At 40.3% G+C, this 72,089-nt stretch overlaps 3 protein-coding genes and 2 long non-coding RNA genes across 6 annotated transcripts; 4 read left to right on the top strand and 1 right to left on the bottom strand.

The window, feature by feature from the left end:
• The first annotated feature begins 12,870 nt into the window (after positions 1-12,870).
• On the top strand, positions 12,871-14,462 carry LOC149023859 (high mobility group B protein 7-like). Its single transcript, XM_089143366.1, has 8 exons — positions 12,871-12,891; positions 13,011-13,071; positions 13,189-13,348; positions 13,428-13,479; positions 13,596-13,640; positions 13,803-13,874; positions 14,002-14,128; positions 14,374-14,462. The coding sequence occupies exons 1-7, from the start codon at positions 12,871-12,873 to the stop codon at positions 14,062-14,064; spliced, it is 474 nt and encodes a 157-aa protein (XP_088999492.1). The 3' UTR covers positions 14,065-14,128; positions 14,374-14,462.
• A 1,727-nt stretch (positions 14,463-16,189) lies between these two features.
• On the top strand, positions 16,190-17,407 carry LOC149023860 (uncharacterized). The gene is made up of 5 exons (XM_089143367.1): positions 16,190-16,380; positions 16,482-16,685; positions 16,980-17,072; positions 17,160-17,247; positions 17,403-17,407. The coding sequence occupies exons 1-5, from the start codon at positions 16,270-16,272 to the stop codon at positions 17,405-17,407; spliced, it is 501 nt and encodes a 166-aa protein (XP_088999493.1). The 5' UTR covers positions 16,190-16,269.
• Positions 17,408-21,011: 3,604 nt separating this feature from the next.
• On the top strand, positions 21,012-29,723 carry LOC149023861 (uncharacterized). 2 transcript variants are annotated; one of them, XR_016171415.1, is made up of 4 exons: positions 21,012-21,063; positions 27,498-27,560; positions 27,680-27,732; positions 27,843-29,723. It is a non-coding gene; the product is annotated as an uncharacterized LOC149023861 (long non-coding RNA). The 2 variants fall into 2 exon arrangements; XR_016171414.1 differs by lacking the exon at positions 21,012-21,063 and adding an exon at positions 27,050-27,075.
• Positions 29,724-34,377: 4,654 nt separating this feature from the next.
• LOC149023862 (uncharacterized) lies at positions 34,378-35,809 on the bottom strand. Its single transcript, XR_016171416.1, has 3 exons — positions 35,587-35,809; positions 34,787-34,845; positions 34,378-34,684 (listed from the first exon to the last, which is right to left on the bottom strand). It is a non-coding gene; the product is annotated as an uncharacterized LOC149023862 (long non-coding RNA).
• Positions 35,810-53,580: 17,771 nt separating this feature from the next.
• LOC149023863 (uncharacterized) lies at positions 53,581-54,513 on the top strand. Its single transcript, XM_089143368.1, has one exon. The coding sequence runs from the start codon at positions 53,581-53,583 to the stop codon at positions 54,511-54,513; it is 933 nt and encodes a 310-aa protein (XP_088999494.1).
• Positions 54,514-72,089: the final 17,576 nt, after the last annotated feature.

A 72,089-nucleotide genomic window follows, 5' to 3' on the forward strand; every position in this document is an offset into this window, starting at 1 on the left:
GCAGATTTTGGACGCATCATTTGGCGCCGTCTGTGGGAAAGACTTGAAAAAGCCATGGTGACTAGATCAGCAGCCGCAGCAGCCGCTGCACAACGCAATTCCGGTGTTCAGATACCTGGGGTGAATAATCCAGATATTCCCCAGGAAAGCCAAAATCCTATCGAAGTGGATAAAGGCCAGGGAGGACGTAATTTTCCTCCTGATACAATCCAAGATCAATTGGATCAGGTAAAGATTCAACTCTTGGAGGTGAGCCAAGCACTCCGCTTGCTCACCAGACGAGTGGTTTTACCACAAGAGCCTGATCAACACAACTCAGGGAGACGTGCATTGCCACGTGACCAAAGAATGGCTGAAGACCGGAATGTTGATCAGAATTTCCGTGAAGGAGACCGAGGACTTCGGAGGATTGATGATCAACTAAGGCGAGGCGATCGGTTCGATAGACCGCAAGAGAGTACAACCGATTCAAATACAAGGTTGGATTCTGGGGTAAGAACTCACTCACCCACTGTCAGAAGAACCGTTCGTGATGATCGAGCAGTTCGTGACGAGAGAAACGTTCGTGAAGGACGGGCTGTTCGTGATGAACGAGTGGCACGTGATGATCGTGTTAATCGAGGTCGTGATCGTATTGCTGAAGACCACCCGACCCAGATTGGTCAAGAATTGGCCAACATCAATGAGAAGTTAGGGCAATTGGCTAAGGGAAGAATAATCGAGGATATTTACTCGGTCATTCGGAAGACTCCTTTTGCTGAGCCAATCGCGGGATATCGGTTTCCCCATAACTTCCGTTTGCCTACCTTCCCAACATTCGATGGCTCCGGAGATCCAACAGCTCATATTGGCTATTACCAACAAACCATGGCAGTTTCAGGTAATTCTAATGAAATTTTATGCAGGGTTTTTGGTTCATCTCTAACTAGAGCGGCACAAAAGTGGTTTTCTAACCTTCCCTCGGGAAGGGTCGTAAACTTTGACGAATTGGCACGCCAATTCATAGGGCGATTCCCGTGAGTGGGATACAGGTCAAGAAAACGGAAGAAACCTTGTTTCTTGTCAAACGGGGAAAGAACGAATCGATCGGAGAGTTTCGAAAAGATTCAACAAAGTGACGATGGAGATAGAAAACTTGGATGAACAGGTAGCCGTAACCGCTCTATTCACGAGGACTCACAAATCGGAAACTCCCGGAGTTATTACTACATGATATACCCACGACTTATGCTAAGTTGGTACAGAGATGCCGAAGCGAGCTGAAGTCATGGAAATTCTAGATGCGCGCCAAGGAGATAATAAAGTCTCCAATAAGGAACAAAAGGCTCCTGAGCGAAGCGAGAAGCCAAAGAAGAATGTTCGTGATCGGGTTGGAAGATCCCAACCTTGGCGCCAAAGTTCCCCCGGCAGAAGTGAGTACACTCCATTGAATGCTCCTCGGGCCGATATTCCGAATATCCTCAAAAGAAAAAATATTTTGAAGTGGCCGCCTAAAATTCTTTTGAAACCGGAGAGCAGCAGGATCGGGAAAAGTATTGCCGATTCCACAAGGACTATGGTCATTACACTAATGACTGTCGTCATCGAAGGCAGATATTGAGAGATTGATATCTCAAGGACATCTGTCCGATTTTGTTAGCAGAAGAAGGGAGGAGCCACGCGGGCCACGTGGGGCTGCCCCTAAAAGGAATCGTTCGGTCGGTTCGTAACGATCAAGGGAGGCCCCGAAGTCCAAAAAAGGCAAGGAGGTGATTGAAGCTGCTACTCGGTCACCGATCCTTACCATCTTCGGGGGTCCAGAGCTCGAATCATTCCGGAGTTTAAAAACCAAATCCAAATTTGTTGGAGCCGGAGAGGCGCAGAAGCGGAAGAAGCTGAATGGTGAAGATTCTATCACCTTTAGCGAAGAAGATGAGAGAGATGTTTGTTTACCTCATGATGATGCTATAGTCATCAAGGTAGAGATTGCACGGCGGGAAGTGCATAGAGTATTGATTGATACAGTGGTCTGCAGCTGACCTAATTTCTTACGAAGTGTATCAAAAATTGAAGGTGGATCAAGATTTGATGAAACCTTCATCAACACACCTATATGGCTTTGGGGGTCATCTGCAGTGGCGGAAGGATCGGTTCAGTTGGATCTTTCCATTGGAAGTTTTCCCAAAGAAACAACCGTCCGAATCAACTTTCTCGGTGGTTCGAGAACTACCAGCCTATAATATGATTCTTGGGCGACCATCTTTATCCAAGATAGGTGCTATTGTTTCGACAAAGCACCTGAAGATAAAATTCCCGATCGATATGGGAATCGGTCAAGTCTCCTCTCGACCGGAAGATCTCTCGGCAGTGTTATGTTGCCTATTTAAAAGACAAGGAGGGTCCGAAGAAGGTTACCGCCCTCCCCATAGAAGTTCAAGATGATCGGGAAGAGACAGAGATGCAAAGGCCCAAACCAATGGAGAAACCGGAGCAAATCCAGTGTGTACCGAGGATGCGAAAAAGATTACTTATGTCGGGTCCGAACAAATTTGGAAGAGTTTAAAGATGAATTGAAGTTATTTCTTCAACGGAATAAAGATGTATTCGCGTGGTCAGCTGAGGACATGCCTGGGATCGATCGGGCCATTGCAGAGCACAAACTCTGGATAGACCCTAAGGCAAAACCAGTGATACAGAAAAGAAGAAATTTCTTTATTGAAAAGTATGAAGCCGTTCGGAATGAAGTTGAAAAACTTAAGAATTCTGGTTTCATAGAACCAATCGAGTGCCCAACTTGGTTGGCCAACGTGGTGATGGTGAAAAAAGCGAATGGGAAGTGGAGGATGTGTACAGACTACACGGATCTAAACAAAGCTTGCCCAAAAGATTGTTACCCGTTGCCTCGGATTGACCTCTTGATAGATGCTACTGCAGGGTATGAAACTTTAAGTTTCATGGATGCCTACTTGGGGTATAATCAGATCTGTTGGTAATACATCAAAAGTAATTCAATTCAATTAATTGATGGGGAAAAAATTCCTTACCTGAATTCGCTTTCCCTTACTTGAAGTATTCACAGCGGAAGTCTAGATCCACGTTCTCGTTCCACCACCAAAGGTTTACCGGCGAGATTCCACAATCACAGGGAAAGGGAATAATATCCACAACCCAAATGCCGTGGATTAATGGAATGAAGATCGAATACTAGCAAAGAAGAAAATCTAAGCCTGCGATTCTTAGAGAGAGGGAGAGAGAGATGGAGCCGCCGTTTTTCAGAGATTCGCTCGTGCGAATGAATCACTCCGTTACTTATTCACTAAATGCGGTGGTTACCAAAATATATAACCTATTTTGTAACCGCCCTAATAGTGAGTTTCCAATATTGCCCTTGGGCATTTAATTTATTAATCAAATTAATAAATTCCAACAAGATCCTTATGAATAAGGAAGATGAGAAATATACGGCTTTTATGACTGATCGTGAAAGCTATTATTACAAGGTCATGCCTTTTGGCCTGAAAAATGCAGGAGCAACATATCAGAGGGCCGTCAACAAGATTTTCAAAGAGCTGATAGGAAAGAACGTTGAAGCATATGTTGACGACATGCTGGTGAAAAGCTTTACAAAAGCAAATCACATTGCAGATTTGACTGAGGTTTTCTCAGGACTGAGGAAACATCAAATGAAGTTGAACCCCGAAAAATGTGCCTTTGGAGTCTCCTCGGGCAAATTCTTGGGTTTCATGGTATCACGAGAGGGGAATTGAGGCAAATCCTCGCCAAAATACAAGCTCGATTGATATGGAGGCTCCCAAAACCGTTCGGGATGTACAATGTTTAACAGGGGAGAGTTGCTTGCCTTAAATCGATATATCTCTAAGTCCTGGAGAAAAATGTTTGCCTTTCTTCAAGGCACTTAAAGACCTGAAGGGTAGTAAGGAAGCAAAGTGGACTGAAGAGTGCCAGAAAGCTTTTGAGGAATTAAAAGAAGCACTTGGACAACCACCGATCCTGTCCGGGCCGGAGAAGGGGGAAATATTACAGCTGTATCTAGCGACATCCCTTTCCGCGGTCGGTGCGGTACTTGTTCGGGAGAAAGATAAGAAAAACAAAGTGGCCGATTTACTATGTAAGCCACGTGTTGCTCGGATGCGGAGACGAGATATTCGCAGATTGAGAAGCGAGCTCTGGCTCTCATGATGGCCGCCAGGAAGCTAAGGCCATATTTTCAGTGCTCATCCAATTGAGGTATTTACAACTTTTCCTCTTAGTAAAGTTCTTAACAAACCTGATTTGTCCGGAAGGATGGTATCCTGGTCGGTTGAGCTAAGTGAGTTCCAAGTGAGCTTTAAGCCCAGGATCGCAATCAAGGCTCGGCATTAGCCGACTTTGTAGTAGAAACTATCGCACCAAAGTGGAACCTACCATTGAAGATCCCATTATACCAACCACTTGGGAGGTATATGTCGATGGTTCGAGTAATAAAGATGGAGCAGGCGCTGGAATTCTATTAAAAAGTCCGGCAGGATTCATTATTCGATATGCTTTGAGATTCGCATTTGATGCGAGTAATAACGAAGCGGAGTACGAGGCCCTAATAGCAGGACTTCGGTTGTCAAAGGCATTAGCTATTGCAGATGTTACTATTTATAGTGACTCTCACTTATAGTCAACCAAGTCCAAGGGGAGTATGGCATTAAAGAACCACGCTTGCAAAAATATCGGGAGATAGTGCAGGCATTTCAGAACCAATTTCGGAATTTGAAGATATCTCAGATTTCGAGGAATGAAAATTCAGTGGTAGATGAGCTATCCCGATAGCCAACGCCAAGGAAAAAAATCTAGACCCTTCGGTCTACATTGAAGAGGTAACTTTTCCAAGTTATCATGAGAAAGAAATTTCTTATATAGAAGCAGAACGTTCTTTGGATGGATCCAATAATTGAATATCTAAGAGATGACAAGTTACCCGAGGATCCAAGAGAAGCAAGGTTGATCAAGATTCGATCAGCTAGATTTGTCATTCAGAATGGGAGACTATATAAAAGATCTTATGCTGGACCCCTTATGAGATGTATAGGCCCCGAAGGAGCAAACTCAGCTTTGGATGAGGTTCATGAAGGAATTTGTGGCGCTCACATGGGTGGCAGAGCCCTGGCCCACAAAATTCTAAGACTGGGGTTATATTGGCCTAAGATCCAAGAAGCTGCTATGGACTACGTTCGTCGATGTAGTAACTGTCAAATTCATGCTACAGTATCGAGGCGCCCGGCGGAGACTATGACTTCAATTCTAAATTCCATTCCCTTTGCAATGTGGGGAATTGATATCATGGGCAAATTCACCAAGGCATCGGGCGGACGGGAATATCTGATAGTAGCAATTGATTACTTCACAAAATGGGTAGAAGCCGCACCGGCGACAATTATCGAGAAAAAGTGGAGAAATTTGTGCTTGAATCAATCATATATCGCTTTGGGATTCCAAAGATAATTATCACCGACCATGGTACTCGGTTCGATCGTCCACAATTTGAGCAATTCTATGGAACATATATGATCGAGCATCGTATGTCCTCAGTGGCATACCCCCAAAGAAATGGCCAGGTAGAGGTTACTAACCGAACGCTACTAGAAGGAATAAAGAGAAGACTCAAAGCTGACAAAGCTTCTTGGGTCGAAGAACTATATAATGTACTGTGGGCTTATAGAACTACGGTTCGAACACCTACAGGAGAAACTCCATTCAGGTTGGCATATGGATCCGAAGCATTGGCACCGGTGGAGATAATGGCAGGGACGTTAAGGGATCGTGAGTTCGAGGAAAAAGCAAATGAACAAGGACTGCTTGATAGTCTTGATTTGTTGGATGAAGTTCGGGCAAAGGCAATAGCACGAACTCAACATTATCAAAGAAGGATAGCGTCTCATTATAATACTCGAGTGAAGAATCGTCGGTACTTAGCCGGAGATTTGGTGTTGAGAAACACCCTAGCTTCCGACCCGCGTCACCAAAGAAAGTTGGACCCTTCCCCGGGAAGGACCTTATATGGTTGTGAAACCGGTCGGTTCAGAGCTTACAAGCTGAAGAGCATTGATTCCCAGAAAGAATTGGATCGTTCGTGGAATGCTAGGCATCTCAAAAAGTTTTATCCTTGAAGATGATTTCAATTTTGTTCGTGATGTAATCATTTTCAACTCAATCAATGCAATTTTTGGTTTTCAACAAACTATCTTTTGATTGGGGGGCATCATACACCACATTCAAGAACACATTCAAGAACAAGATCCAACTATAAGGCATCGGATGAAAATTCGTGTGGGTCCTTCAACACTTCAACACTTATGGAAAATCTTTCGAACTTTCTTAAGTCGGGGCATCGGATGAAAATCCGAGTGAGTTCCTTTTGCAAGGCGTCGGTTTAATACCCGAGTGAGTTCCTTCGAGACTTATTGAATTTTTGAAATATCCTTAAGTATAAGGCATCGGTTTAAAACCCGAGTGAGTTCCTTCTCAGACTTATTGTATTTCTCCGGAAATCCTTAAGTATAAGGCATCGGTTTAAAACCCGAGTGAGTTCCTTCTCAGACTTATTGTATTTCTCCCGAAATCCTTAAGTGTAGGCATTGTTTCAGACAACTAAGACCTAATGCAACGGCGATTCAAGTGGCTAGCAAAGTTCAAGATAAAGTAATTTCTTATTTCTTCGAAGATCTAAAGAGGCCAAGTATCAAAACAATTACAAGAGCTGGATACAATCTCGATCAAAGAAGAAGGTCATTACAGGTGGCTGTTAACAAGTTATACAAGATCGATGCGACTTTGCTAGAACAAACATATGAGTCAACCATTGGAGAGGAGTCAAGGAAAAGAAGAGAAGAAATGAGGATTACAAAAATATTCTAATATTCAGAAAATCCTCTCGCAATTTCATACTCTTTGCCCAAACTTGTCCGAGGAGAAGAATGGTCCTCGACCAAACTCGCATTCGGCACAAGCTCGTCATAATTGACTTCTTCCAGCCGGAGAATAAACAGGAGAATCTTCCGGATATTGCATAATATCCGGATCGGAAGGTGGAGGATCAATCTTATCCTTGGTCCAATCGGGAGGAGGAATACCCGTGTTGGTAAATACTTCAGGATGGCAAACAAGATTGTAGGGAGTCGTATCAAAATGAGGATCTTTCCTTAATATTGATTCCCATACTTCGTTCTCACCATCCCGGTACGCCCGCAAATTATAAGCATTCAAGCATATCAACAAAAGGCTTACCGTGTAAATACTTGAAGACGCAGCTCTGCGAACATCGTTGGAAGGGATTCGGGCAAAGGAACGACGGCTTGCCTTTCGGGTAATGTTTCAGATCCTTTAGCTCCCGACTTTCCAACTGTCCGTTCCAGCCGCCGGATCTTCTCCCCGGCATCATCCAAATCTGACCGAAGACGACCAATCATCGAATTCTTTTCTCCCGCCACCTCCCAAGCTAGATTCCGAAGGCGAGCAATCTCAACATCTTTAGCTTCAGAGATTCCCCGAAGCCTAGAAACTTCATTGCTCAACCTACCGAGTCTAGTAACCGCTTCCCACTTGGTTGTGGAAGTTACCAAAGAAGACTCCCGCAAACAACTTTCGAGTTAGCGAGGAGCAGAAAAGTAATTTCTCAAAATCCCGAGGATAATGAAGAAAGACTTACATCACCAAGTGACTTCGTAAAGACTTCATCCGGAAGTTTGGAAAGAACTGCGCTCTCGTAAGTCATTCGAGTAGCAAGACACCATTCCAACGCTCCGTCAAACTCGTTTGACACTAATTCAAGCGAAGGATGAGAAGGATGAGCTACATCAAGAGAAGGACGAACTACACCAAGAGAAGGATGAGCTTCATCACTTGTCATCCGATGGCGCTTCCCGGTAGCAAAATCCTCCAACTCGAAGGAGAGGAGGAGGATGCCAAACAAGCATTGGAGTTAGAAATAGGAGTAGCACTGCGGGGCCACACCTTCATCGACGCCAACATAGTTGCCTCGGATGCCCGAAGAGTCTCCTTGGGGGTGCACCGATAGGCTCACCAACAAAGCTCACCAGCCAGGATTGCCGCCGGGACCATCGGCAACGGAGTGATCAAGATCTTCCCGGGAAAGACGAGCGGTCACTTCGGGCAAAGGAGGCGCAGGGACGGCATCAACGAAGCTGCAGGAATCGACTTGAAGATTCACCGCCGCAGCCGCCTTACGCTTGGAGGATTCACTAGCTGAAACCACCGCACCGGCCCCAATCACCACCGACGGAACGCTATTCTTGCAAGATTTTGCTCGATAAAGTCCGGGTTGATCTTGGGAGCCACCACTATAAAAAAAAAAAAAAAAAAAAAAAAGAGCAGCCGTATCGAGACAGTAAATAAACGACAAGCAACAATGGGGAAACCCTAGTTTTCTAAAGCATCCGATGCACCAACAAACTAAACCCCAAGTATAACTACTGTGCAGTTTACTTTGGGGGGAAAAGGGGAAGGAGATGAGAAATCTAAAACTCACTTGTTCGGAAATGGATAGAGCCGTCGTCGAAGTACGAGGAATACGGAGGCAGCCGAAGGACGAAAGGTTGCTTTGGCACTTTAGCAAATCTATCTTGCGGAAGTCGGGTTAGATGGAGAGTACCCACGAAGGCTTTAAATAGCCTCAGGTATAAGACGACGGTTGAAGGCTAAGGACAACCGACGACCCAGATCAAAACGACGCTTCGAAATCCGCAAAAAGCAAGATCAACGGTCGAAGGGATGCCACATGGGAACATGTGGAAGCGAGCACTGGTGCAAGAGAAACCTCCAATCGTCGCACCGCCATTAAAATAATGGAGGTATTTCTGATTCATTGGAAACAGTGAATGGTACACAAAAGCAGGAAAACGTTTGAACTTCGCAGAAGGGAAACGTGCGGACTCTGCAATAAATGAAGTGGTGGGGAAGATTAACGCATCTTCCCGAAACGCATCTTCACAATATTTCTACAAGATCATTATTCGGCGAGGAATGAAGAGTTAAGTGATAAGTTTTATCATTAATACTTTGATATTCAAGGCAATACTTCGGCAAGAGATGGGGAAATTTTGAGGCCAAAATGAATAAAGAACTGTCTATTCATTAAAATGAGGGTACATCTTTACAAAGGAACAACACCCTAAACCTTTTCTTCATTGTTGCCCGAGGGACCCCGGGTCGGGATGACTTTTCTCGAGATCCCGAGAAGAGCCTTCCTCAAGAACGTCATCGGCTGAATCCTCTACACAGCAACAACTTGAGACTCGGCTTGTGATTTCTCCTCTGGAAGTGCCGGCTCGTCATCTAGATATGCCTCATATTGAGGGTCAGTTGGAAAAGGATCATCTACTCCCCGGGCCCGGGCCTGGGAGATCCATACCAACTTTCCCGAAGACCTCCGGGTGGCATACCTCACGAAAAGGAGCAAGTGTCGAAGTCGGGGATCGTTCCAAGGATCCGCTCCCAAACGTCGTTTCCGCCCCATGCGGTAAGCCCGAATGTTGTAGAAACCTAGCAATTCGGAGAAAGGTACGCTGTCCAGGTATTTCCGGATGCACTCCTTCCGAAGGTTTGGCTTGATATGCTCAAAGCTTGCTAGGGATTGCCAACTTCGGATGTTCTTCGAGATCCCTACTCTTAATTTCAAGGCGGTCACCAAACAACGTGGCAGCTGCCTTTTGCTTCCCGGCCTCGCGCTCGGCAGCAGAGACACGAATTCTTGAAGCTTCAAGGGCTTCCTTGAGGGAGGTCACTTCTTCCTCATGCTTTTTCTCGCAGCTCTACAAGAGCTGCAGTCACTGGTCTATTTCGGAATTGGCCTTGGCCAATTTCTCTTCACAAGTTTGCAAAGCAAGGAGCCGAGTGCGACCAACACGGCTCAAAGCTTCCATGTGTTGATAAAAGCTCAACACAACATTCCCCGGGAAGACGGAAGATATCAGAAGAAGTCATAAGAAATTATGAAAACATAAATAAGCAAGAAGACCGTTACCTTGTAGATTGACTCACAAGGGAGGTGTCATCCAGGGCTTCAAACTCCTGGCGATCAGAAGGAGCAAGACTGAGAGAGCTCCACTCTGCAGCTTTCTTTGGATCCCGAGTGACCCCGTCGGTCATCTTCGGGGTCCACCGGGGAGGAAGACTTCCTCACCATCCGTCGAAGCTTTGGATTTTTTGTTGGAGGGAGCATCAATTATGTCATGCCTCCTCTTGGTTCGGACGGAGGAGGAAACGGTGGCCCTCTCCACCATTGGTTTCTTCCCTTTACCCGAAACATCAGCTACATGCCTGATATTCCTGGTACCCCTGTAAGAGGGGTCGGGAGGGGGAAGAGAAGCCTCTTGATCTGCAGTCAAGACCCTGGGCAATCATTGTTCGGCTGTCACAACGGCTCTAGCGGCCTTCACCCGCAGGCTTTCGTGGTTCGTTTCGGGGAGGCACCGCAAAGAAGAAGGACAAGAATCGGAATTCAAGACATATCACTTCAGTCAAATCAAAGGATGATGGTTAGAAGCTCACAATGAGCCAAGCCCCAAGATCAAGGATGGAGTTATACTCCATTTCATATCCATGTATCTCTTGATACCACGGAATGGATTTGATCTTCAAGATGGCCGCCTCGTCTTCTTTAGATAAGGGAAGGCCCCGGTTACTTTCGGACGAAGAAGTAAACCTCCTCCAGGTGGTCGGGAAGTTAAGATCTAATGGAGGCGCTCGACAGAAAAAATATCGTTCGCGCCATCTTTTGTGGTTAGAAGGGCAAATTCCTTTGGCGAGGATGCTGCCCCTCCAATCAAGTTCAACCCTATTGCGTTTGGAAAGAAAGACCCATCCGGGAGGATGGGAGATAGAAAGAACATGAAAATGTACAAAAAGAGAAAGAGATGGCGTGATGCCAAGCTCAAAACACAAACCCAAGAAGCCGACGATGAGACGCCAGCTATTGGGGAGGAGCATTCCGGGACAAATGTTCCGGTGATTCAAAATCGTGGAAAATAAAGGATTAAAAAAGGGAAAGCGAACCCCGCTTTCCAGTGTATCTATGTACAGAGAAAATTCACCCGAAAGGGATGAATCAACCCTCTCATCAGGGTGGAGAGCCCTAACCTGATATGAGGAAGGAAGGTCAAAATCTTCAATAGCAGAAAGAAGAGTTTCTCCATTATAAATGGAGGGAACAGAGCCAGGCCCACCATTGGACCCGGAGGTTTGAGGTTGCCTAGAGGAATCAACGATCTTGGAAGATCCAGACTCGACAAGGACAGGAGAAGTTTCGGTTTTTCTTTCAAAACCTTTTTGAGAAACTTCAGCGAACTCCGCCAGAGGACGGTTAGGGTTTTGTTATCACTATCCGACTGGTCGGGGGCGGGAGAAGCAAAAGCATCACCGCTATCACCAACATGGGGTACTAAAGAAGCCCTATCGTCCGCTATTACTCGTTTCGAAGAACTACAAAAAGAAAAGATCGAGTAAACTTACCGATTCAAGGAGACGGAAGCTTGAGAGCAGGAAGGCGCGAAGGCACGACGACAAAGGTTCAAATTCCAGACAGGAAGAATGAAACCTACGAAGACAACGAACCGCTTTTAAAACTCCCGCACGAGTGTTCGGGAATCTGAACGATCGAGATTGATTCAAAAACAACGATCAAGATTGAAAGACGTTTTGAAAGTTTGAACTCACGAATCCGAAATAGGCATTCGGAAACCGTCGCTTGGATGACGTGAGCCACGACAGATCAACTGCAACGGAGACATGTGGCCTTACACTCACAACGCTCGAGGAAAAGTGACCACCGCATTAAATGTGATATGACATTTAATGAAGCACGCAGAGATCATCACCTGACGACGAACCCAGTTAAAAACCAAGCCCTCGGGATCGACCGAACGCTTGGTCTGGGGGGCTCGTGATATGGAGAGTTTATGATCAGACCGGGTTCATACCTGGTCCGACCCCTGACCCAGGTCGAGATGGAGAAAACCGAATCACTCCCGAGCGAACCGGATCCAGAAGATGGCTTGCTGAAGAAGAAAGATTATTTTGCTGCAAGCGTGCCCTAATCTTACTTATGGATTAGGGTAATCACCCTGATGACAGCAGACTCAAACTGACGGCTGCGGATAATCATCATCAAAGGGATAACTATCGCATAACCTAACGGTTATCTCAGGAGTCCTCTACTAGCCCAAACTAGTAGAAGTCTATCGCTCAACAGATCTTATTAGTGAGATCCAACGACTACCCGAAGAAGGCTCGAGTGCATCCAACGAAGGAGATTCGAAGGTACACTCTATATAAACCTCACTACCATACAAGGTGAGGGACGGATCAATCAATCAAGGAGAATACTATCTGAGACTCAGGTTCAGATACATACTGATAGACCTCAACTATCAGCGTCCTGCTATCTAGATCACCTTTCCCGTTTCTTCATTCATTAGCTCGTGCTTCTAGCAGAGCCGTTTGTGATTAAGTTCATCAACTGACTTAGCCTTCGGAGGTGGACTCCCGACCCCAGCGGTCGGGCCACATCTGACGCTTTTGTTTTGCAGGACACTACGTGGAGATCCAAGGGCTGAGCAGATTTTGGACGCATTAGAAGATATATGTAAATTTTCGCCCATTCCATTGTACCACAAAGCTATTTGTCTGAAAGGATAGAAAAGCATACTAGTATTGATAAATGGGTGTTGGTGATGCCTGCAAAAAACAGAAGTCTGAATAGGGATTCCAAATATTTTGTATGTGATGATTGTAGAGAAGCAGCCGAAGAGGAGGTGTGGAAGACAAAGATGATCAGAAGACGAGAGGAGAGAGATAAAGACGGGCCCTCAAAAGCCTGCAACCAAAATGAGTGGCACTGCACCAGGAGTAATGCTCTCTATCTGCTTGTTTTTATTCTTGTGTGGCTTCGGGCTCTTCTACCTTCTGGCTTTATTAATAAATCCATCATTCTTTGGTCAGGTTCTATGGAGGAAATTACATATTAGTTGGTGGCGCTTATTGATATGCACGAATGTAGCATTGAGTCAAAAATCAAGATGACGTTAGGCATGTCTATGTTCCTATTATATGGTTGCTCAGTTTATCGATGAGTACGTTGGTGTATTTGCTTTCATTTTTCTAGCATTTGATCTTTTTCTGATTGGTCTTCTCCGTTTCCTTCAGAGCTGCGTATCATAGAAAAAGCTACAGAAGTGAAGAAGCCAGCAGAAAAGAAGAGGATATCTGTGTCGTCCAAATCAAAGGGAAAGAAGACCGAATCTGTTAAGAAAGTAGAAAACCTAAAAGCTCCTAAGCGTCATCCTGGTGTCTTCTTCGTTTTTATGTATGTCTCTATCCTTTTCTCTGCCGCTGTCTTTATCTTATTGATTTTGATGGCTTTTAATAGTATAGTTTGGTTACAGGGATGACTTAAGAAAATCATTCAAGGAAGAGAACCCAAATGGAAATAAATCGGTAATATTTATCTATTTATTACTTAATTAAAATGTTCGTTTCCTTTTTTTATGTGTTTGTCTTGTGGATTTCTGCTTTTAACTTTACTGACATTTGTTGTAAATCAAATAACAAAGGTTGCAAAAGAAGGTGGAGCTAAATGGAAATCTATGACTGATGATGTGAGTAAATAATCATATCCTCTTTGTTTATGTGCTATATTTCTTTCTTTCTTTCTTTCTTTCTTTCTTTCTTTCTTTCTTTCTTTTTTTTTTTTTTTTTTTTTTTTTTTTTTTTTGCCTGTATTCTTCAGTTAACATTTTCATGGTTCATTGCTTCTTCAGGAGAAGAAGCCTTACATTGATAGGGCACAAGAGCTCAAGGAAGATTATGAAAAGACTAAGGAAACCTTCAAGGTAGTTTTCCTTGTTGGTTCTGTTTTGTTCTGTTATCATTGTTTCAACCAGTTTTGGGATTTTATTGAGCAAAAGATTTTGAATGTTTCTTTGGTGTCTTGGTTGTTTATTTGATTGCCTGTTATAGGAAGAAGAGAAGCAAGAGGAGCAAGAGGAACAGGGGGATGTAGGTTCAGAGCAAGAAGAGTAGAAGATTTTGAGCATAATCCTGGGCACCATATGGATAGGCTTCGCTATCCTTTATAAATGCTTATGTAGGTTTGGAGTAATGAGCTATGTTTTGTTCATTAGACTTTCAAGTTTCAACAGTTCATGAATTGTGAAAGAATCCATTTGTCCTCTACCATGTAAAACTGAAAGTCAATTTTCTGAATCAGCAACTTAGTTTTGGATGCAATGAGTCATTTAAGATTTCTCTAAGTCAGCATTTACAGGGCCTGGTTCATTTCAAAATCCCATCTGGTATTTTTCTGATGGTGGTTTCTCTTTATTCTTATAGGTTGTCAGGTGTTTATTGATTGAGCCATTTCCAGAATCAGCTTTGAATGAACAGGCTGGCAAGATGTTACTTGAAAATTATGAAGAGTATGCTAGGCTTGCCAAGTGAGTGGTTCCAACTTGTTTTGTTTGATGACATGTCATGATGTGTTTGGATTTATTATCTTTCGAATATGAGTTGATACAATATCCTTAATTCCGTGCCCTTGTAGATTATTGTAATTTAAGTTGTTATATGTTTGAGGTTTCAATGACTATTTGTTGCCTCTTCAATTTTCAAAGAGAAATTTTTGATTTATTTGCTTTCGGGGTGACCTTGACAAATTAGAGATTCTTGGATTAACTCTCACCAATCAGTGAAGAGGCTAGACAGTGGGATATCAGCAGAGCTGAAGATTAGACACTGACCAAAGGCATATCTGTCTTCGAGGTCTAGAGCTTTAGGAACAATAAGAACCTGTGCTAACCAGAATAGTTTGTCAATCAACCACTTGCATTTTCTTTTTGACTTCCTTAACAATCTTCACTTACCGCTCCTCGCCCAAGCACCTAGAACAAGACATTCTCGTTGTGTCGGTGGTGTATTTACATCAGTGATAATCATGCAACATGCACAAATGCATTTTGGATGCCTTTCTTTCCTATCAAGCAAACAATTGGTTCCCTTCCATGTGTTGGTATATTGCTTCCCATCTCCATTGATTAATTATCAATTTGCTCTGTCATTTTCATGTACTAGTTGCTTCCTTAAATAGAGGATAAATTACTTGTGATAATCTCTGATAAAATTTTTGTCCTTGATTTCTCAATATCTTGCAACTTTTTTCCTCGATTTGCAGTCCAAAACGATGGAGAAGCATATTGTAGGAAGTCAAAGGCATGTTTAAGCATGTAGCAGAACCATCAACATTGTGTGTTAACCACTTTATTACACTTGTGGATGTAGATCACCCAATTTCATTCACCATCACAATCCAACTCTCACCCTTCCCTCCCTGTGGGGTTTCTCTGCTGCTGTGTTTTTTTAATATTGCTTCAGTGCTCTTGAATCTGTAATTGGGAGGTCTTCTCTTGTGTGAGGCATGAAACTGTTTCTCCTACTGCTTGGTGCCATTTAGAGCTGAGAATGCAACTAGTAAATTGAATTATCAAGCTGAGGTTTTTGGAAGATGTTTGTTTGTTTTTATTGCTTAAATGAGTAGCGTGAGAGGCTGGGACTGTATTAGTTTGATGATTTGAATCATAGGTTACATCAAGGAAAGATCAACAAAAGTACTGGAGATGAACTTCCTACCCTGTTTGATAAGAGCAAGAGTCACCTTGCTGGCCCTGACTACTGATAATTATGGTATTAGCAAAAAGAAACTGTTGAAAGCCTGCACAGAAAGAGAGTTATTGTTAATGAACAGAAACTCGTTTATTTGCATTTTCAAGACAATATGGCAGTCTATCAAACTTGTATCTTCAAAAATTTCTCTTCTAGTGTTAGTAATTCTGGGGTCTTCACTGAAGCTTTTGAGCATATTGTGTCAATAAATAAAAGTCTTAAATAACAGTCATGATCAGAGTTCCATCAGCATATGTGGATGTACTTCTTCCTTTTCTTGTTAAGTTATTTGCTACTTCATGCAGGTTGTTGCCAAACATGAGTGACAATGAGTTCTCTCCTCCATCTTCGAGTTCAGGGTCTACAGGTAAGAGATTAAACATCTTTAGCAAATTTATGTTTGTTTAACTAATAGTTAATATGTGTATCTCACTAGAATTGAATTTTTTAGGTGGCAAGAAATCTGGAAGAGGGCCGGCTTGAGGGAAGGCGATTGAAGAACTCGTAGGCAAAATTGATGTACAAATTGATGATAATGGTCAACCTTGCAACGAAACAACTGCAAAGTTAATGACTTGGGTTGGAGTTAAAGCAAGGGATGCACACCTACTTCCTTTATCCTATTCTGATTGGAGGAAAATCCCACAACCTCTGAAAGATGACGCGGTGGATAAGATATATGTAAGATATATTTCCCATATCATATTTCTTACCAATATTTAGATGTTTGTATTCATATATTGCCTAGAGCTAGACTAACTTTTACCATATTATATTTGTAGGAAAAATTCAATCTCCCTGATGGTTTAAGGAGTTGGGTGGAAATTAAGCTCAATGAAAGATGGAAGGATTTTAAGCATGAGCTTAAGGTAAATGTGTTCAACAAGTACGGAACACATGAGGAGAGGTTAGCCCATTTAGATAAGCGTGTTCCATTAGAACAATGGAATATACTCCTCGAGACATGGGGCCAAAAGGCTAGTCAGGTATGATGCCTAGAATTTAGCTCATCTTGTGACAAAATAGTAAATTATGTTAGCAATAATATTTCTAATCTAATTCTGTGTATTTGAAAATATTTTAGGTTATGTCAGCCCGCAATATTGACAATAGGAAAAATTTAAAATCATTGCACAACACAGGAAAGACTTCTTTTGCTGTAATTCGAGAGAAAAAGGTATATGATGTAATTTGAAAGTATAAATGTTGTTTATGGAAGTTCAGATGTTGTTTATGGAAGTTCACATGTTATAATATTTTATTGTTTCTTAATTATTTAGCGTCAGGAGCACCCAGAGAAAGAACCTCCCACTCGTATGGAAATGTTCAAGATTACATGTGACCCTACAGACGAGGTTGCTAACTTGATCATTGTAAGTTATTAAATCATAAATGAGGTACTATCATTTTATAGCTTCAATTAATATATCTTGTAACTGATTTTTGTGTTTCAAATGTAGGCCAATATGGAAAAACAACTCAATGAAATTCCTGAAGAAATGCGAGGGGACCCTGCCGTGCAAGATGAAGTTTTTAGAGATTGTGTAGGTGAAGATGTCCATGGTCGAGTACGGATGTGTGGAGTTGGAATAACTCCAACACAAGTACATGGGACAGCAAGAGAGCTCAACAAGTCATATGTTAAAGAGAATACACAATTGCGGGCTAAGATACACACATTAGAGGCAACAATATCGGCACAGGCTGAAGAGATAGCTAGTCAGGCTAAAGAGCTAGCTAGTCAGGCTAAAGAGATATCTTCGCTCCAGGGTGGCTACTCTTCGCTCAGGGCTGACATAGAGTTCCTAATGCAAGACTGACAACGTACTTGAGGTGAGTATGGTTCTTACTTTCAATATCCTTGCTTGATCCCTATTCTTGGTTTTGATTTTTCTCTAGTTATAACATTATCTTTAGGTTCAAGTTCCATTGATAGAATGTCCTTCCGCTTCATCTTTGGGTGCCTTTGTCAATCATGCATTATCATTCTGCTTGCAATTATATCTTGATTAGTTAAATCAGTAGTTTTAGATGCCAATTCTGTCATAACTATCTATAGAATCACTGGCAGCATGACTGTCACTGGGTCTAGTTGCCTCAAGGAGTTGGATGATGCGTGGACCAAGGCACCACCTTGTCCACTCAAACACATGATTTATATCTTTGATGCCTAGCACATATTTTATGTGCAGGGAAAACAGATAGTAGGATCCATTTCATCAGTAACTTACCCATTTGCAAGAACAGAATATATCTTGATGTGATGATTGTCCTACTGAAATCAGAATTGGTGACTGTATCAAATGCTTTTGTAATTTTTAAATTTTAGTTTTTGGTCTGCAGGTTATCAATTACAAAGAAAAATGGTGAAGATCTGTTCATAATGAGTTCATACACCTCTGTTCCTCTCTCTTTCTCTCACTACTCCCTGGGGCCTCTAGGATTAATATGCTAAATATTTTCCTTTATCAAGTCAGTACAGCATTCAAATGTGATATGGTGTGCCCCTTCAAATGACTGAATTATTGGTTTGTGTTTGATGTTCTGGAATGTGGGGTATGGTCTGAATTGAAATAGGTTTAGGTTTCAGTAGTAAGAAAATAATTTGCAAAAAGTTCAGAGGAAGAAGATGAAGTGCAGGAATTTTTCTGAACTAGGGAAACTAGGATTAATTGGGAGAATAATAGTAGAACTAAGGGTGGTGTGATCCTAGGGAGAGAAAAGGAAAGTTAAAGGTGCTGGGGGAAAAGGAGACTAGAGGGTATGGGGTTTTGAAGCTGCTGAAGGGGAGGAGAGGGGGTAGGGGAGCTGTAGGGTTCAGGGAGAGGTGGGGGAGGGGAGGGTGATAAGGGTGCTGTTGGGGGTGGGGAAGGGCTTGAAAGGGTCTGCAGTGGAGGGGGGGGGGGTTCCTAGACCTTGCGCAAAACAGGGGAAGGGAGGGGGAGGGTTGTGAGAGTGATAGGAGACAAGGAATGTGGGTGGGGGAATTCTGTGCTTATGTGGCTGCTGCTGGAGTGACTAAAGGCTTCTTGTTGAATGCTTGAAGATTGCTGGAATGAAGAAGAAGAAGCTCCATAGAATCAGCAAGGTTCAGGGGTGGCATTTCTTTAAGGGATTTGAAAGGCTTGTGAAAGCCAAGGAGATTAATACCTTGATTTATTTATGATAAGATCATGGCAATATTGTGTTGATGTTAATATACATCCATGCATGACTAGATTTTCTTTGATTGGAACAAGTTAAACCTATTGAGCAAATGGTATTCTGGATATGAGTCTTAGGTCTTAGACCTTTTGAAAGATATTAAGTTTGAATTCTCTTTCATTTGCTACTGTGAAATTGCCACATTGAGCTATTGATTCAGCTCTGTTCAACTTCTTTGTTGTTCCCTCATAATATGAATGAAATGTGAATGCAAATTAGTAATTTCTTCTTTCTATCCTGTACAGTCAAGGAGCTATAGTAAACCTGCTTGATTTTTCACAAACCATATTGAGTCAAACTGTCAAATGATGTTACTGAATGAAGTAACCAGCAAGTTCAAGAACTTCCATGACCATATCTTCTGGCTTGACTTGGTTTAGACAATTGTGAACAAATTGCAAACCTGCTACCAATTAATTTTCTTCTTTAGGTCCCACTCAAGTGGAAACAAACAGTTAGACAACAAAACAGGAGGCTTCGTCCAGCTCCATCTTAAATTTCTAAATGAAATTCTTTTTAAAATTTTTTTTTTAGAGTTTAGCAGTAATTTCCTAGGAGTTCACGGTTAACTGCTTTTGATCCAAAGAGATGGTTCTTATTTGCTGACACAGTTTCACTTTATTATGTGCGTTTGATATTCATTCTAAAACTTCTTTTTTTCACTTGAGATTAAAGCTAGGGAAATCAATAGGACTATTTGTTTTCTTTATGCCTACATCTCTATTTGTAATCACTGCAGCCCAAGTATTTCTTTAGCCCTTCCCATGAGAGACAATACAGTTGCAGATATGTGTTTTGAAGTAAGTCCTTCTTCCATCTGATCTTTTGCTGAACCATGATCAATGTATCTGTCAGGTAGCACCAATGATCTCAACTGCAAACATTCAAACAAGCTCCATAGAATCAGAACAAGGCCTGGTATCTGATCCTATTGGTTGTGATGATAGTCATCTGGCATCAATATTGGCTATGGACGTCCACAAGGGTCAGCAGGAGGTTGAGATGGAACTGTTTCTCAAAGGGGAGCATGCTGCAGCTGATAGGAATTTGTTCTTGATCATTTTGTGAAATTGATCTCTGGGTATCCTGTAAAGAGAAGAGAATCTTCTCTCTTCTTTCAAAGTCATGTAGTCTTCAGTTACATGAAATGTATAGGCGTTTCTTTGAAGAAATGTTGATTACAATATCTCTTTTCTGAAAATATATCCCCAGCCAATCAATTGAAGTTCTCATTTCTCTTCTATTTTTCTCCTTTCTCGTGCTGGATTTATAAATATAAACCCACCAAAAAAGGAAAAAATAAAAATAAAATAATAATAATAAGTATTTGCCACGGTTCAAAATTACGGTAGCGAAAAATAGGATCCATAATCACCGTGGTATAGATAAGTATTTGCCACGGTAAGTAATTACCGTGGCATAAATGCAAGTATTTGCCACGGTAAGGTATTACCGTAGCTAAAGGGAGCAGAACCGACCCCCGGATATTACCGTCGTATCTCTTTACGGCGGCTCCCTAACCGACGGAAATCCAACGGAAATTTTACCGTCGGTTATTTTTTTGCTACGGTTATTGGGCTTTTGCCACGGTAATTTTCCGTGGCAAAAGCCCTTATTTCTTGTAGTGTTACTTTGTTTGTTGGGTTCTTTCTTTATTTCTCTGCAGTCTTTTCCTGAACAATTGGTTCTTCTAATTAGGGATTTGAAGTTCAAGATGCCAGGGAATTCAATGCTACACACCTAATGCTCACCCTGTTCGATCGATGGTTTTACTCTTACTGCACATCTGGTGCCAAATCTCAAATGCTGAATGATTTTGTGTGACTCAAAGGTGAACTTGATGATGACAGTTTTGGGAGCAATCTCTTTCTGACCATTTTCAAAATTCCTCTATTTTCTCTGTGCCTTGGTGAACTCATGAGGCATGTAACAACATGCAAACTAATGATCCAGATTAAGGTTAGAAGGGTAAATCTTCATCGACTTATATTCCTTTTCATTGAAGGTCAAGGTGTAAACTTTTTAGTGTAAACAGGAGGTTGAGACCTTTTCACTGGCGTCATTCATTCGGAAAAATTAGTTATGTTCCTTCCGATATGCAGTGTATATGGTTGAAGATTAGAAGCTGTACTTTTTCCTACAAAGAATAACCTAGTGCAGGTATGTCGAAATCTGAACCTTGATGACAATCAAATCTATAAGACTTGTGAAGACTTTTTCTCTCTTTTGTTGATTGATAGACTTTTCTATATTGCTTTCTGGTAGTGAACCTTGATGTTCTGTTAAGGAATGTTGGCTTTCTAACTTGGTTTTGGTATTGCCTATGTTTCTGCCATGTATCTGAAGGGCTAAAGTGTTTGGTTAATTTTTCTTATCCTGTTTAATGAATTGATTCTCCATTTTTGCAATGTATGTTTTTCTCTTGTGTAATCTGGGATACAGATTAGAGTCTTTTATCAGTGAATGACCTGTTAACTGTTTGTTTAACTGTAGTCCCAAGTACTTCCTGACGGGCTCTAATATGATCAGATTTATAAGTAAGCATTTCTTGCAAAATATGAGCAACACCAAATCCTTCTAGAGCCCAAACTTCCATTTCTCCTACCCGTTGTCCCCCCTGCTTGGCCCTTCCTCTAAGGGGTTGTTGTGTAACAAGTGCATAATGTCCACTTGAACGCCCGTGGATTTTATCATCAACTTGATGAATTAATTTCAGAATATAAGACTTTCCTATTAGAACGGGTTGTTCAAAAGGATCTCCCGTTCTTCCATCAAATATTCTGCTTTTTCCTGGATACTCGGGTTCAAATACCCACGGATTCGCTGTCGGGTTATGAAGAACCCACCGAATAGAACAATCAGCAAATAAGAGAAAAGAAGAACACAATAATAACAACTAAGAGAAAAGAAAGACACAATAATATATGGACAAGAGAGAAAACTCCACTATAAATAAAGAAATATCCAAGAGAGAAGATATTTGGGATGATTAAAGAAGAAGGAAGAGGCATTCTTTTATAGCCTCTTCCTCTCCACATATTCCCACATCAGTCGATGTGGGACTAATATTACAACAATCTCCCACTTGGAGATTAGATTGAGAACCAATCAATCTCCACACCAGTCTCTATCTTGCCACCACCATGCTGTCTATGTCTCTATCAAGCCATACAAGGATCTGCACCAAATGAACTTGTCAGTATTGATTGCTTTTGTCAATGCATCTGCTAGGTTCTCTTTCGTGTGGATTTTCTGCATATCCACCCTTCCGTCTTCCACCACTTCACAAACAAAATGATATTGTACTTCTATGTGTTTTGTCCTGGAATGAAAAGCTGGATTCCTTGCAATGTGCAAGGCACTCTGACTGTCACAATACAAGAGAATCTTTTCGTGTTTGTGCCCAAGTTCTTCCATGAATCTTCTTATCCAGATTGCTTCTTTACAAGCTTGTGTAGCTGCCATATACTCACATTTGTAGACAGTGCTACAACTGTCTCGTAGTTTAGATACCCACTCACAACTTCTTCTCGCAATTGTAAACACATAGCCGTAGTGGATTTCCTTTTATCAAGATCCCCCGCAAAATCGGAATCAACATATCCTCCGACAAGTAAATTCAGATCCTCCATAACATAGAGCAGCATCCAAGGTTCCTTTAATGTATCTTAGGATCCTCTTCACTATAATCCAATGCTCTTGTCATGCATTCGCCATATGCCGACTAATCACTCCCACTACATGTGCAATGTCCAGTCTTGTACATATCATAGCGAACATCAGACTTCCCACTGCTGATGCATACGGTACTCGAGACATCTCCATCCTCTCTGCTTCATTGCTAGGACACATACTTGAGGATAACTTGAAATTAACGGGAAGAGGAGTAGAAATTGGCTTACTGATCTTGCATATTGAAGCGGCGCAAGACTTTCCTTAAGTAACTCTTCCGAGATAGCCAAATCTTCCTGTTATTTCTGTCTCGGTGAATTTGCATCCCTAGAATCTTGTTTTGCGGGTCCCAGATCCTTCATTTCAAATTCCCTAGCCAACCGAGCCTTTAATTCTACGATCGATCTTTGTTGGGGCCTCGACACCAACATATCATCGACATACAACGATAAAATGATGAAATCATCATCACCAAACCTCTTGTAATACGCACAAGGGTCTGAAGCAAGTCTGTTGTATCCAAGGCTCAATATGAAGGAATCAAATCTCTTATACCAACATCTTGGCGCCTATTTTAAGCCGTATAGAGATTTGTTCAACCTGCAAACCAAGTTCCCCTTTTCTGGTTCTTCAAAACCTTCTGGTTGGAGCATAAGATTTCTTCTTCAAGATCTCCATGAAGAAATGCAGTTTTTACATCTAACTGCTCAAGATGTAGATCAAACGTAGCACAAAGTGCCAGAACTATCCGGACAGTAGTAAGTCGAACCACTTGGAGAAAAGATTTCTGTGAAATCAACACCTTCTTTCTGAGCATATCCTTTGATCACCATTCTTGCACGATACCGCTCTATTTGATCATCACTGTTTCGTTTCATCTTGTAAACCCATTTGTTACCAATGGGCTTCCTTCCGTGCGGTAAAGGTACAAGCTCCCACGTCTTATTCTTATGAAGAGCTTCTAGTTCTTCCTGCATAGCTGCCATCCAAAGTGACGCTTCTGAGCTATTAATCGCTTCTCTGAATGTTGATGGCTCACCATCTTCTGTTAGAAGACAGTATGCAATGTTGCTCTCCATAATATAATCAGACCGCCAGGTTGGTGTATGTCTTTCACGAGGTGACCGTCGAACTTCTACAGCTTGTAGACTCAACTGGTACTTGTTCCTCATTTTTCGATTCTGCTCCAGAAGAATTTTCTACCCCATAAGAATTTTTTGGATTGGACTTCTCTTCCTCCTGAACTGTTGTACTCTCCGGAATTTCCATTGAAATGCTACTCACATCTTCCATTTGCAGCTTATCTTCTGCAAAAATGACATCTCTGTTGATGACGACTTTGTGGGCAGTGGGACCCCACAGTCGATACCCCTTGACTCCATCAGCATTTCCCAAGAATCTGCATTTTCTGGATTTTGGATCCAACTTCGAAATTTCTTGGGGATGATACATCACGTACACAGGACTCCCAAATGTGTGCGGGCGTGAATAATCAAGCGGCTTGCCGGTCCACATATTCATCGGTGTCTTCAGATCAATCGATCTTGTTGGTGATCGATTAATCACATAGCGAGCGGTGTTTACGGCACGCCCAAAAGGACTTAGCCATGCTTGCAGTTCTTAACATGGCTCTTGTTCTTTCGAGTAGAGTTCTATTCATCCGCTCCGCTACTCCATTACGTTGAGGAGTGTAAGCCACCGTGAGTTGTCTCTTGATGCCTTCTTGATTACAAAACTCAAAGAAGTCATCCCCTGTATATTCACCGCCATTGTCTGTCCTGAGGCACTTGATTTTCTTCTCAGTTTCTCGTTCAACTTGCACTTTGAATGTTTTGAAAACTGAAAACACATCTGACTTCTTCTTGATAGAAAACACCCAACATCTTTTGGAATAATCATCAATGAAAGATACATAGTACCTTGCTCCTCCCAGAGATGTAACCGGTGCTTGCCATACATCAGAGTGAACTAATTCCAGAATACTTTTACTCCTGGAATCAGATGCATTGAACTTCAATCTATGCTGCTTGCTTGTAACACAGTGCTCACAAAAGGGTAATGAAACCTTTGTGAGACCCGGGAGTAATTTCTGCTCTGCGAGAACCTTCAACCCTTGCTCTGACATGTGGGCCAATTTTCGATGCCACACTTTTGTCATCTCTTCTGCGATACCGGCTGATGCAACCGATGCTTCGCCTCCAGACATGTTTCTCCCATTACTTCGTACAAATTTGCAGCGCCCCTTTCAGCTTTCATTACAACTAGCGCTCCTTTGACGATCCTCATCATTCCATTTTGGATGCGTGTCTTGCACCCAATTTCATCTAATTGTCCCAAAGACAATAGATTCTTCTTTAAGCCCTTCACATGCCGCACATTTTGAATAGTGCGTACCATACCATCGTACATCTTCAACTTGATGGTGCCAACTCCAACAATCTCCAAGGCATGATCATTTCCCATGTACACAGACCCTGTAGAGATAGGTTCATAAGTTTGAAACCAATCTCTGCGAGAGGTCATGTGCCATGTTGCTCCCGAATCCAAGATCCAAGCATCACTATGTTCCAATCTATCCTTGGCTGCCATTGCTGATTCTCTGTAAAGAATATCTCCTTCAGCAATGCACCCTTGAGATGTCTCTGCCTTATCTACACCCTTTTTGAATCGACACTCTTTTTTGAAGTGTCCCCTTTTGCCACAATTGTAGCACTTGAAATTCTTCTTACCCCTGGATTTTGACCTCCCTTGATTGTGACTCCCACTGGAATCACGTTCCGTTGACCTTCCTCGAGTCATAGACAAAGCTTCTGCTTGTTGTGAGCTTGCCTGTCTATCTTCTCTGCCTTTTCGTCTACTTTCTTCTTCAAGAATTGTAGCAGCGACATCATCAAATACCAAATAATCAGAGAGGATATTACTGGTTAAATTGATGATGACTGGGTCATATGAATCTGGAAGACTTTGGAGTAGAATTTCAGCACGTTCCTGTGGTGAAACATTATGTCCCAACGTTGAAAGTTGAGAACATAACGAAATCAGAGTATGTAAGTGCTCTGTAACTGATGTAGATTCTGACATCCGTAAGGTATACAACTTTCTCTTCAAAAAGATTTTGTTGTGAAGTGATTTGGCTTCATACAATTTGATGAGATGATCCCAAACCTCCTTAGCAGTTTTCTTCTCTTCTACGCCCGCTAAAATATCATCTGATAATGCTAGATGCAAATCAGAAAGAGCGATCGCATCTATTCTGTTCCACTTTTTGTTGTCTGTGAACTCTGCCGGCCGAACACTGATGGCTTCCAGGCAGTTATCTTTTATCAATAATGCCTTCATCTTCATTTTCCATAATGAGAATTTCGTGCCGTCAAACTTGCCGATATCAATTTTTGCTGCCATTGCTTCTATCACGAGTTGTTGTTGGCTGCAGAATAACTCCCACTATTTCACGTGAAACTTGTCTTCTTAGGTTATCTCCACCTGGTATATGGTTGAACCAAAATGCACCAGGAAAATTTCCAGGAAAGACTGGAGGGACACAACGGTCCGCTTAAAAACCAGACTCCTTAGACAAAATTTTCCTTGACATGCACTTAATCACCCAATACACCTTTCTAGGATACCCGAAAAGAAACCACGTGAAATTGCGACTTCAGCAGCACCTCCGTAGGATGAAAAACAATATCTTACTTATTTTTCTGATGTGAATGATCCACCTAAGTGGCAATCACAGAGCATACTATAAGTAGATACTCACACCCTAAACCAAACGAACAAACCCCCCAAGGAATTTTCCTTTTCTGATGTGGAAGCTCAGACTATGCTGCAACCACAGAGCATACTTCAGAAAAACCTCGCTTTGATACCACTGTCGGGTTATGAAGAATCCACCGAATAGAACAATCAGCAAATAAGAGAAAAGAAGAACACAATAATAACAACTAAGAGAAAAGAAAGACACAATAATATATGGACAAGAGAGAAAACTCCACTATAAATAAAGAAATATCCAAGAGAGAAGATATTTGGGATGATTAAAGAAGAAGGAAGAGGCATTCTTTTATAGCCTCTTCCTCTCCACATATTCCCACATCAGTCGATGTGGGACTAATATTACAACATGTTTAACTGAGACTTCTCCAATGAAACCCCAATGCAAGTTGGTTAGTTGATGGGCAGCCTCAACTGCATCTTAATTTCTTCATTTTATACTTCAGTGGTGTTGAGGACAGAAGTTAAAAAGTGTTTTGCAACAACTTCCTCTTTTCATGTTATGCAAGTTCTGCTTGCCTTTCGTTTCTTCCATCTTTGATTTTCATAATAGATTCGGATTTGAATACTCATTTGATTACTGGCTTTTCATTTGTTTCTGCTCTTCCTTGGTTGAGAAGTAAGGCCAAAGCTCTAGGACTCCAAGTAATTCGTAAAACATGTCATCATGTATGGAAAGAACAGAGTAGAAAAGAGACAACTGGATTCAGTTGGTTATGTATTAAGGTATGGAACAAGATTCCATGGCTCTCTTTCCTTATACAGCAGTATTCTCTCAAGATGGGTACAAAGATTATGAGTCAGATAAGGATGATCTAAATAAGGTTTATATTAATCATGAGGCTTGACTTTGTATTATGTGCGTTCATTATACAAAATCTGGTTTAAAATAATATTTTGGCTCTTTGGGAATCCAATTAATTGTGGGTTTGATCCTGCTTAATTGAAATGGTTCCAGGTTGGTTCTATAGTTTAAATTGAGGCTTGAGCCTCTCCCCGATGGAAGCTTACCTACCATAAATATTCGATCTGCAATTCTGAAAATATTGACTAATGTAGGTTAACTTTATTGTCATTTGTGTTTACTGATCGCTATGAGTTTGTGCACAAGCTTGGTCATTCAAATAAAATTCTGTGTTGTTGTGCAGTTTCCAATTGATTTAGAACAGTATGATAGGAGGGAGCAGCTCAAGAAAAGTGGTCTAGGGAAGGTGTGGTGCATTTTACAAATTTACAGGCTTGCTATTCTTGCAATGGGAAACATGAGTAGTTAATCTTCTTGTTCTTTTTTTTTCTTCCACACAATTCATTATGTTCTTGTCTAGGTCAGATGAGGAGACCTCATCAAACAGGAAACTTGCGAAGGATTAAGTCGACAAATGGGTAGGGCAATAAATCCTAAGTTCCTGTATATGTGGGTATGCTTTGGAGATCTCATTCAGTTTATCTGTATTCCTGTTATTCATTAGTTATTGTGAACAAAATATGTGCAGAGTCGACCTATTTTCAATAAGAGTACAGGGAATGGAGCACCTTTTCGAGTGATAACTGTGAAAGATACAATTGGAGATCTTCCATCAATCATTAGAAGTAAAAAAGCTCGTTTACTTGTACTTGCTTCATTACGCAGATAAGTATTTCAGAGACTTTTGGTGCTGTACTAAATAATTCTTTTGGTTGTTTTTTGCTGCTTCTCTTATCTACCTCTATGGTTTGGTGGATTGTAATTCATTCAACCATCTTCCACCTAAGCTAAAGGATTAAATCACATGATTAGCTGTGTAGAAAGAACACTTTTGAAAAACCCTTGGTTGCTGTTATGCAACTTCACTTATATAAAATACATAGGGTTCACCCAACATAAGTTGGAGAAGTCATATGGTCATGGTTGGTGTACGTTACCCACCGGTACCAAAAATTCCAACCCCAAAGTAGTTTAAGTAACTTTTAGGTTCTGCTTTGTATATAATGGAAGTAGAACAAAATGCTAGTTGTTACAGCGAAAAAGGAAAAGTGGATGAAACAAAGCCAGCAAGTGAAATTGGTCATAAATAAAATAAAATCAAAATATTTTACATTAAAAATTTCTATGTGCTAGGATGCAATGCAAAGTTCTGTGTTCCCTGTGTTGGTTCTTTTCCTCCTTTCTGAATGATATTTTTTCATGTAACTTTTACATCAACTTTATTCCAATCAAAGACTCTTGGAAAGTATACTTATAAAATCTTTATTACAGTCCTCTTTGTTGTTGTATTGCTAGAGTGTAGTTTCAGTCTGTTAAGGAAAGAAATAATCTAATCTGTTGAAAGACTCAAACAAAGTCAAGATCTGAACTAACATATGTGAAGTATGGGCTGAGCTGGACACCAACTAACCACCACGGTTCAATTGCCTGGAAGCACGCAACAGGCTATACAGTCGTTGCTTAATTCTATGGTAAAGATAAAAAATGGTTTGCCATTCTAAGAATGGAATATAGACTTAGGACTATATGTAAAACCCTTTAAATCAAGGGAAGTAAAAGAAAATTTAACAACTGAGCTCTGAAAGAATATCTAAGACAATGACTCCAGCAGTGCCCTGAGCTATTTCGGAATGGATATTTGTTTTAGAAGCACAAAACCAGTTTTTGATTATCTGTAACTAATTCAGGGATGGAAAAATAGAGGTGGTAGTTCAGTTTATAGTTGTGTATGCAGTACCTGGGCAGTAGGTACCCTGTTGGTGTTGCCTTGCATCCCTTAGACATGGCAACAAATATGAGCTGGCTGTTGACGCCAATTTAACACAGGGAAATGTAGGGAAGGGAAAGTTCTGAATTGGAGAATATTATAAGCTCATTTTATTTCTTACATGGCTAGAACAAATTAGTGAAATGTCTCTCATATCTCTGTAATTTTGTTAAGTAATGCCGTTTCAGAGTCATTTTTATTTTCATTAAACTCAGGCATATGTTTCATTAAACAGGGAATGAAGAGTCAGCTCGAACTATGGCTTTGACAGCACTGGTTAAGGTTATGCAGGAGTTGGAGTCCTCACACTCCCAGAAAATCCCGTTGGAATTGCAGGTTGCAGGAGAAAGTCAAGAAGCTGTAGGGAGACAGACTCAGGAGAATAAGGTGCTCAGCTTGGAGGAAGAGAAAAAAGAAGTGCTAAGGCAGTTCTGCATTTGGATTGGCCTGCAACTTTGTGAAATTTATTTTCTAGAGGAATTGTTCATTAATGGAAGAGTAACATGCCCCAAGGACTACCTTTGGTTTTTCATTCCTTGCTTGTGGTTCATTGATTGACACTCACAAAATCTTGTTATCCTAACCACAAGTTAAAGAGTTAATGATTAACAAGCAGTTCAGTTTGTTGAAACTCTCAGATTATAATCCATCTAAATGTTCAGGTTATGGTTCTTCATTCTTTGTTGCATTTTCCAGTGAAAGCTTATAAGTGTTACAGACTCTCAATTTTTCACTTTAGTTCTTTGGGATGTCAAGATCACATTTGTTGTGTGTAAAGTAGGGATAAAGCAGAGCTTTCTTGTTAAATAGTGTACTTCATTTGTAAAATTGAATTTGGATTGATGGAATTGGATCTTCATTTGTAAAATTGAATTTGGCTTTTTGGAAACAAATTTTTTTTTAATTAAAAAATTTATCCCGGCGTTTGAAAAACGACGGCGTTTATTAAAAACACCAGGATAAGTAGCATATGATGGCATTTATTAAAAATGATGGTAATAAAGTTAAACTCTTATGTCTACTACGACATTTTCAAAACGCTGCAAAAAAAAAAACTCTAATAACGGCCTTTATAAAAACGCCAGGAAAAAAATGAATGTTATAGTCTACGGCGGCGTTTCTTAAGTGTCGCAATAAATTCCTTTTATCAGTGTTTCTCGGAAACATTGGCAATATTATGACATTTCGTTTTCACCCGCAGCGTATTCTGAAGTCATGTGAAGCTATTGAAAGATATGGTGGCAGTTAAAGCACCAAAGTCGTGAATCAAACATAAATATTTGAACATTTTAAATACTTGGTTTGAAATACAGTTTAAATTTAACTTGTCTTTTAACCAAGTTAGTAAAGTCGTCGATAGGCGTACAAGAGGGAATTCACGGATGCAATCTCTTTTTGTTTCAAAAGCACTTTGGAGGAAATGGAAATAATTTGAAACTAGATAAAACGGAATGGTTCCTTTTTAAACGGAACCATTCCATTTTAACACTGTAATCAGTCTGATGAAACGGAACCATTCCGTTTTAACACTGTAATCAGTCTGATGAAACGAAACCATTCCGTTCAAATGGGTCATGAATATGCTAAAACGGAATGGTTCCTTTTTAAACAGAACCATTCCATTTCAACATTGTGATCAGTCTGATGAAACGAAATGGTTCCTTTTTAAACGGAACCATTCCGTTTCAACACTGTGATCAGTCTGATGAAATGGAATGGTTCTTTTTTAAACGGAATAATTCCGTTTCAACACTGTGATCAGTCTAGTGAAACGGAATGGTTCCTTTAAATCAGTCCGTTTCAACATTGTGATCAGTCTGATGAACGGACCAATTCCGTTTGAACACTGTGATCAGTCTAGTGAAACGGAATGGTTCCTTTTGATCAGTCCATTTCAACACTGTGATCAGTTTGATGAACAGAACCATTCCGTTTCAACACTGTGATCAGTCTAGTGAAACGGAATGGTTCCTTTTGATCAGTCTGTTGCAACACTGTGATCAGTCTGATGAACGGAACCATTCCGTTTCAACACTGTGATCAGTCTAGTGAAACGGAATGGTCCCTTTTGATCAGTCCGTTTCAACACTGTGATCAGTCTGATGAAACGAAATGGTTCATTTTTAAACGGAACCATTCCGTTTCAACACTGTGATCAGTCTGATGAACAGAACCATACTTTTAAAATTTCATGTCATTCAAACTACCAACTTATTCACATAAACAACACCTTCCCGCTATCCTATATAGAAAACCTAAAATGGGGGGAAATAAACTTCACAATACCATAAAGACATGTTCTAGATTGATTGTCGAACATTTACAAGAGATGAAAGCAAACACTCTGAAATCAGCAAATGCATGGCTTCCTTTGCTTAATAATAAATATTCCCTCTGCTTTCGGACCAATCTTTGCTTCGAGCTTTAAGATTCAGACAGCATGGTCAAACAGAAGATGTTTCTCCAACCCCATTATCTGAAGTTGTACATGCATGGAGCATAGTACAGGTATCTGTCATTTCAAGGAATTGCTCTGCATTGTCCATCAACAGAGGTCCATATTCAAAAACTAGCTTCTTGCACTGCCAGAAAAATTGAAATAGCACACAAACAGATATAAGCAAGAGAAATGAATTGGCTTTTCTGGAAAATTGGTTCATTGCATATTTGTGGAAAGTCGTAGAAAAAATTCCTCTAAATTAATGGATGGACAGACAACCTAGTTGAGGTAACTTATTGGGACTGGAATATATTAAAAAAAAATGGCCCACAAAGGTGAATGTTTATGAGAAGGTTTTTAGAATGGATTACATAATGGAAATTCATAGTGTCTTTAAAAATGAGAAATTGGTGCACTTGTAGTTGAATAAGGACCCAAATCTTAAAGGAAACAAGAAAACATATGAGTCCAAATCAATGACCTGTAAAAACAGATAAGATACAAAAGTCTTCACCTCCTTCACATAGCTCTCCACTGCATCACATCCCTTTAGAAGAATCTCGATTACATCCAACTGCAATAATTACCAAAGATAAGTAAAAGCGTCAATTAGAAACAGCCACCATATAAGTCGCATCCATTAAAATATGAAGATGAATAAGGGCCATTACTGAGTGCTGGTCCCACCTATGTGGGGTCCTGGGGCATGATTTTGAGATCAGACCTAACCTTTGGTATTTTTATACAAAGTGGCGCCCTGAAGACTCAAACCAGGCATTTGCCTTGGTGGGCCAGAACTTCAATAAGGCAGAACATTGCAACGAACAGAATAATTAGACCAAGAGAAATCACCTGATTAGATAATAAAGGTCTTTTGAGTCACTATTCTCTATACCTAAAATGTGTAGTGTGCAAGAATTAAGATATTTCTGCAGAAGAATTTAGAGGTGGGAATAGACAAACCTTGCAGCAGCACACCCAAGACAAAGCGCTTAGCCGAGCTCAGTATAACTTTCTTCGTTGCAGTTGATTTATTATTGTGTTTCTACATAGTATTATAAATCAAGATGGTAGCTAATGAAAAAGATATACCAAGAACAATGAGTAAACGGAGTAAAATTCTAAAAATAGAATAAACATCAAGAATTCAAAACATTGTCTACACATATTATGCTTCTTTCCATTATGGTAAAGTGAAGAGAAAATTATCAAAATAATGGAAGGGAAATTTTAAAACCATGAATGACCTCAAATAAGAATATAAAAATATGATTATTAATAAAATGGTCAAAAAGAAGGCTCGTCAAATTCATAATAAAGATTGAGGTACTGATTTCACAAAAATGCTACACTTAATATTACTCTAAAGCTTTTGTGGGTTGATATGGTGCAGAATTAGACACTCATGTTGCAGGCAGAGTAAGAAATCTAGGAAAATGTGTCCTAGCCAAAAACTAGAAACAGACACATGATTAAGAAAAAGTTGACAAGTTAGCAGTAGAAAGAGATCCAAAACTACAAGTAGAGGGAGGTCAATATTGAAGAGACCCAAATGACCTTTTCATCACCTTCCCCTTCCCCAAACACATTTGGAATCAGCCCCTTGCTTCCATCTGGCCCTGGTGTAGACATCCCCAGCCCTTTGAGATGGAGTGCTGCAGGCTCACCTCTTCTTTTGGTGTTTCCTCCATTGCAGGGAGGTTGTTATTTGGCGCTTGAGTTTCCCACATTTGGTTGGAGCGGAACCTTTGCAGATGGACCCCCAAATCTCATTCCCTTGAGCATATTTGGAAAGCCATCTGCAAGATGTCAACTCCAAACCTTCTTTCCTTAATCCCAAACCCCTATTAGACCCCCAAGGGACATATTGTTGTTACCTGATGCCTAGATCCTTCTTTATTCTTTTTGAGGCTCTAATAGCCTTTGTGTCCCCCCCCCTTTTTCCCTCCTTGTATTTTTCTATCTTTCCCTTTTTGGCTGTTTATATTATCTTTTTTAGAGCAAATTGCACTTGCACCCCAAAATGGAGGCCTAAAAGCACGGACACCCCACTTTATGTTTAAAAAGCATAGAAACCCCAAAATTGGATTTTCATTGGATATATTTGTCCAATTTGTCACTGAAAACCTTTCAGACACTGTTTATTATACGGATATTTTTTAAAAAATAAACAGTGATTTAATTGTTTTCAATAATAAATTTGACAAATATATTCAATAAAAATCCAATTTTGGGGTCTTTGTACTTTTAAAACATAAAGTGGGGTGTCAGTGCTTTAAGGCCTCCATTTTGGGTTGTCAGTGCAATTTGCTCTATTTTTTATTTACACAAAAAATATCAAATTTTTTTCAACACATGGGCACTGTAAAGCTCGACAATACAACATGCACATAATCATGCACATACATAACAGTGGCAACACATATTACTTGGATAAATATATGAGATTTGGTCCCTTTTTTCTATCACAAGAAATATTGAGTATCCAATTTAGGGTAAGTCCATTAACATTTCTGCTAACTCTATATGGTCCCCAACAGAGGGACAATGGAATTTGTGTGAAGACTCCTACCAAAACAACCTCTAGTTTCAACTAATTTTGGCCATAAAAAATAAAAAATAAAACCAAGTGAAAAAGGAACATCACATTTCTGATGGATGACTGAATACAAGAGATGTAACAAGAAATTCACACACAATAAAAGATCAAGTTGAATATAATATTATAAAGGAAACTGAATAATTGACAAAAGACCCAAAGAACTGAAAGAAAAGGTAAAATACTATTATCTAAAGTATGAAGCTTTGCTTTCTGTGAATAAAATATATGTATGAAGAATCAACAAAATAAGTGCATTGCATAGAATTTCTTTTTCCTATGGAAGTAGAGGATGAGCTTACTCTTTTCCAATATCCCGCACAAAGTAAACTTCCATTGGTGTCAACAAATCAAAATTTCCATTACCGTGAGAAAATAAAGTTAAAGGTCAACCTCAATTTGGATGAATCTTATAAAATAATACAACAGAAAAATATCACTGAATGATACTTCAATTTAAATGTAAGAACAAATAAAGAGGATTGTATATGGGATTACCCCAGTGCATCATGTCTCGTTAAGGTTCTTCACCAATCTTCATGAAATTGAATCAAATATATGTACCTGTAAATTCAAGTTAGAGTTCTAGAATTTACCTTGAATACCAAACTAATTGAAACACCAACACTGAAAAGGAAAAATGGCACTGCAAGGGTAACACCGAACCATGGGGAGTGATTAATGGATGGAAATGCTCCACCAGCATCATCAACTAGAATCATTAACTAGATGAATCAGAAATTAAAAGCTAGTCAAGCTAAGTAAACAGAAATTAAGCACAAAGCCATTAATCAAAACAATCCAAGAATGAGCTTGATGAGAAACTGTATCAAAATAATCCAATTCTAACAGTTAAACACTAACATCGAGGTTGACTATTAAGTAGCTCTAAATTTAGCACTATCTTTTAGTAGTCATTGTATTGATCACCACATGCATGGCTAGTTATAATTTGTACGTGTGCCAAACTCATGTAGAATCAGAATGTATGGCACAGGAAAAGAAATAATTTGTACGCGTGCCAAACTCATGTAGAATTAGAATGCATAGCACAGGAAAAGAAAATGAAACATTACACATTATGGTATGACATACAGGATTCTATGGTTCCAAGGAAACACTACAAAAATAAACTGATTTGAGCTAGGCTGTCAAAACCTAGGACGTGGTTCTTGATGGAAACTTGACTTCAAAATTAAAGAAAATGAGTTTAAATGAGACAAGCAAAAAGCTTCAGAGGCTGCATATTTGATGAAATTAGAATATGAGTTACTGATCTGAATTTCAGTAGGAAAACCTTAAGTGTTTTGATGTAAAGAAGCTAGGGTTTCAGAAAATTGCTTGGATTTTAACGAGAGAAAACCTGATTCAAAGCTCAAGCTAGAACTTGAATCAAGGGAATTGCAATGTAATTGCATAAAATTACAAACAAAAAGAAGAGGATGAAGTGACGGAACTTATCACACCTAGGTTTTCTAGAATCAGTGAGGTCTTTGGGTTGTCATATTCAAGACCTGGAACAGAATCTCATCTTCACCACCAATTCTGAAAGAAGAGGAAAAAACCAAAATTGAGAATAATTCTCCAAAACAATAGTAAAATATGGTCAGGGCCAAAACATTTTTTATTGAGCTCATCCAATTAGACATCTCATTTATCATCATGGGTAAAGAACATAGAAGTATATAGAGACACTTGACGTCATATTAAGCTAGAATCCCAAAATTGAAATCCTGTCACATTTCTATACATAGTAGATATCTAGTTGATGCGTCCAAAATCTGCTCAGCCCTTAGATCTCCTCGTGATGTCCTGCAAAACGAAAGCGTCAGATGTGGCCCGACCGCTGGGGTCGGGAGTCCACCTCCGAAGGCTAAGTCAGTTGATGAACTTAATCACAAACGGCTCTGCTAGAAGCGCAGAGCTTAAGGAATGAAGAACTGGGAAGGGTGATCTAGATAGCAGATCGCTGATAGTTTAGGTCTATCAGTATGTATCTGAACCTGAGTCTCAGATAGTATTCTTTTTTCGATCCCCTCACCTTGTATGGTAGTGAGGTTTATATAGAGTGTACCTTCGAATCTCCTTCGTTGGATGCACTTGAGCCTTCTTCGGGTAGTCGTTGGATCTTATCAGTTAGATCCGTTGAGCAATAGACTTCTACTAGTTTGGGCTAGTAGAGGACTCCTGAGATAACCTTTAGGTTATGCGATGATTATCCCTTCGATAATGATTATCCGCAGCCGTCAATTCGAGTCTGCCATCATTAGGGTGATTACCCTAATCCATAAGTAGGATTAGGGCACGCTTGCAGCCGAATAAGCTTTCTTCTTCAGCAAGCCATCTTCCGGATCCGGTTCGCTCGGGAGCTAGTCGGATCTCTCCGTCTCGACCGGGTTGAGGGTCGGACCAAGTATGAACCCGATCTGATCATAATCTCTCCATATCACGAGCCCCCCAGACCAAGCGTTCGATCGATCCCGAGGGCTTGGTTTTTAACTGGGTTCGTCGTCAGGTGATAATCTATGCGTGCTTCATTAAATGTCATATCACATTTAATGCGGTGGTCACTTTTCCTCGAGCGTTGTGAGTGTAAGGCCACATATCTCCTTGCAGTTGATCTATCGTGGCTCACGTCATCCAAGCGACGGTTTCCGAACGCCTATTTCGGATTCGTGAGTTCAAACTTTCAAAACGTCTTTCAATCTTGATCGTTGATTTTGAATCAATCTCGATATTTCAGATTCCCAAACACTCGTGCGGGAGTTTTAAAAGCGGTTCGTTGTCTTCGTAGGTTTCATTCTTCCTGTCTGGAATTTGAACCTTTGTTGTCTGCTTCGCGCCTTCCTGCTCTCAAGCTTCCGCCTCACTGAATCAGTAAGTTTACTGGTCTTTTTCTTTTTGTAGTTTACTGAAACAAGTAATGGCGAACGATAGGGCTTCTCTGGTACCCATTGTTGGTAATAGCAGTGAGGCTTTTGCTTCTCCTGCTCACGAACAGTCGGATAGTGATAACAAAACCTTAACTGTCCTCTGGCACGAGTTCGCTGAAGTTTCTCAAAAAGGTTTTGAAAGAAAAACCGAAACTTCTCCTGTCCTTCTCGAGTCTGGATCTTCCAAGATTGTCGAGTCTTCTAGGCAGCCTCAAACTTCCGCGTCCGATGGTGGACCTGGCTCTGTTCCCTCCATTTACGATGAGGAAACCCTTCTTTCAGCTGTCCAAGATTTTGATTTTCCTTCCTCATATCAGGTTAGGGCTCCCCACCCTGATGAGAGGGTTGATTCATCCCTTTCGGGTGAATTTTCTCTGTACATAGATGCACTGGAAAGCAAGGTTCGCTTTCCCTTTTTTAATCCTTTGTTCTCCGCAGTTCTGAATCATTGGAATATTTGTCCCGAAATGCTCCTCCCCAATAGCTGGCGTCTTATCGTCGGCTTCTTGGGTTTGTGTTTTGAACTTGGCATTACGCCATCTCTTTCTCTCTTTGTACATTTTCATGTTCTTTCTATCTCCCATCCTCCCGGATGGGTTTTTCTGTCCAAACGCAATAAGGCTGAACTTGATTGGAGGGGCAGCATCCTTGTCAAAGGAACTTGCCCTTCAAACCACAAAAGATGGCGCGAACGATACTTTTTCTATCGAGCGCCTCCATCAGATCTTAACTTCCCAACCACCTGGAGGAGGTGTACTTCTTCTTCCGAGAATAACCGAGACCTTCCCTTATCCAGAGAAGACGAGGTGGCCATCAGGAAGATCAAATCCATTCCGTGGTATCAAGAGATACATGGACTTGAAGTGGAGTATAACTCCATCCTTCAGTACTGGGGCTTGGCTCATTGTGAGCTTCTAACCACCATCCTTTAATTTGACTGAAGTGATATGTTTTTAATTCTGACTCTTGTCCTTCTTCTTTGCAGTGCCTCCAAGAATGAACCCTGAAAGCCTGCGGGTGAAGGCCGCTAGGGCCGTTGTGACAGCCGAGCAACGATCGCCCAGAGCTTTGACCGTAGATCAAGAGGCTTCTATTCCCTCTCCCGACCCCTCTTATAGGGGTATCAGGAATATCAGGCCCGTGGCTGATGTTTCGGGTAAAGGGAAGAAACCGATGGTGGAGAGGTCTAATGTCTCTTCCTCCGCCCGAACCAAGAGGAGGCATGACACAATTGATGCTCCCTCCAATAAAAAATGCAAAGCTTCAACGGATGGTGAGGAGGTCTTCACCCCCCAGTGGACCCTGAAGCTGACCGACAGGGTGACTCGGGATCCCGAGAAAGCTGCAGAATGGAGCTCCCTCAGTCTTGCTCCTTCTGATCGCCAAGAATTTGAAGCCCTGGATGACACCTCCCTTGTTAGTCAATCTACAAGGTACCGGTCTTCTTGCTTAGTTATTTTTTCATAATTCCTTATGACTTCTTCGATATTTTCCGCCTTCCCGGGGAATGCTTGTGTTGAGCTTTTATCAACACATGGAAGCATTGAGCCGGGTTGGTCGCACCAGCTCCTTGCTGCAAACCTGTGAAGAGAATTTGGCGAAAGCCAATTCTGAAATAGACCAGCTGACTGCAGCTGCCGTGGAGCTGCAGAAAAAGCATGAGGAAGAAGTGATCTCCCTCAAGGAGGCCCTCGAAGTGTCGAAGATTCGTGCCGCTGCTGCCGAGTGCGAGGCCAGGAAGCAAAAAGTAGCTGCCACGTTGTTTGGTGACAGACTTGAATTCAAAAGTAGGGAGCTCGAAGAACATCTGAAGTTGGCGATCCCTAGCAAGCCCGAGCATATAAAGCCAGAGCTTCGAAAGGAGTGTGTTCGGAAATACCTGAACAGCGTACCTTTCTCCGAGCTGCTAGGTATCTACAACCTTCAAGCTTATCGCTTGGGGCAGAACGACGTTTGGGAGCGAATCCTCGGATCAATCCCCGCCTTCGACCTTTGCTCCTTTTCGTGAGGTGTGCCACAAAGAGGTCTTCGGGAAAGTTGGTATGAATCTCCCGGACTGGGCTCAGGAAGAAGATGATCCTTTTCCAGCTGACCCTCAATATGAGGCATACCTGGCTGACGAGCCGGCACTTCCAGAGGAGAAATCACAAGCCGAGTCTCAAGTTGTTGCTGTAGAGGACTCAGCCGATGCCATTCTTGAGGAAGGCTCTTCTCATGATCCTGAGAAAAGTCCTCCCGACTAGGGTCCCTCGGGCAACAATGAAGAAAAGGCTTAGGGAGTTATCTTTTTGTACAGATTTACCCTTTATTTAATGAATAGACATTTCTTTCTCATGTTGGCCTTTATATTTCCCCGTCTCTTGCCGAAATCTTGCCTTGAATATCAAAGTATTAATGATAAAACTCATCACTTAACTTTACATTCCTCACCGAATAATAATCTTGTAGAAATATTGTGAAGATGCGTTTCGGGAAGATGCATTAATCTTCTCCACTACTTCATTTATTGCAAAGTCCGCACGTTTCCCTTCTGCGAAGTTCAAACGTTTTCTTGCCTTTGTATACCATTCACTGTTTCCAATGAATCAGAAATACATCCATTATTTTAATGGCGGTGCGACGATTGGAGGTATCTCTGCATCAGGTGCTCGCTTCCACATGTTTCCATGTGGCATCCCTCCGACCGTTGATCTTGCTTTCTGCGGATTTCGAAGCATCATTTCGATCTAGGTCATCGGTTGTCCTTAGCCTTCAACCGTCGTCTTAATACCTGAGGCTATTTAAAGCCTTCGTGGGTACTCTCCATCTATCCTGTCTTTTGCAAGTTAGATTTGCTAAAGTGTTAAAGAAACCTTTCGTCCTTCGGCCTGCTTCTGTATTCCTCGTACTCCAACAATAGCTCTATCAACTTCTGAACAAGTGAGTTTCTTGATTACTCATCTCTTTCCCCACTTCCCCCCTGAGTAAACCGCACAGTAGTTATACTTGGGGTTTAGTTATTTGGGTTTGTTGGAAGTAATAAAAGACTAGGGTTTTCCCTCTTGTTGTTGTCGTTTATTTCTGTACTGATACGGCTTGTTTGTTTGCATAGTGGCTCCCAAGATCAACCCGAACTTTATCAGAGCAAAATCGTGCAAGAAAATCGTTCCGTCGGTGGTGGTTGGGGCCAGTGCGGTGGTTTCATCTAGTGAATCCTCCAAACGTAAGGCGACTGCTGCCGGTGAATCTTCAAGTCAGATTCCCACAGTTTCTATTGATGTCGTCCCTGCGCCTCCTTTGCCCGAAGTGATCGCTCGTCTTTCCCAAGAAGATCTTAATCACTCCGTTGCCGATGGTGCTGCCGACGCCCCTGCTGGTGAGACTGTTGGTGCACCCCCGAAAGAGACTCTTCGGGCATCCGAGGCAACTATGTTGGCGTCGATGAAGGTGTGGTCCCAGCAGGTGCTGCTCCTATTTCCAACTCCGGTGCTTGTTTGGCATCCTCCTCCTCTCCTTCCGAGTTGGAGGATTTTGCCACTAGGAAGCGCCGTCGGGTGACAAGTGATGCAGCTCATCCTTCTCTTGGTGTAGCTCATCCTTCTCATCCTTCGCCTGAATTAGTGTAAAACGAGTTTGACAGAGCGTTGGAATGGTGTACTGCTGCTCGAATGACTTCGAGAGCGCAGTTCTTTCCAAACTTCCGGATGAAGTCTTTACGAAGTCACTTGGTGATGTAAGTCTTTCTTCATTATCCTCGATTCTGAAAAATTACTTTTCTGCTCCTCGTTAACTCGGAAGTTGTTTGCGGGAGTCTTGCTAGTAACTTCCACAACCAAGTGGAAGCGAGTTACTAGGCTCGATAGATTGAGCAATGAAGTTTCTAGGCTTCGGGAAATCTCCGAAGCTAAAGATGTTGAGATTGCTCGCCTTCGGAATCTAGCTTGGGAGGTGGCGGGGAGAAAAAAATTCGATGATTGGTCGTCTTCGATCGGACTTGGATGATGTCGGGGAGAAGATCCGGCGACCGGAGCGAACAGTTGGAAAGTCGGGAGCCAAAGGATCTGAAACGTTACCGAAAGGCAAGCTGTCGTTCCTTTGCCCGAATCCCTTCCAATTGATGTTTGCAGAGCCTGCGTCTTCAAGTATTTACACGGTAAGCCTTTTGTTGATATGCTTTGAATGCTTATAACTTGCGGGTGTACCGGGATGGTGAGAACGAAGTATGGGAATCAATATTAAGGAAGGATCCTCATTTTGATACGACTCCCTACGGTCTTGTTTGCCATCATGAAGTATTTCTTGACACGGGTATTCCTCCTCCCGATTGGACCAAGGATAAGATTGATCCTCCACCTTCCGATCCGGATATTATGCATTATCCGGAAGATTCTCCTGTTTATTCTCCCCTGGAAGAAGTCAATTATGATGAGCTGAGCTTGTCCGAATGCGAGTTTGGTCGAGGACCATGCTTCTCCTGGACAAAGAGTATGAAATTGCGGAGGATTTTATGCATACCGAAATATTTTTGTAATCCTCATTTCTTCTCTTCTTTTCCTTGAATCCCCACCAATGGTTGACTCATATGTTTGTTCTAGCAAAGTCGTGTTGATCTTGTATAACTTCTCAACAGTCACCTATGATGACTTTCTTTTTTGACCGAAGATTGTATCTAGCTGTTGTAATTGTTTTGATACTGGCCTCTTTGGATCTTTTGAAGAAATAAGAAATTAACTTTATCTTGAACTTTGCTAGCCACTTGAATTGCTGTTGCATTAGGTCTTAGTTGTTTGAAACAATGCCTTTACTTAAGGATTTCCGGAGAAATACAATAAGTCTGAGAAGGAACTCACTCGGGTTTTAAACTGATGCCTTTACTTAAGGATTTCTGGAGAAATACAATAAGTCTGAGAAGGAACTCACTCGGGTTTTAAACCGATGCCTTTACTTAAGGATTTCCGGAGAAATACGATAAGTCTGAGAAGGAACTCACTCGGGTTTTAAACCGATGCCTTTACTTAAGGATAATTCAAAAATTCAATAAGTCTTTAAGGAACTTACTCGGGTTTTAAACCGACGCCTTGCAAAAGGAACTCACTCGGATTTTCATCAGATGCCTCGACTTAAGAAAGTCCAAAAATTTCCATAAGTGTTGAAGGACCCACACGAATTTTCATCCGATGCCTTATAGTTGGATCTTGTTCTTGAATGTGGTGTATGATGCCCCCCAATCAAAAGATAGTTTGTTGAAAGCCAAAAATTGCATTGATTGAGTTGAAAATGATTACATCGCGAACAAAATTAAAATCATCCTCAAGGATAAAACTTTTTGAGATGCCTAGCATTCCACGAACGATCCAACTCTTTCTGGGTGTTGATGTTCTTCAGCTTGTAAGCTCTTGAACCGACCGGTTTCACAACCATATAAGGTCCTTCCCAGGAAGGGTCTAATTTTCTTTGGTGACGCGGGTCAGAAGCTAGGGTGTTTCTCAACACCAAATCTCCGGCTAAGTACCGACGATTCTTCACTCGAGTATTATAATGAGACGCTATCCTTCTTTGATAATGTTGAGTTCGTGCTATTGCCTTTGCCCGAACTTCGTCCAACAAATCAAGACTATCAAGCAGCTCTTGTTCATTTGCTTTTTCCTCGAACTCACGATCCCGTAATGTCCCCGCCATTATCTCCACTGATGCCAATGCTTCGGATCCATATGCCAACCTGAATGGAGTTTCTCCTGTGGGTGTTCGAACCGTAGTTCTATAAGCCCACAGTACATTATGAAGTTCTTCGACCCAAGAAGCTTTGTCAGCTTCGAGTCTTCTCTTTATTCCTTCCAGTAGCGTTCGGTTATTAACCTCTACCTGTCCATTACTTTGGGGGTATGCCACTGAGGACATACGATGCTCGATCATATATGTTCCACAGAATTGCTCAAATTGTGGACGGTCGAACCGAGTACCATGGTCGGTGACAATAATCTTTGGAATCCCAAAGCGATATATGATTGATTCAAGCACAAATTTCTCCACTTCTTTCTCGGTAATTGCCGCCGGTGTGTAACCGGCTTCCACCCATTTTGTGAAGTAATCAATTGCTACTATCGGATATTCCCGTCCGCCTTGATGCCTTGGTGAATTTGCCCATGATATCAATTCCCCACATTGCAAAGGGAATGGGATTTAGAATTGAAGTCATAGTTTCCGCCGGGCGCTTCGATCTTTGTAGCATGAATTTGTCAGTTACCACATCGACGAACGTACTCCATAGCAGCCTCTTGGACCTTAGGCCAATATAACCCAAGTCTCGAGAATTTTGTGAGCCGGGGCTCGTCCACCCATGTGAGCTCCACAAATTCCTTCATGAACCTCGACCAAAGCTGATTTTGCTCCTTCGGGGCCTATACATCTCATAAGGGGTTCAGCATAAGATCTTTTGTATAGTCTCCCATTCTGAATGACAAATCTAGCTGATCGAATCTTGATCAACCTTGCCTCTACTGGATCCTCAAGTAATTTGTCATCCCTTAGATACTCGATTGTTGGATCCATCCAGCAACGTTCTGCTTCAATATAAGAAATTTCTTTCTCATGATAACTTGGAAAAGTTATCTCTTCAATGTAGACCGAAGGGTCTAGATTCTTTTCCTTGGCATTGGCTAGTCGGGATAGCTCATCTCGCCACTGAATTTTCATTCCTCGAAATCCGAGATATCTTCAAATTCCGAAATTGGTTTTGAAATGCCTGCACTATCTCTTGATATTTCTGCAAGCGTGGTTCTTTAATACCATACTCCCCCTGGACTTGGTTGACTATAAGTTGAGAGTCACTATAAATAGTAACATCTGCAATAGATAATGCTTTTTACAATCGAAGTCCTGCTATCAGAGCCTCATATTCTGCTTCGTTATTACTTGCGTCAAATGCGAATCTCAAAGCATATCGAATAATAAATCCTGTTGGACTTTTTAATAGAATTCTAGCTCCTGCTCCATCTTTATTACTCGAACCATCCACATATACCTCCCAAGTGGTTGGTATAATGGGATCCTCAATGGTGGGTTCCACTTGGTGCGGTAGTTTCTACTACAAAGTCGGCTAATGCCCGAGCCTTGATTGCAATTACGGGCTTAAAGCTCACTTGGAACTCGCTGAGTTCAACCGACCGAGGACACCATCCTTCCGGACAAATCAGGTTTGTTAAGAACTTTACTAAGAGGAAAAGTTGTAAATACCTCAATTGGATGAGCCTGAAAATATGGCCTTAGCTTCCTGGCGGCCATCATGAGAGCCAGAGCCTGCTTCTCAATCTGTGAATATCTTGTCTCCGCATCTAGCAACACTTGGCTTACATAGTGAATCGGCCACTTGTTTTTTATCTTTTCCCGAACAAGTCTTGCACCGACCGCCGAAAGGGACGTCACTAGATATAGCTGTAATACTTCCCCCTTCTACAGTGCCGGGACAGGATCGGTGGTTGTCCAAGTGCTTCTTTTAATTCCTCGAAAGCTTTCCGGCACTCTTCGATCCACTTTGCTTCCTTACGCCCTTCGGGTCTTTAAGTGCCTTGAAGAAAGGCAAACATTTTTCTCCGGACTTGGAGATGAATCGATTTAAAGCAACAACTCTCCTGTTAAACACTTTGTACATCCCGAACGGTTTTGGGAGCCTCCATACCAATCAGAGGTTGTATTTTGGCAGGATTAGCCTCAATTCCCCTCTGTGATACCATGAAGCCCAAAAATTTGCCCGAGGAGACTCCAAAGGCACATTTTTCTCGGGTTTAGCTTCATTTGATGTTTCTGCGATGCGAGAATACCTCGGTCAAATCTGCAATATGATTTGCTTTTGTAAAGCTTTTCACTAGCATGTCGTCAACATAAGCTTCAACATTCTTTCCTATCAGCTCTTTGAAAATCTTGTTGACGGCCCTCTGATATATTGCTCCTGCATTCTTCAAACCAAAAGGCATGACCTTGTAATAATAGCTCTCACGATCAGTCATGAAAGCCGTATACTTCTCATCCTCCTTATTCATAAGGATATGATTATACCACTGAGTAGGCATCCATGAAACTTAAAGTTTCATATCCTGCGATCGCATCTATCAAGAGGTCAATCCGAGGCAATGGGTAGCAATCTTTTGGGCAAGCTTTGTTAAGATATGTGTAGTCTGTACACATCCTCCACTTCCCATTCGCCTTTTTTACCATTACCACGTTGGCCAACCAAGTTGGGCACTCAATTGGTTCTATGAAACCAGAATTCTTAAGTTTTTCAACTTCGCTTCGAACGGCTTCATACTTTTCAATGGAGAAATTTCTTCTTTCTCGTATCCTTGGTTTCGCCTTAGGGTCTATCCGAGTTTGTGCTCTCGCAATGGCCCGATCGATTCCGGGCATGTCCTCGGCAGACCATGCAAATACATCTTTATTCCGTTGAAGAAAAAACTTCAACTCATCTTTAAATTCTTCCAATTTGTTCGGACCCGATATAAGTAATCTTTTTCTCATCCTCGGTACACGGCTGGATTTGTTCCAACTTCTCCATTGGTTTGGGTATTTGCATCTCTGTCTCTTCCTGATCATCTCGAACTTCTATGGGGAGGGCAGTTACCTTCCTCGGGCCCTCCTTGTCTTTTAAATAGGCAACATAACACTGCCGAGAGATCTTCTGGTCTTGGATAAAGATGGTCGCCTGAGGATCATATTATAAGCTGGCAGTTCCCGAACCACCAAAAAATTGATTTCGGACAATTGTTTCCTTAGGAAAACTTCCAATGGATAAATCCAACTGGACCGATCCTTCCGCCACTGCAGATGACCCTGAAAAACCATATAGATGTGTGGATGAAGGTTTCATCAAGTCCTGATCCACCTTCAATTTTTGATACACTTCGTAGGAAATAAGGTCAGCTGCAGACCCTGTATCAATCAAAACTCTATGCACTTCCCGTCATGCAATCTCTACCTTGATGACTATAGCATCATCATGAGGTAAACAAACATCTCTTTCGTCTTCCTCGCTAAAGGTGATAGAATCTTCACCATTCAGCTTCTTCCGCTTCTGCGTCTCTCCGGTTCCAACAAATTTGGATTTGTTTTCAGACTCCGGAGTGATTCGGGCTCTGGTCCCCCGAAGATGGTAAGGATCGGTGACCGAGTAGCTTCAATCACCTCCTTGCCTTTCTTAGACTTCGGGGCCTCCCTTGATTGTTCCGAACTAATCGAACGATCCCTTTTAGGAGCAGCCGCACGTGGCTCACGTGGCTCTTCCCTTCTTCTCGCTAACGTGGCCCGGACGAGATGTCCCCGAGATATCAATCTCTCAATATACGCCTTGAGATGACGACAGTCATTAGTATAATGACCATAGTCCTTGTGGAATCGGCAATACTTTTCTCGATCCTGCTGCTCTCCGGGTTTCAAAATAATTTTAGGCGGCCACTTTAAAATATTTTTTCTTTTGAGGATATTTAAAATATCAGCCCGAGGAGCATTCAATGGAGTGTACTCACTTTTACCGGGGGACCTTTGGCGCCAAGGCTGAGATTTTCCAACCCGATCACGGACATTTTTCTTTGGCTTTCGCTTCGCTCGGGAGCCTTCCGTTCCTTATTGGAGACTTTATTATCTCCTTGGCGCGCATCTAGAATCTCCATGACTTCAGCCTGCTTCCGGCATCTCTGTACCAACTCGGCATAAGTCGCGAGGCATATCCTGTAGTAATAACTCCGGGAGTTTCCGATTAGTGAGTCCCGTGAATAGAGCAGTTTTGGCTACTTGTTCATCCAAAATTTCTATCTCCATCGTTACTTTGTTGAATCTTTTCGAAACTCTCGATTGATTCGCTCTTTCCTTGTTTGACAATACACAAGGTTTCTTCCGTTTTCTTGACCTGTATTCCACTCTGGAATTGCCCTATGAATTGGCGCGCCAATTCGTCAAAGTTACGATCCTCCCGAGGGGAGGTTCGAAAACCACTTTTGTGCTTGCTCAGTAAGTGATGAACCAAAAACCGCATAAAATTTCATCGAATTACCCGAAAGCGCCATGGTCGTTGGTAATAGCCGATGTGAGCTGTTGGATCTCCGGAGCCATCGAATGTTGAAAAGGTAGGCAAACGGAAGTTATGGGGAAACCGATATCCCGCAATTGGCTCGGCAAGGGAGTCTTCCGAATAACCGAGTAAATATCCTCAATTATTCTTCCCTTAGCCAAGCGCCCTAATTTCTCATTGATGTTGGCCAATTCCTGACCAATCTGGGTCGGGTGATCTTCAGCAATATGATCAGGACCTCGATTAACACGATCATCTCGTGCTACTCGATCATCACGAACAGCCCGTCCTTCCCGAGCATTCCTCTCGTCGCGAACTGCTCGATCATCACGAACGGTTCTTCTAACAGTGGGTGAGTGAGTTCTTACCCCTGTATCCAACCTTGTGTTTGAATCAGTTGTACTCTCTTGCGGTTTGTCGAACCGATCGTCTCGCCTCGGTTGATCATCGATCCTCCTAAGTCCTCGGTCTCCTTCACGGAAATTCTGATCAATATTCCGGTCTTTAGCCAATCTCTGGTCACGTGGCAATGCACGTCTCCCTGAATCGCGCTGATCAGGCTCTTGTGGTAAAACCACTCGTCTGGTGAGCATGCGGAGTGCTTGGCTCACCTCCAAGAGTTGAATCTTTACCTGATCCAATTGATCTTGGATTGTATCAGGAGGAGGATTACATCCTCCCTGGCCACCATCTACCTCGATAGGATTTTGGCTTTCTTGGGGAATATCTGGATTATTCACTCCAGGGATCTGAACACCGGAATTGCGTTGTGCAGCGGCTGCTGATCTAGTCACCATGGCTTTTCAAGTTGTTTCCCACAGACGGCGCCAATTGATGCGTCCAAAATCTGCTCAGCCCTTAGATCTCCTCGTGATGTCCTGCAAAACGAAAGCGTCAGATGTGGCCCGACCGCTGGGGTCGGGAGTCCACCTCCGAAGGCTAAGTCAGTTGATGAACTTAATCACAAACGGCTTTGCTAGAAGCGCAGAGCTTAAGGAATGAAGAATTGGGAAGGGTGATCTAGATAGCAGATCGTTGATAGTTTAGGTCTATCAGTATGTATCTGAACCTGAGTCTCAGATAGTATTCTTTTTTCGATCCCCTCACCTTGTATGGTAGTGAGGTTTATATAGAGTGTACCTTCGAATCTCCTTCGTTGGATGCACTTGAGCCTTCTTCGGGTAGTCGTTGGATCTTATCAGTTAGATCCGTTGAGCAATAGACTTCTACTAGTTTGGGCTAGTAGAGGACTCCTGAGATAACCTTTAGGTTATGCGATGATTATCCCTTCGATAATGATTATCTGCAGCCGTCAATTCAAGTCTGCCATCATTAGGGTGATTACCCTAATCCATAAGTAGGATTAGGGCACGCTTGCAGCCGAATAAGCTTTCTTCTTCAGCAAGCCATCTTCCGGATCCGGTTCGCTCGGGAGCTAGTCGGATCTCTCCGTCTCGACCGGGGTCGAGGGTCGGACCAGGTATGAACCCGGTCTGATCATAATCTCTCCATATCACTAGTCAATTATAAAATTAACTTGATTTTACAGGATTTTGGCTCCGTTACTTAGAAAATCAAAAAAGACCAAAATGAAGCGAACGATGCAGGTTCTAGATCATCATATCCTACCCAAAGAAAATCTCTAACAATAACATCAAGATTTTAATATTAAAAAATAAAATAAAAAAAGAAGAAGATATTTCGATGTTTGAAAAGTAAATGGACAGGCAAAGCTGGAACCTGTCATAAAATACATTGAGTCTCATCAATAAGTGAACATAAATTAATCTAAAAAAAATGCTATCTACATTTGAACTAAAAAACGAGCACAAAGTTCTAGGGACCCTTGATCCACTGAAAGAAGCAGATTGACACAAGTAAATAGCCATCTTTCAAAAATTATGAGGTTAATTGTAAAAGGTTGAGTAACTAATTATAGGCATTAAGGAAATGCCTTTTAGACATGCACATCTGCGCTTTGAGATTAGGGTGCAAGTTCTCAATAGTGAGATGCATTTTGTTCTTCTTTACCTATTTCTTTTAACAAGTGAAGTTTAATTGCTAAACTATTGTAAAGGAGAGTACAGCTATAAACTTTGGTTACAATCAGCAAATAGCTGAGGAAGACTAAATAGTTGAGGTTAAGACATGATGCCATTCTACAAAGAGATTTTCTTATGATGATATTGTGCTCCCAACCTTAATCAACACACAATAAGCCAATTCAAAGGTCACAGTTTGTTGATAATGTCTTGAACAAAACCCACTGTATTTTGTGGAGTGAGTTTCCGCCCCACTCTACTTCTTTTGATGTGATTACATTTGGTATCATTTTGCACTCTGATTATATTGATTATTCATTTCTTGACTTTAATCTTTTGTTTATAATATTTTAGACCCTGATTATTTCCTGTTTATGATTATGTAACTGTATATGTGGGAGGATGATTTCCTCATTACTTGATCTTCGGGGCTGTGGATCACAATCTCGGGTATGCCAGTTAGGGTACCGGCTGGGAGGATGTGACAAGAGAGCTACAGAACACTAGAGTAAGCCGAACCACCATGAATACTTACCCAACTAAAAAGCAAAGTGAGTAAATGTTCCAAGTGAGGAGAGTGGAGGATAACTGGCATTATTGAAACCAAACCGCAACAACAAACCATGATAGCATACAAACAACAATTAAGTAAAATAACCGATCATAGATACTTATGTTCTAAATCTAGCATAAAAGGTACTATAGACAAAAGTACCATACAAAGTTCTATTTGGGGTAGGTCAACTACCTGAGTCACTATTAAAGGAAAACTAACTCCACTACTCTTTAAGAGATTAGTGGTCTTGTTCGTCAACTACAAGCACCTCATTAGTAGGCTCTTGGTTCTCATCATCTAGTGTGTCCACATTCTACTCCTCCTCATAGTAACTAAGGTAGAGAGACTCATCAATGGGAGAAGTAGGAGAAAAACCACCATCAGCCGAGAAATAGGTAGGTCGGCCCCTTTGCAGTTAGTAAAAAATGTTCAGATCAATTAAATCCTTGAAAGAACGAACGTCAAACTTGGGCTATTCAATGATAATGGTCTTCCAAGTGGCCTGCTTGACAACCTGATAATGGTCAGCCCATTTTATTTATATGAAGATCACTCATACTATGGTTAAGCTAGCTAGACTTTATGTGGATAATATAGTTCGTCTGTACGGAGTGTCTATGGGTATTGTTCTGATAGAAATCCTAGGTTCACCTCAAGGTTTTGGTTTTAGATTGCAAGAAGCCAAGGGAAGTTAAAAGTGAGTGCAACTCTTCATCCACACTTAGGATTTTGGAAGACATGCTTAAATCTTGTGTCGTGGATGTAGATGGAAACTGGATGAACGCTTAGCTTTGGTCGAGTGTGCCTATAGCAACAGTTATCAAGCAATAATAGGCATGGCTCCATTTAAAGCTTTGTATGGGAACACTTTTAGGACACGCTTGTTTTGGATTGAAATTGGTGAGAGAGAAGTCTTAGGTCCAAAGATGATTGAAACTACAAGTGCAATGGTGGATGCGATAAGAAGAAGGATTAAGTCTGCTTAGTCAAGGAGAAATCTTATACGGATAAGAGAAGGACCGACTTGGAATTTGCAAGTTGGGGAGAAAGTTTTCCTAAAGATATTGCATGTGAGAGGAGTAAAGAGATTCAAATGCTAAGGAAGGATTTAGTGGAAGAATCACACCCTAAAGAAGTTTACCCTTGAAGAAAATTTTGGGAGAAAGAAGTCAAGATGGAAGTGAAGTACCCCTGCCTTTTTGAAAGCCAAGTACTCTCCCAATTTTGAGGACGAAATTTTTTAAGGGGGGAGAATGTAAAATCCAGCCCTAAACCTAGCCTGGACACCCTGTCTGTTTTGTGATAAAGAAGTGACTTATGGGTATTTGACCTATAAGTGGGACCCAGAGTTCAGTGTGGATAGGTTTAGAAGACCCTAGAAAGTCAATTCAAACCTTTCCCTAAGTTGTCTATAGGCCCAAGTGTCTGATTTAACCCCGGAGAAGCAAAATTCAGAAGTTTGATGAAGGAAGACCCTTTGGTCGATCCTCCTTGGTCAATCCCATCGACCAAGGCATTGACCAAAGCTGCCTAGAATGTTGAATTTCTTATTTTTAGAAGTTTTGATCTTAGGATCCTTTATATAATGCAACCTCATGTTAAACCCTATTGTTTGGCCTCTCAATTGCTAGTGAACGTGGGAAGAACCCTAGAGCCTCCTCCTCAAGCCAAGGAAGATCCCCAAGCATTCCTCCTAGTTACTAATTTGGTTTCATCTTCAACAAGGTTGGTGTTCTATCTCCTTCTTCTCTGATTTCATCTTCTTACTATTCTACCTTAATGTTTTGACTGTGGATAAGGTATTAAACTACTGTAACTACCTATTCTCTTGTCTCCTTGCGTCTTAGAGTGAATCCCCAATCACTCTATGCATTCCTTGAAGCCATATGGTGAATCTCCTCAATTCTTCATGTTTTGATATAGTTTTGGACAGCATAATCATCCTATTGTAGTTTTCCTTTCTAATCAATGGTTGACATATATATTCTTAGTTTCTACTGCTGATCTAATGTGTTGGGAAATGCCATGTCAGCATTTGCCACATCAGCCTCTATTGATTTTGATGATAATAAGCATGAATTACTAATGGCTATATTGAGTTATGATGTTTTAGTTCAAGATGAGAACAAGTGGACCAACTCCAAGTCAAAGCCATATGCAAGTCAAAGCCAAGATCATGCCAAGATAGACATGAAGATAGACATGAAGTCTAAGTCAAGATGACCATGCTAAGATGGACATGAAGACCGTTGCACAAAATCAAGTCGAAGATCAAGTCGAAGATCAAGACTTAGGTTGAATTAGGGCTTAGGACACTCTCGCATACACATTCATGTAAATGCATCAATTATATGTAATTCATATTACTAGAGTGACCTAGGACATGTTAGTAAGGTGTACAATGCTTAGGGTTGACCAAAAAGTCCAAAAACCCAAGCCATATCCCAGCCCCAACTTAAGCCAGCAAAATAGAGTTCAGACGGACAGCCGTCTGAGCAGACGGATGTCCGTCTCCGCATCGATAACTCTGTTTCTCGGAAAACAACAGAAGGCCGGACGGATGTCCGTCGAGGCGAGTCAGTGCCGACGGATGACCGTCTGGGCAGACGGATGTCCGTCTGAGCTAGTCCAGGCCAGACGGATGTCCGTCTGGGCAGACGGACGTCCGTCTGGCCCAAATTTGACTATAACGGGTAGTTTAAAGAGAATATCCTCTACAGCTGTTTGCAACGGATACTTTTGAGACGGATGACCGTCTGACTAGACGGACGTCCATCTGGGCTGAAAAACAGGACAAAAATGTGTCCGTTTTCTATCCGTTGGGGATTGGGTTTTGGCACTCAAAGGTGCTCTATATAAAACCAATTCACCTCATTTGAGAGTAACAACACTCACACTTGATCACCCACTCCCCAAGTGATCCTAAAGCTCTCAAATTGCAAGAAAGCCTTGTGCTTTGCCTTTCACCTTCTCCCCAACCTTGAAGAACATACCAAGGTGTCAAAGTAAGCTTGTGGAAGTCAAGCTTGAGGTGATTGAAGGCTTTGGTGGTGCATGCATTTCATATCTTGAGCATACAACTCTTATTGCATCACACACACACAAGAGGTAAAGTGTCACACCTCTTGTTAAGGTAACATCCTTCTCTTGTAAATGTTTTCAATTCTAGTCTAGGTAGATTAGAATTGGTTTTGGGTACTCTTGCCCGTGAACAAAGATTGGTTGGGTGCTCTTGCCCGTGAACAAAGATTGAAGAGGGTGCTCTTGCCCTAAGATAAACAAAGATTGTAAAGGGTGCTCTTGCCCCGTAACAAAGATTGTAAAGGGTTTGATCTCTACCCATTGTATTGAAAGAGAATCACTAGTGGAATACTCTCTTAAGGCCAAGAGAGGAGTGGACGTAGACTTGCAAAGTCAAACCACTATAAAATACTTGTCTTGTGGTTGATTGCATTGTTTAATTTCATTTGGATTTTCAATTTACTTTGTATTTCTGCACAAACCGAAAAATTGGGACAATCCACTAGTTGCAACCTAATCACCCCCCTCTAGGTTGCACCAACAATTGGTATCAGAGTGGGAGCTCAAATTAAGATTGAAATCAATCTCTAAAAGAGTCAAAGATCATGGCCTTTCCTTTTTATGAAGTTCCTTCAAGAACCGAAGGTCTTAACACCTCTAGACCTCCATACTTTGATGGAGAAGACTTTGCCTATTGGAAAAATAGGTTTGAAGACTTTGTGTGTGCACATGATATCGATGTGTGGAATGTCATAACATGTGGACCAAATGACGTTCTCAAAACAGATGAACATGGCCATAAGGTACTCAAACTTAGAGCCGAGTGGACTTCAACCGACAAGGTCAAAATTCAACTAAACCACAAAGCAAAAATGTTTTTGCAATGTGCGTTAAGTGAAAAAGTCTACAATAGATGTGGCATTTGCAAAAGTGCCAAAGAAATTTTTGATAAGTTGGTAGTCACATATGAAGGGACTGATCATATCAAAAGGATGAACCTAGACATCTACATGCTTCAATATGAAGAGTTTAAAATGTTAGATTATGAGGATATTACTTCTCTATTTAGTAGATTTACTAACATTGTGAACAAGTTGTATAGCCTTGGGAAAGAATTGACAAATGAAGACGTAACTAGAAGAATTCTTAGAGCTCTTCCACCATCATGGAGACCCAAAAGGACAGCAATTCAAGAAGCGGGGAATCTGTCTAAAATTACCATTGATGAGCTAATGGGATCTTTGCTAGCTCATGAAGCGGAGCTTGAAGAAGACAAGCAAGCAAGCGTGCAGCAGGATCGAAGGAAGAGGTCCATAGCTCTAAAGAGTGCCACCAAGGAAGAAGAAGAAAGTGAGAGTGAAGAAGAAGACTTGGACAGTGAGCTGTACCAAATCGCCAAAGAGTTCAAGAGACTTCTCAAAAAGAAAAGAGGGAAGTATCTTCACAAAGGAGAATCCTCTAAGGAGCACAAAGGTAAAGATCCTTCTAAGAAAAAAGGTTATGTTTCTAATGTCACTTGTAACAAGTGTAGGAAACCGGGCCACATCAAGTCCGAGTGCCCGTATATGACTAACATATCCTACAACACAAGTGAGGAGGAAGAAGAGGAGGAGTCCAAGGAAGAAAGAATCAACTTGGCTCTAATGGCAAAGTCCATGGAAGAACAAGAAGACCTTGAGGTAAATTCTTTCCATAATCCTAATTCCATTAGCAATAATGATAATGGATTAATAAATGACATTGATAGGGACAACTCATTTGGAGTATTGTTCAAAATTATTAAGGACCCTGAAAAAGGGTATTAAGAAAGAATATGTCATTCTCTTTCCTTTTATGCATTCATGTAGGGGGAGAGTGCATATGTGAGGGAGAGAAGTTGTTAACTTATGCATTAATTCAAGGGGAGCATAAGTTAAGAAGGAAGAATTATTTGAGGGGGAGCACTTCATGCTCTTCATGCTTGTGTCAATGACAAAGGGAGAGTTAATTGAGGGAGAGTATTTCATGCATTATATTTTGTTGATAACAAAAGGGGGAGAAAACTTCTATAAATTATATAATTTTGAATTAGATAATTCATTAGCTCCTATATTGTTTGTTGATGACAAAAGGGGGAGAAAACCACATGAATGAATTAGATAATAATTCATGGGAAAACATGTCATAACATGCATATGAATAAGCATCGACTGCTATTAATGATCATTCATATTTTCCCTCATTCATGTGTTTGTCATCATCAAAAAGGGGGAGATTGTTGGAAAATGCCATGTCAGCATTTTGCCACATCGGCCTCCATTGGTTTTGATGATAACAAACATGAAACTTGAATTCACCCTGGAAAAACATGAAAATAACATGCATATGAATGAGTGTTTATTTGCTATTAATTACCATTCATATTTTCCAATCATTCATGTGTTTATCATCATCAAAAAGGGGGAGATTGTTGGGAAATGCCATGTCAGCATTTGCCACATCAGCCTCTATTGATTTTGATGATAATAAGCATGAATTACTAATGGCTATATTGAGTTATGATGTTTTAGTTCAAGATGAGAACAAGTGGACCAACTCCAAGTCAAAGCCATATGCAAGTCAAAGCCAAGATCATGCCAAGATAGACATGAAGATAGACATGAAGTCTAAGTCAAGATGACCATGCTAAGATGGACATGAAGACCGTTGCACAAAATCAAGTCGAAGATCAAGTCGAAGATCAAGACTTAGGTTGAATTAGGGCTTAGGACACTCTCGCATACACATTCATGTAAATGCATCAATTATATGTAATTCATATTACTAGAGTGACCTAGGACATGTTAGTAAGGTGTACAATGCTTAGGGTTGACCAAAAAGTCCAAAAACCCAAGCCATGTCCCAGCCCCAACTTAAGCCAGCAAAATAGAGTTCAGACGGACAGCCGTCTGAGCAGACGGATGTCCGTCTGTACGATAACTCTGTTTCTCAAAAAACAACAGAAGGCCAGACGGAAATTTCGTCTAGCAGATAGATGTCCGTCTGAGCCAGTCCAGGCCAGATGGATGACCGTCTGAGCCAGTCCAGACGGATGTCCGTCTGAGCCAGTCCAGGCCAGACGGACGTCCGTCTGCCGACGGACGTCCGTCTGGCCCAGATTTGACTATAACGGCTAGTTTAAAGAGAATATCCTCTACAACTGTTTGCAACGGATACTTTTGAGACGGATGACCGTCTGGACTGAAAAACAGGACAAAAATGTGTCCATTTTCTATCCGTTGGGGATTGGGTTTTGGCACTCAAAGGTGCTCTATATAAACCCAATTCACCTCATTTGAGAGTAACAACACTCACACTTGATCACCCACTCCCCAAGTGATCCTAAAGCTCTCATATTGCAAGAAAGCCTTGTGCTTTGCCTTTCACCTTCTCCCCAACCTTGAAGAACATACCAAGGTGTTAAAGTAAGCTTGTGGAAGTCAAGCTTCAGGTGATTGAAGGCTTTGGTGGTGCATGCATTTCATATCTTGAGCATACAACTCTTATTGCATCACACACACACAAGAGGTAAAGTGTCACACCTCTTGTTAAGGTAACATCCTTCTCTTGTAACTGTTTTCAATTCTAGTCTAGGTAGATTAGAATTGGTTTTGGGTACTCTTGCCCGTGAACAAAGATTGGTTGGGTGCTCTTGCCCGTGAACAAAGATTGAAGAGGGTGCTCTTGCCCTAAGATAAACAAAGATTGTAAAGGGTGCTCTTGCCCTGTAACAAAGATTGTAAAGGGTTTGATCTCTACCCATTGTATTGAAAGAGAATCACTAGTGGAATACTCTCTTAAGGCCAAGAGAGGAGTGGACGTAGACTTGCAAAGTCAAACCACTATAAAATACTTGTCTTGTGGTTGATTGCATTGTTTAATTTCATTTGGATTTTCAATTTACTTTGTATTTCCGCACAAACCGAAAAATTGGGACAATCCACTAGTTGCAACCTAATCACCCCCCCCCTCTAGGTTGCACCAACATAATGTATTCTATCTCTTTGAATAAATCCCCATTTATTCTAACCATTCTAGCTTTCTATGTTGATCATTGATTAAGCATTCTAGCAAGTTTCTATTTTTGATTCCTCTCAATCAAAGTTAGTATTTTCTTAATGTTTTATTACTATTGCTGTGATTATGAAGATGGTATTGCATCCTTGCGAACACCTCTTCTATTATCTTCAAGGTTGTGAGTCCATTCATTCTAATGATGTTATGATCCCCCTATTTGATTTTCTAAAGGAGATCATGGATATCTTCATGAATACATGTTTGATCTTATTTCTCTAGCATGACTGATCCATTCTTATGATGATTATTATCTCTGATATGTTATTGATATTCCATTAGAGTGAAACCTTGTTCCCTCTAATTCCCCTTTGAATCCATGGTGTGTTTTGCTATGAAAATCATGTTGTTTCTAATTTAGAAAGTCATGTTTCCAAATTAAAAAGTTATGATTTTTTACCATGGATGATGTCCAATTCATGCTATATAGTCTTAGTATGTTTGTGTGAAGTTCCCTTTAGAATTTCAGATCAATCGGACTTCAAACTTAGAAGATATGACCAAAGCAATGTAATCTGCCCGTACTGAATTCTGCTTGGTTGATCTCATCAACCAAGGACCATCGACCAAGGCTGCTGCTAACAACAACTTTTCTCAGTTTTGCTCCACTTCGACTCCAATCTTTTGGGAATTGTTTCTTATGACCTATACATGTTTTGTCAAGCTTGTTTACGTGATTTTAGATCTATTCTCTGATCTCTTATTTGAAGACTATACATTCGGATTACGAGGTGAGTATTCCAACTCACAATATGCCTATTTACATGTCTTATTGTAATATGACATGAATGAATGACCTACTGCTGCTGTTTCAATTTCTTTACATCATGGTACTTCTGCAACTATCGTAGCTTGTCCACATTGTGAATTACATATTAGAATTGATTATTGAATATGAGAATGTGATATGGACTATGATGTGGATATGAATGTGAATATGATATGTATGGAATCATGATGTGATGTGGATGCCTAGGTTGTAGTTGTGGAATGGGGAATGCCTTTTTGGCATTTCTGTCTTTGGACACTAGTGGAGGTGGTATGGGACGCTCTTCTATGGTGCCCCTTGACTCTTTCCCTAACTACTGGTTGACATACCTAGGATTGGTCTAGCAGTGTTTGGCTAGAAATACCCCTGTTATATCATACCCGATTCAGAAGGGTATTGAGACCGAACGAGCCGTGGCAGCAATGGGGATTTGTGGGCGCTCAAGACCGGTAACCAACCCGTGAGGGGACATGAATCACATTGTGGGGGCCATTTATTTGTAGAGTTGTAATTAGTAGACTTGGGCTCATGGGCGCTCAAGACCGGTAGCCAACCCGTGAGAGGACATGAGAGCTTCTCGTCTATTATTTGTGGATGACCAATAGGGTTGATGAGTCCGTAGTCCGGGACTATGCTGACTCTAGTGAGAAGGATACCGGAAAGGATCGCTCGGAGCGAGGAATGGACATATCTGGACCTGAGTTGATATAACCAAGCAGATGACTTGCATTTGGCTAGGGTTAACCCTGACATGCGCCAATACTTAGATCAAACAGTGATGTGAGAGAGCGGTGACCTAAACCCCAGCCATGGAATGTCCCGGGGGATGCAAGACCCATTACCAACCGATGATGAGTGATTGAGACCTTGCCAAAGAAGTATGGTGCTATGACTTAAAGCATGTTTGTCAATAGAGACCAGCATACATACATAGAGTTAGAAGCATATTTGCATATATTGTTTTATATCATTGCACAGATGTTTGCCTTTGAATGCATGTGAAGATGCTGATTGTGTTTGGATTACTTGCTAAGTTCTTTTGAGCTTACCCTTCGGGGGACTTTTTTTAGATGACATTGTAGGACCGAAAGAGAACTCGTGCCCCAGCACGGAGGACCTTTCCATACATGATACAGCACCAGAAGTCCTTGGACAAGGTGTTGACTAGCGAGGCAGCCAACACATAGATTTGGATTGCATTGATGGCTCCTATTGACGGCAGCCGGCATCGTCTCGTTCGCCGATGGGATCGTGCACTAGATGCTGATCTGAAGCTTCAAGAGCATGACCCAAAGGTGAAGAAGAAGAAGACTGAAGAAGAAGAAGAGCTGACTAAAGATGTTGATTAGACTTCTCTCGTTCTTCTAGACTTTTCTTTTACTTATATTAGCTTAGAGCTTGTCTTAGTTTCGATCTACCTTCCGCATATGTTGTGGAGTATATTTCCGTTATACTCTCCAGTTGTCTTTTGATTTCGTATCATGTTATTCCGCACTTTGATATTCTTTAGTGATCCTTCTGAGATTCTTTTTTGACTTTTATTAATAAATTACTTGAATACAATAATTTGTTCTTGCTTTTGATTATGTTATTGTGCTAAATGGATATGATCATTCCTAAATTTGATCCTTGGGGCTGTGGATCACACACTCAGATATTCTAGATAGGGTACCGGCGGGGTGGATGTGACAAATAGACGAGAAGCTCTCATGTCCTCTCACAGTTATAACTCACCGGTCTCGAGCGTCATAAGCCCAAGTCTACTATTTGTAACCCTACCAATGAATGGCCTCTCACGAATATCCACAATGTGATTCATGTCCTCTCACGGGTTGGTTACCGATCTTGAGCACCCATTAATCCCCATTGCTACCACGGGTTACTCGGTCTCAATACCCTTTCGAATCGGGTTTGATATAACAGGGACATCCTAGCCAAACACCGCTAGACAAGCCCTAGGTATGATAACCAATAATCCGGGAAAGCGTCAAAGGGCACCATCGGAAATATCCCATACTATTCCCATTGATGCCCAAGGACAGAAATGTCAAAAGGACATTCCCCCAATCCCAAATCATACCTAATCAATCACATTCCCAATTCAATCATAACATAAACAATCGATATTCCATCGTACAGAAAATACATAATAACATGATCAATCACATATGTAAATGATAAGAATAATTATTCATCATAACAAAAGAATACATGAATATAGTACTATTGTACTTGAAGTACTTACAGCAATAATACAATACTAAGAAAATACAATAATGGCAGTTGTTTGTGAAACTAAAAATAACCGCAAGCGCACGGTGTCGTGTAGCTAATGGGTCGATCTCAAGGAGATATGCCACTTTAGAATTAACTTCTTAATGATAATGCAAGAGTGCAATGATTCAAAATTTTTAATTACTTAATTAAACTAAATGAACGGTCCTAATCCATACATCTAATGCGATCGAATTGAAATGAAAAATAAAGCAAACATAACCAACGCATAATTAATAAAGGCAGAAAAAAATGCGAATAATAAATAAATAAAAATAAAATGGAACTGATCCGAGTGTCAGCTCTAGATCTAGGGAAGGGGAGTATAATCATAATGACTTTGACCGTGGACCCTTTTCTATAGCTTACAGTTCACCAATCAGGAGAACGAATATTAGAGAGAAATAAATAATCAAAGCAATAAAAGGAAAGGGAAACCTTAACCAAAGAGAGGCATGACTGTAGGCATCTCTGATCAAGGACCTAGGGGAAGGGAGAACAATAAATAAATGCTGAAAGTAAATTGCAGAAAGTAAATAACAGAGTAATAAAAGGAAAGGGAAACCTTAACCAAAGAGAGGCATGACTGTAGGCATCTCTGGATCAAGGACCCGGGGAAGGGAGAACAATATATAAATGCTGAAAGTAAATTACAGAAAGTAAATAACATAGTAATAAAAAGAAAGGGAAACCATAACCAAAGAGAGGCACGACTGTAGGCATCTCTGATCAAGGACTTAGGGGAAGGGAGAACAATAAATAAATGCTGAAAGTAAATCCTAAATTAAGAATATTGAGGGGTAGATAGAAGCGGGAATAGAGGGGGGGGGGGAGAAAATTATTGAAGAATGTTACTTACTTGCATCTTTGAACTTCAAACAATAAAAAAGAATTGAACAAATGATTCGAATTCAACCAACCCTAACAACCAAATCTAGATCTGCAATTGCTAGACCCAGAGAAACAAATCTTGAAACTTGAACTTGATCTTGAACTTGAAATTGCATTACATTACATAGAAAAATTAAACCTAAACATTCAATCTAGAAATTAGAATCTCACAAAAGCAAGCAAAGAAAACTAGAGAAAGCCTAAATAAACTAAAGAGAAAAGAAAGAGTGCTTCTACTAAGCTCTAAAACACTTTCTTCCTTGATGGAATATGCTCTCCTTTTATAGAGTTTACATGGGATATGAATCTTGACAAAATTTGAATCAAACTCGGAGTTCCTATCCAATTAGGGTTTTGGCATACTGATCGGACTGTCTAGAGAGATCAGATGCAAAATTCCACCGTTGGATTTGAGGATCAAGACATCGTGCAGCTCTCCTCCAAAAATCAGCTTGATCGGACACCGAATGATTGTTCAATGAAGGGCTTGATCGAAATTGAACAGAAACATTCAAAAACAGGATTTTTGGTTCTTCCTTATCTGAATATAATTCTTTTTCCTCTTTTCCTTTTTTTAATCAAATCCCAAATAGGAAATAAGATATTGAAGTATGCAAGGACTCTTTCTCCATTTGGACTCTCTCAATAATATATCTGTAGATTCGATTGATAATTTATAATATCATCCGTAGATCAAATTTGCCTTCTTTATCTCTTAAATATTTCGAAGTTGGCCCATAATCACATCTCTAGCCCATCATGGTCCAGATCAGGCCCATTTTCGCATTTGAGAATTTGAATGGACCTCTTGACGTATAAAATTGCATGATTCATACCCAAAACTCCAAACATTTGCTTAAATCTTGAAAAGTCCTAAAATCTACAAAAACAACATAAAACCCAAGGTAGCTCCACTCTAAGTGTGTAAAATGCATGCTTTATGCCCTAAGATTTCACACATAAATGTATTCATCAGATTCCCCCACACTTAGACTAAGCTTGTCCACAAGTAAGAATAAAAGGAAAAAAATACAAGTGCAGGTAAGAAACTAATGCAACAAAATAAAATCCTAACTCACTTTTGTAGGAATCACGGTTACACTTAGCATGTGCAACAAGCCTTTAAACCACTAGGTTACCCCTAGAGGACGAGTTTTGTCTCGTGGATGTTTGCAGAGAATATACATCCAAAATTCCAATTTAGCTCAAAATAAAACATTGCAAATTCTAACAATTGGTGAGTACTCATACAGGATCAATAGCTATGACAATTTTTCTCACCATTGATTTAAGATCCCCCACATTCGAACTTTATTACCCCATATTGATTCTTGAGACTAAGCATATATCTCAATCAAAGACTCACCTTATATCTTTCAAGTACACATCTCCTTTAAGCAAAACCACTCATAAAGTAAGGGGACCAAGGATTAAGGTTTTGAAGTATTTTTGACCAAACAATTTTACCAAGGCATTGATGACACTTGTATTTATCTCTTTCTTTTCTTTTAAGTAGTGAACTCTACTTTACTCCATTACGGTTGGCTTGAATGACATGGTGGAGCAAACACCAGAAACCCAAGTTACTTTGTAGTTTTGCTTTACACATGCCCACATAGACAGTGATGCGAGAGTTCTTTGCAATAATCTCATTCCTAAGAATTTCGATCAAGTCACCTTGATTCTTGAGTCAGAGTGCTCTGTTCAGTTCCAAGGAATTCAACTTTTACTTTCTACTCTTTTTTTTTTTTTTTTTTTTTTGTCATGCCATACAAAAAAATTGATGTCAACTCCTAACCAAAGAAACAAAGACCCATAAAACCCATAGATGGTCCAACACCTTAAGTTAAGGGCCTTTTACTTTTCTAAGGAAAGTCCTATCTCAACATATATACAAGTTACCTTCCTCTCGACAAGGTTGTTATGTGTTCACAATGGGTACCAAAATCACTCTCATTTCACACATCATAGCAATTAAAATGGTATATTTACTAACCAAAAAGTCAAAGTTAAAATTTACAAAGAAGGTATTCCCCCCCCCCCCTACAGTTAAGTAATGCAATATCCTCAATGCATGCATGAAAAGATAAAGACGGAAGACAAATGAGGGGTATACCTTTCAGTCAAGATCTGCTTATCATGGGAAGCTTTAGTCCTGTCTTCAATATCAATGTATGATGGGGAGGGCACTCCATATAAGAAAAACCATGAATAGAAAGTCATCCCTAAATACTTCAAGAAAAACCTTCACCATGTAAGAGAAAATCATACGTTGAGGTTCTCTAGAAGGTTTAGCATATTTCATAAGATGAACATGATGTTGTAAAATGGAAGTTAGCCCTTTGATATGAGTGATAAACCAACCCAATGCTTCTCTATTATCAGTCAACAGTGTGATCAACTATTTTGCTTTGTCATAAGTTAAAGTAGAGACAACAATGACAAAAAGAAAATTATCTTGTTCTAAGAAAGCACACTTCAAATGAGAAGGCAACTCTTTCAATTCTAGCTTGGGGGGTTCAATTATTGAGGGCTTGGGAATTGGAGATGGAAATGCATAGGGATTTAATAGGCTCTAAAAGTGTGTAAAAATTTAAGACTTCAAAAAAGAAAGTTTCGCTATCATCATCCAACATATCCATATTTTTTGAAATTCAGAATCAAAATCAATTTCAAAGTTGGTAATCACATCATTAGGAAAATCCAAAGATTCCTCAAACATATTGATTTCTTCTTCTATTTGTGGTTGTTTCCCTATCCTGAACATATTAAACTCTAAAGTTCAATTTCCAAAAGACAACCGTAATAGGCCATTTCGACAATTGATTAATGCATTACTAGTAGCCAAAAATGGTGTTCCTAGAATTATTGGGATTTCATCCATAATTGAAAAAGTTTTCGTATCTAGCACAATGAAATCAACTGGAAAAATAAATTCTCCCACCTTCAGTAAAACATCTTTAACCATCCCTTTAAGAATTTTAACTGACCTATCTGCCAACTGAAAAGTAGTTCTAGTTGCTTTCAATTCTCCCAATCCTAGTTGCTCATAAACATGGTAAGGTAAAAGACTCACACTTGCACCAAGATCAAGTAAAGCATGTTCAATGTGTGTATTGCCTATGACACAAGCTATGGTAGGGCTCCCTGGATCCTTATACTTGGCTGCTACAGGTTGAGTAATTATGGAATTGATGTTACCTGCTAAGAAGGCCTTTTTATGAATGCTAGTGATTCTTTTATGAGTGCATAAATCTTTCAACACTTTCGCATAGGCCGGGATCTGGGATATGGCATTTAAAAGAGGGATATTCACTTCTACCTTTTTGAAGACATCATAAATTTTCTCCATAGTTGCATTCTTCTTCTTATTAACTAGATGGTTGGGAAAAGGGGCCCTAGGAACATAATGACTCTCATTTGAAATTTGTTCTTTTCTTATAATTTCAGATAGTGGTTCAGCAACATTAGGTACCACTACAGCAACTGGCTCATCCTCAACTTCTATGGGTTTTTCAGACAAACCCTCATTAGGAGATAATTGAACATTCTCCTCATCACAGTGGTCACTAATGTTACTCTTTTCATTAATATGTGACTCACCTATTAAATACCCTTTCTCACTTCTCAATGCAGACACAGAATTAATTGAAGCTAAAGAAGAAGGGGATGATTCAACTTGGTTGACTTGATTTTGTAAATTTGATGGTTTTTATTGAATCTAAATCCTAGGATTTAACTTAGGTTGGCTAAGCATTTTACCTTTTTGGCTCAGACAAAGCATTTGTAAGAGTGAAAAATTGTTTTTCCATATTATGCATAGAAGTCATGAAGGTGCTGGAAAGTACTTCGATATTCTTCTCTAAAGTAGAAAGACGAGAAAACTCTAGATTATTATCTCTATTGAAATCAGATGATGATTGATTTTGTGCAATGAGAGGCATATGAGGCACAATAGGTGGATTAGCAGGCTTAGCTAAATTGGCATTCTGAAAATTAGGCGCTTTAGGGAATTGGACATTTTAATTATGAGAAAATTGGGCACTTTGTTTTTGAGGGGCACCAAATTGATTTTGTGTGGAATAATTGCTTAATCCATTTTGGTTTTGCCCTTGAGACCATGAAAAATTAGGATGATTCTTCCACCCAGGATTCTACGTGTTACTGTACGGGTTTGGAAAATAGCACTGACATTTTCATGTTGGCCTCCAGAATAGCTAGGACATTCATCAATTACATGTGTAGAAGACTGACACCATGCACACATATCAATATATTTGTCAATTAAATGTGCTTGACTTAGTGGTGGTGGTGCAGTTTTTACTACCAAAGTCTCTAACTTTTTCAAAAGATTATCTATTTGTGCTTCCTTATTAACTTTGCTATCAACAAAATATCCCCTACTGGTCCTTTCAGATTCTTGGGTTGACTCCCATTCTCTAGTTCTATCTGCTAGGTATAAAAGAAACTCCCAAGCTCTGGAATCATCAGTGAATGATGTAAATCCTGTAGGGCACATAGATTCCAAAAGTTGCTTTGTTTGATAATCGATACCCTCATAAATTATTTGGCATAAATGCCATAATTTTATACCATAGTGAGGGCATTCTTGGAGAAGGCTTTGGAACATCTCCATTACCTTAGCAAATGACTCATTGGGTTTCTAACGAAATTGAAGAATGTCATTTCTTATTTTATTCGTCTTGTAAAAAGGAAAGAATTTCTTCAAGAATAGGACAGTGAATTGTTCCCATGTGGTAATGTTATCCCAAGGTAAGCTATAAAGCCACTTTTTAGCTTGGTCCTTTAATGCAAATGTAATAAACTGTAGTCTTATAGCATCATCAGTGAGTTATTGCACTTTCATAAGGATGCAAACCTCCTCAAACTCCTTGAGGAACAAATATGCATCTTGATCAGGTAACCCATGAAATTGGGGTAACATAGACAAATAATGAGATTTAAGTTCAAAATTATTACCCTTCACATCAAGTAAACGTATATAGGAGGGTTGTGCAGATTGAGTTGGATTAAATATATCTCTAAGACTCTTAGGTGAAGGAGGTAGAGGTAGGTCTTCCATGGTCAAGGTAGACACTCGGACAATTCTATTTGTGAAATTACGAGTCCAGACACGCATGCACTAACCACCTAATGCAATTAAAGGCTCTTATGGGAGAATGAAAGTTTTTTAATTTTTTTTTTATTTTTTAAATAAAGTAACTAAAGAAGAAAATAAAATAATAAAAACAAAAGGGAAAGTAGTGAATTTCCCACCACAAAGATTGAAACAATGATTCAAAAGCTGTAAGGTTGTCGTATGGCTGAGCACTTTATAGGTTTGGCGGCAAGGGGACCCGGTATGTTTTGGGGGCCCCCCAAAAAGGAAACGGGGGGTGGGGGGGGGGGGGGGGGGGGGCCCGTTTTTTTTTTTTTTTTTTTTTTTAAGGGGGGGGTAATTTTTTTTGTTTTTTTTGTAGTTTGATTTTATTACTAATAAAACCCTGTTCTTTACGAAATTACTATTGCCCCCCTTTCTTATAATGGTGTTAAGTTGCCGTTAAGTTTGAATATGTAATGTCTAATTTGCCCTTCATTAAAATTAAGAAATCAAAAGACAATTCTACCCCATTTATATAACCAGATTAAATGTCAATTTTACCCTAAACTTCATTTATTTTGAATTAATGAAATGGGCAAAATCCAAATCCGATTTGGTTTCCCACCTTCACAAAACTTCATCTATTTTGAATTAAAGAAATGAGCAAAATCCAAATCGGATTTGGTTTCCCACCTTCACTAAACTTCATTTATTTTGAATTAAAGAAATGAACAAAATTCAAATCCAATTTGGTTTCCCACCCTCACTAAACTTCATTTATTTTGAAAAATTTTTAGGTGATATTCAGTTTCCAATTTGAGTTGAATTCAATTTTCCTTCCTCTTCGGTTTCTAATTGAGTTTTATTCAATCATTCTTCTTCTTTCTTTCTTTCTTTTTTTTCCTTTTTTATTTTTTTATTTTTTTATTTTTTATTTTTAGAATAAAATGGATTATAGTTATTTTTTCGTCCACAGTTAATTAAGGGTACTATTGTAACTTGACAAAAGGGTAAATAAGTAAAGAGATAAGTATAAGGGTATTTTGGGGGTTTTTGAGAAAATATAAAGATGCCACATCATCAGTTAACTAACGGAACTTAACGGTAGGGGGGCAATAGTAATTATAGACAAAGTTGAAGGTTGGATTAGTAATTTTGAAAAGTACAGGGGATACAATAGTAATAAAATCAAAGTACAGGGGGCCAATAGTAATTATCCCTTAAAAGTAATATCTTTGAATTTTTTTATTTAAAAAAAAACACTTCGATTTACCTAAGAATGAGAAAAATAAGATGGACTAATACCTTCCCGACAACGGTGCCAAAAACTTATTTGTGAAATTAAAAATAAGCACAAGCGCACAATATCGTGTAGTTAACGGGTCGATCTCAAGGAGATATGCCACTTTAGAATTAACTTCTTAATGATAATGTGAGAGTGCAATGATTCAAAATTTTTAATTACTTAATTAAACTAAATGAACGGTCCTAATCCATACATCCAATGCAATCGAATTGAAATGAAAAATAAAGCAAAAACAACCAATGCAAAATTAATAAAGGCAGAAAAAAATGCGAATAATAAATAAATAAAAATAAAAGGGAAGTGATCCGAGTGTCATCTCTGGATCTAGGGAAAGGGGAGTATAATTATAATGACTTTAACCGTAGACCCTTTGCCGTAGCTTACAATTCACCGATCGAGGGAATGGATATTAGAGAAAAAGAAATTGCAGAAAAGAAATAAACAAAGTAATAAAAGGAAAGGGAAACCTTAATCAAAGAGAGGCACGACTGTAAGCGTCTCTGATCAAAGACCTAAGGGAAGGGAGAACAATAAATAAATGCTGAAAGTAAATCCTAAGTTAAGAATATTGAGGGGTAGATAGAAGCGGGAATGGAGGGGGGAGAGAAGATTATTGAAGAATGTTACTTGCATTTTTGAACTTCAAACAATAAAAAAGAATTGAACAAACGATTCGAATCTCAACCAACCCTAACAACCAGATCTAGATCTAGAATGATCTAGATCTGCAATTGCTAGACCCAGAGAAAAACGAATCTTGAAACTTGAAACTTGAACTTGATCTTGAACTTGAAATTGCATTACATTACATAGAAAAATTAAACCTGAACATTCAATCTAGAAATTAGAATCTCACAAAAGCAAGCAAAGAAAACTAGAGAAAGCATAAATAAACTAAAGAGAAAAGAAAGAGTGCTTCTTTTATCTTTTTTTTTTTTGTTGGTTGCCAACCCCGGTTTCCAAGGCTTTGCCTTGACTAATCCGGTGTTCGACCCGGGTTGCACACCTGGTTGTGGTGGGTGAGTCTCCCAATGGGGATTTTTTGCATCCACAAGGTTTAAATACCGGAACCTTGCTTAAGCGGACCAAGCTGCTTACCACTTGGATCAACCCCCGTTGGTTAAGAAAGAGTGCTTCTACTAAGCTCTAAACACCTTCCTCCTTGATGGAGTATGCTCTCTTTTTATAGAGTTTACATGGGATATAAATCTTGATAGAATTTGAATCAAACTCGGAGTTCCTATCCAATTATGGTTTTGGCATACGATCGGATTGGCTTAGAGAAATCAAATGCGCAGTTCCACCATTGGATTTGATACTCAAGAAGTCATGAAGCTCTCCTCCGAAAATCAGCTCAATCGAACACCGGATGACAGTTCAATGAAGGGCTTGATTGAAATTGAACAGAAACATTCAAAAACGGGATTTTTGCTTCTTCCTTCTCTGAATATAATTCTTTTTCCCCTTTTTCTTTCTTTAATCAAATCCCAAATAGGAAATAAGATATTGAAGTTTGCAAGGACTCTTTTCTCCATTTGGACTCTCTCAATAATATCTCTGTAGAATTGATTGATAATTTATAATCTCAGTCGTAAATCAAATTTGCCTTCTTTATCTTTTAAATATTTCGGAGTTGGCCCATAATCACATCTCTAGCCCATCATGCTCCAGATCAGGCCCATTTACGCATTTGAGAATTTGAATGGACCTCTTGACGTGTAAAATTGCATGGTTCATACCCTAAACTCCAAACATTTGCTTAAATCTTGAAAAGTCCTATAATCTGCAAAAACAACCAAGGTAGCTCCACTCTAAGTGTGTAAAATGCATGCTTTATGCCCTAAGATTTCACACATAAATGTGCCCATCAGCAATGAATCTAAGAAATTCTCAAAATATAAACTAAGATTCACGCAATCTATGTAATTAGGGAAACAACTATCCTTACCTTAAATAGATTCGAAAATATTCCGGAAGTCAAAGAAATCAAATCCAAAGTTAGTAAATCAACCCTAAACAAGCATAGATACAACATTAGCAGAAAAACCTAGAAGATTGGAGGTCAAACGAATCAAATCGGACGAAAGCATCAATGTTGTCCACAGCTGGCTGACTGGCTGGTTGACTAATCTAGTCGACTAGGTGAACAATAATCGAAGCCAAAATTGAATTTTTTATCCGAAACCATACTTCCGGGATTCAAAACACTCCGAAATTCGAAAGGAATCTTTGGAACAGTAAACTAAGACTATCTAGCAAAGATTAATCATCAAACAAGGATCAAAACCATGGCTTTCTATTTTGAAAACATGACTTTCTAATTTTGATCAAAGCATGGTTTTCAATGAAAAACAACTATGGATGCAAAGGAGAATGGAGGATCATATCACAAGGATCATTAGCAATAGATCAGAAATGAATACTATCATAAACTTAGATCTAATATGCTAGAGAAATCAGATAGAAAAATGATCATGCTTTCATGAAGAAACCTTAAGAAACATGGCTAGAATCAAGTATGATGATCATAGCATTCATAGAATGAATGGAGATTCATTCTAACTCATAGGAGACTGTAGAAGAGGTGTTTGCAAGGTTGCAATACCTTCTTCTTAATCACAGTAGTAAGACCAAGATCAAACAAGAGTAAATCAAAGAGAAAACAAGAGATTACTAACCTTGAAGATGAACTAGAGAAGAAGAACAATAGATCTTGCAAGAGTTCTTCACAACCACCAAGGAGAGGCTTTGAGTGAGGCTTCACACCTTCTTAGAGAGTTCTAGCAACAAAGGAGGCTAATAACCACGAAGCCCACTTAAATAGAACATTAAAAGACCTAAAAATCAAATATTCTTGGATCTTACAATCAGCTGGCTGACTAGCTGGTCGACTAGCCAGTCGACCAAGCTAGGACAGCAAGCCTAGACAGGGATTTGACAGCCTAGATCAACTCAAAATCAAGCGGGCTTCTTCCTACTTCTCAATTGACTAGTCTAGGTCAAAGAATTACTTTCAATTCATGTCCAAGGGTTCATTAGGTCCATCAACTAATCTCTCCTTCTTCAAGGTGTAGTTTCTTATCGAACACTGCCAAAGCTTCCAAGTATGGAGCACCATCATCAATCTCCATGGGTTTGGGGTCAAACACCATGTCTTCTACTGAGAGGGGCCATCGTTGTCTTCTTCCTTCACTTCGGGTCTTTGGACCTACAAACAACAGGGTTTTCGAGTCAAGGTCAGAGCTGGATTTCACATTTGCTACTTTGAGATCCATCTCCAGCTGGAATATCTTGTCGTCTTTTTCCTTGATCACTACCAATTGACAAGAGAGCTCCCCCGAGAGGTGGTCCATGGTTTTGTCTTTCTCCCGACCTCCCACTCTTTCTCCTTGTATAGGTTAGAGGACAACTCGCATTAATGATCCAGGGCATCAATGCTATCCAAACCCCCAACCAAGTAGTGAAGACTGGGGTAAGAGACCTGCAAGAGGAATCTATGTAAAAAGAAATGCATGAAAAATAGCATAATCCAAGAGCAAAGAAATAAAAGATATCAAATCCTCAAGTTATTAAAAGCATCCTCAAATGATAATCAAAATCATAATCAGAGTTAAAAAGGAGAGTTAAAGTTATTACAATGGAAGTCTTAATGTTATCAAGAAAGTGCTTAAGAAGGTAAGGAGTGTCCTTGCCTAACAAATAGATAGAGAATATAACTATTCGCAATCAAGGCAACTACATCTCCAGATGATTTCTCCAAAGCCTTAGAATGGTTGGACTTTATAGGAGCTGTCACACCCCACCCAGCCGAATCCAGGCTCACCCAAATACCCATGGAAGTTATAACTTTGAGATCTAGGTTCAAGGCCAATCCATAACCACATAACATACTATAGCATAATCCAAGAGAAAAAGAAAAAAGGACATCAAATATTAAAGTTATTATAGTCATTCAAAGTTTTAATCAAAGTTAATCCAAGTCATAATCACAGTTTAAAAGAAAGAAAATGTTTAACAGTGGAAGTCTCAAATTTTATCAAAAAAGGTTTTAGAGTATTTAACGACGTTGCCTAACAATACGAGATAATAATACGATAAAGAGTGTACAATAATGAAATCAAGGCAACAATGTCTCCATAAAATCTCTCTAGAATCTAAAAATGGCTGGTATCACACCCCCACCTGCCAGTCTCGGTTACCTGCCTGACAACCCGTGGATGCGATCCATCATAGGATCCACGGTCTTACCCATTAATAATAATAAATGCAAGAAATATATAATCAAGAGCAAAAGCAACTTTCAAATAATTAATCAAAGGGATTACAGGAGTCCAAATAGTCCAATAAATAATCAAAGAAAGAATCAAATGAAAGTAATCAAGTTCAAAAGAATATCAAATGAAAGTAATCAAGTTCAAAAGAATCTAAAGCTTGATGGATCTACCTTCTCCAAGGACTTCCCAAATGTCTGATGATCTACCTTCTCCAACCATCAATGGGTGCTATAAGTGTGAAACCCAACCCTAACCTTGACCTGAAAACCCTGTTGTTTGTAGGTCCGACAACCCAAAGTAAAGCAAGAAGTCAACTATGGGCCATCCCAGTGGAAGACTTGGTGTTTGGCTTTGAATCCATGAGTGTTGATGACAGTGTTCCATTTATGGAAATTGCACCCTGAGGAAGATGGAATTAGTTGATGGACTTGGAGTACCCTCTGACTTGGTTCGAAGGCATTTCTACCTACTAGGTAAGTCACATGGTGTGTGTGCAAAACCCCTTTATGTTTGGATTTGATCTGAGCCTTCAATTCCCTGTTTTGGACTTGCTGTCCTGATTGGTCGACTCATTGATCGACTGGGCCAGTCGACCAATCAATCAATCAATGAGATCTGATTTTGCTAATTAGGTCTTTGCTTGCTCTATTTAAGTCCAATCTCGAGTCTACTTC

The sequence above is a fragment of the Hakea prostrata genome, chromosome 2 (assembly GCF_041222555.1).
Source record: "Hakea prostrata isolate BN-2017 chromosome 2, UWA_Hpros_2, whole genome shotgun sequence".
Classification (NCBI taxonomy): domain Eukaryota; kingdom Viridiplantae; phylum Streptophyta; class Magnoliopsida; order Proteales; family Proteaceae; genus Hakea; species Hakea prostrata.

Excerpts from the sequence above, each read along its gene's own strand:
- LOC149023859 (XM_089143366.1), top strand. The coding sequence starts at position 12,871 with ATGAGTGGCACTGCACCAGGA. Across the intron at positions 13,072-13,188 it reads AAAAATCAAGATGACGTTAG|AGCTGCGTATCATAGAAAAA; the intron begins GCATGTCTATGT and ends CGTTTCCTTCAG. Across the intron at positions 13,875-14,001 it reads AGACTAAGGAAACCTTCAAG|GAAGAAGAGAAGCAAGAGGA; the intron begins GTAGTTTTCCTT and ends TGCCTGTTATAG.
- LOC149023860 (XM_089143367.1), top strand. The coding sequence starts at position 16,270 with ATGACTTGGGTTGGAGTTAAAGCAAGGGATGCACACCTACTTCCTTTA. Across the intron at positions 16,381-16,481 it reads ACGCGGTGGATAAGATATAT|GAAAAATTCAATCTCCCTGA; the intron begins GTAAGATATATT and ends TTATATTTGTAG. Across the intron at positions 17,073-17,159 it reads AGGTTGCTAACTTGATCATT|GCCAATATGGAAAAACAACT; the intron begins GTAAGTTATTAA and ends TTTCAAATGTAG.
- LOC149023863 (XM_089143368.1), top strand. The coding sequence starts at position 53,581 with ATGTTTTTGCAATGTGCGTTAAGTGAAAAAGTCTACAATAGATGTGGC.